We start from the raw sequence: 72089 nt of genomic DNA on the forward strand, positions 1-72089 counted from the left end.
TACACTTCTCTTATGAGAAGGTGTCATGGCTCAAGCTTACATTTGGGCATGCATACACTTTTCTCTTATGATAAGGTGTCATGGCTCAATCTTGAGTTTGCACCTACATACACCTCTCTCTTATGAGAAGGTGTCATGGCTTAAACTTAAGTTTGGGCCTGAATACACTTGTCTCTTTATGAGAATGTGTCATGGCTCAATCTTAAGTTTGGGCTTGTGTTAACCCATTCCTAGGGTTAACAAGAGCTACTGCCATTATCTTATATCAAGGAGTCAAGGTAGATACACCAAAAGGTCGTACATTCAAGATATGAAGCAATGGTGTCCAAATCTACAACTTGGACGGGCGCTTGTAATGGTCCTATGGAATACTTATAACGATATTATCCGCTTCAAGAGCGTGTGGTAGTAAGTTAGGATGAAGTCCCAAGTGAGGTACTTCATGGATATATTATGAAAGACTTAGTGGTCATTGTAATAGCATTAGGCCTCTTATGAGCCTAGAGTGCGCGACCGGCATAGTTTAAGAGAGTGACTTGTCCTCATTCCTACACACCCATTCATTCACAAATACAAGCAAGAGGAATACAATCACTATGCACTCAAGCAAAGAGAAAGACCTCACTCCACTCCTATCTTTCTACAAGCATGCACACATTCAAGCATCAAGCTTCCATGAAAGCTTCAAATCAATCCATGTACTCAAAAAATGAAATACTAAAAGCATGCATAAGAGTAAAATGATTAGAGAAGAGGATGAGAAAGACTCATGACATTGCTAATGATTCAATGAAGAGATTTACCTCATACAATGATGTAGATGGGGTGAGAGAAGAGTCTTCACCTCTATGGAGAAGAGGGAGAGTAGGTCTCTCAAAGGAGCTCTTACATGAACTAAGCCCAATGTGTGTAAAGCTCTCAAATGAGCCACCTTTTATACAAAAATTCTAGGACTCCCATAAGTCCCCATGTGGGATTATTATCAAACCCTCTCCCACATTCATCTACAAAGTGGAACTCTTTTCAAGAGCCCTAAGTATTGTTTTTGTTGCATCTTGGTATTGGTATTGATCCTCATTTGCAAGCAACACTCCCCCCTTCCTATTTTGCGCACGTCCTCGAGCGCGGTAGTAGCAAGAGCTGCAACAAAAAAACAATTGATGCAAGTCAAGTCCTTTATTGATAAAAAGAAAAGAAAAGCAAAATCAGCAACAATAATTACACACGTGAGCATACAAGTGCAAGGCTGATTAAAGTTTTAATGAATACTAAAAGAGGTGAGTAAAAACTAGTCAAAGTGAGACTTAGGTAGTAGATAATGCTATGCAAAGGCAAGTGTCGTTGTACACCTCCTGTTATGACCGCAGTCTCAATGTCCTATCAGTATGTAAGTTACTCCTAAGTGGCAACCCTACTCCTAAGTATGAGCAAAGGTGATTGGAGCTCTCTCTTGTTGTTTTTTTTTTTTTTTATATGTGTGTAGAAGGTGATAAAGATTAAGGTTCTATCCCCATGAGACCCGAGCAATGGCCAAGAGACCTCCGCCAAGAGAATCTAAAGACCGCTAAGTATCCCAAGGGCGACAGACCCTTTTTCTTTCTTTTATGACCTAAGGAGTACCCCTTGAAGATGAGGGCATCGGTTTCGAGGGCCCATAGTGTACCCCCGAGTCCTACCAACATCTATCAAGGCGATAGATTCCTCAAAGGTCCTCTATTGAAGCTTCTAGACATCAGTGTTTACCCCATGGAAACCAAGGCATCGGCCCCAAGGTGCTGAGACAGCCCCAGGTCCTACCAAGCACTTCGCATGGCGGTAGACACTTCATGTCACAATTCACCTTGTATATATATTTTTGTAGGGTATATTTTCATAAATTTTTATTACTCGTAGCACCCAGCTCATATCTAAGAGATAACTACCACTAGGGATAACTAATATACCTTGAAGACATAAGTACTTGGCATACTCCCTTGGTATATATCCTACACTGTCTTGGAATAGAAATATCTCTTACTAAGTTTTCTAAGACTCTAGAATGTACTCACCACCTTTTAACTACTAATCAAAACTCAAACCAGCCAATATTGTGTACATGCAAACCATATATTCGAAAGATAAGAGCACATAAAGAAATAAAGAATAAGATTTGCATACACCTGTTGTAGTGCCCTGTTGATGTTGTTCGTTTGCCTTGAATAATTGCTGATTTTGTGCAGATTGCTCCTCCTTGATCCCTGTAGGCATAGCATATCTCCCCCCTTCCTAATTTGTGTGCACGATAGGTGGACTGTAGGGGCGTATCTGATGCTCTTCTTAAGCTGAGATCTCTGCACAAAGTTTTATTAACAAACAAAGAAAAAAACAAAAGAATAAAATTTGTTAGTGGTGCCAATCACCAAATATAGCCGAGGGGAAAAAACCCAATGGGAGAAAAGTGCCCTGGCTTGTCGTTCTTATTGTGGAGTCAATGAGTTACCCTTGCGCTGATGGTGGGTCCGTGTCCTCGTCTGCTGGAAAGATGGTATCAATTTCCTCAGGATGCAGAGACAACCCCTCACAAAAACCGGCCTCTGGAGAAGGTGGTAGAGGAAGGAGTGCTTCCTCACTGAAATATGGCATTGGTTCTATGGGAAGGTTAGTCAGACAGTTTTGATTTTGGAATTGTGCAATGTAGGTACTCATATTGATCCAATATTGACATGTGGAGGGTTGGGGAAGGAGGGCTTGCAAGATTGGTAGTTGCAAGTCATTTAAGCTCGTATCCCTCCATTGTTGTGCTTGTACCTCCTCAGGTAATCTTCGTTGATTTGGTCCCCTTTCTGGTATTCTCACATTAAGAAGATTATGGCGTTGGGGAGTAATTCCCACAATTTGCTTCATTAAGGCCGTGCCATATCGTCTAAAATAAGAGCGGCATATCCAACAAATATGTGAAGCTTCACTTAATACTAGCCGTGCGCACTCTTGACAATGTGGAAATGGGTGATGCTGTTGAAAGAATAACGTAACAAAGTGATGCCCACAGCAATTTTCACCTAAGGGAGCATAGAAATACCTAGAATGTGTTTGAAACGGAGGAGCACTATAACCCCCGCGATGATCAAGTCGAGTACTATCGGGGTCAAGGCATGGTGGACATGTATCGCGCCAAATATCCATCAGGAGTTATCTGGACGTAGAATAATGAAATTTAGAACACTCATATCCATCATGACAATTCCAATCAAAAACAAGATTTTCAAAAAGAACACATCTCCTAAAGGCATAAGGAACTACATTATTCAAACATTGTTTTACCAAAGAGCTTTAATTGTAGTGTTAACGCCTTATCTATAGCTTTTGGTATATCCTTTTTAAGAGGTGTAGACTTTAGCAATTGTCTTGGAATTTGAGCAAGATAAGAGGATTTAGGCAGTGAAGCACCAGAATCTATGCTCAAATAAGACTCATTTGGACTTGTCGTAGGTACACCAGTTGTTGGTTGAATTGTGAAACAAGGAGAAATAGGGGCAACAGTTGTTTCAATACATGTTTTAGGAAGATCAACACAAGTAGATTTGTAGGTGCTATCACAGTCACCTTTCCTTTCTTGGGGAATTTGTGTTGATTTCTTTTGCACCCACTGATATGGGCAATCAGGGGTGACTCTTGGAACCTTTCTGAAACACTCTTTTACCTTTTGCTCAGCATGGCATTTTGGAAGCCAAATTGCGGTTGCACCCTCATAATAACCTTGTGCTTTAAGAACTTGTTTTGGGACCAAGCGAGTAACAATCCGAGATTTAGGTTTGGAAATGATGTGCTTCTTAAGAGGCTTAGCAACTGGAATAGATGGTACAAGTTTGTACGCATCTTTGGGTAGCCACATTGATGAATCCTTCTTGCCTGGCCTTCTTTGAGCAGCAACTAGAGTAGTTGGAACATGCCAGCCATGGCCCTCGCTTGAGTATTCATCAATTATCCACATCATTTGTTTTGGAGCTTCAAGAGCAGATTTTGATTGTGGGTTGGGTAAGGTAGAAACATTACCTTTTGGACACGATAAAGCACGTGGTGTAGCAGATCCCAAGATGCAATCAGAATCAATTTGCAACTTGTATTGTCTATTCTGCCAATCCAATGAGCAATTGGTTGCACTTAACCACGATCTACCGAGAACAGCCTCTACTACTGCCTTGGACTTACGTGCCACATAAAAGGGCACTAACATCTTGTGATCCTGAATGGACATCATAATGACGCATTTTCCCTCTATAGGGTTATCTTCACCTGAGAAGCTTCGTAGGTCCACAGGAGTGTGTACAAGTGTGGGTTGACCCAAGGCTATCCATGTTTCAAACGATAGAACATTATAGTCTGCACTAGAGTCAATTAAGGCAGAGACAAAGTAGGTAGTCTCATGAAGATGAAGGCATACTTGAATATTGAATGGATCGACATATGGCTCATCAGTAGCCAACTGTATGGCCAACACAGAAGCTTTGCGACGCTCCTTGGCTTTTGCAACTCTAGCTTTAGCCTCCTCTTGAGCCTGACGTTTAAGTAGGTCAAGTGCTTCTTTTCGTGTTTGTGCAGCATGCATCTGTTGAAGCATGGCTTCAGTTAATGGTTCATTGTATTTCTTGAGACGACTTCCATTAATGAAGTTAGGCATTTGCTCACCTTCTAGTGTCTCCAGACGCACCGCACCACTTGGAGTAAGCTCATTAATCACAAACGGTCCTAGGCCACGTTTCTTGAGCTTTCTCTTATGCTTCTTAAGTGTGTATAAGAGCACCAGGTCTCCTTTTTTGAATCGGCCAGTTGTTACATTTCTATCATACCATTGCTTTTGTCTCCTCTTCTCAGCATACATCCCCATTACCGCCAATAAGCGGGTCTCATCAAGCTTTTCCAATTCGTCAACACGTTGTGAAAGCTCATGACCAGTCCAATCCAATTGTTTAGCTACTCGTAGAGTAGGTACAAGAAATTCAATGGGAAGAATTGCATCCAACCCAAAAGCAAGTTCAAATGGGGTTGTGCCCACAGATGTTTTATAGGCTGTCCTATATGCCCAGAGAACAGAGTGCAACTTTTGCTCCCAATCAGTCCTATGTCCCTCAACAATCTTTGTGAGTGCTGTGCAGAGAATCTTGTTAGTACTCTCGGCTTGTCCATTGGTCTGGGGATGATAGGGTGCAGAACGCTTGTGAATTACCATAAATTCTTGAAGCAAAAATTCTATGACTTCATTTACGAAGTGTACCCCTTGATCACTAACGATCTCAATAGGTAAGCCATAGCGTGTAAACACGTACTCATACAAGAACTTGGCCGTGGTTCTGGCATCATTTTTGACTGTTGCCTTTGCCTCTACCCATTTGGTCAAATAGTCGGTTGCGACTATAATATATTCTGCATGCGTGTTACGAGCTGGAGGTTTAATGGGACCGACAAAATCAATACCCCATTTTGCAAAAGCACGAGTGCTTAGCATAGGCCGCAATGGCATATTGTCCTTTGTGATGGGAGGTTTAGTCCTTTGACAGTCGTCACAACGTTTCACATATTCTTCGGCATCCATTTGTAAGGTTGGCCACCAAAGCCCAGACCACCTAATCAACTTTGCTGTGGTATTGCCAGAAAAGTGTCCACCCCCAACACCTGCATGTGCATGAGTTAAGATTTTCAGATAGTCAGCTTCACATACACACATGCGTAATATGCCATCCTTGCCCCTCTTGTAGAGTTGGCCTTCTATCAGCATATAGTTTGCCGCTTCAATTTTAATAGCATGCTTTCGATGTTTAGGAATTTTTGGATCCAAATGACCATGCTGAAGATAGTCCACAATATACTTACTCCAACTTGGTGTAGTTGAAATTTGGAATAATGTGACATTATGAATTGGCTTCCGAATTTTACATGAAGCACAGTTACGAACAAATGTCTCAGCATCTGCATGCATGGTAGGCCACCATTGCCCATCCTGAGATATACGTCGCACACAAGTGGTAGCTGGTGCATGGATTCCATCAATACCTGCATGGGCCCATTCCAAGATCTCCTCATATTGGTCGGGGTTAGGTATAAGCCTCAACACTCCATCATTACCCTGACGATATAATCTCCCTGAGATTAGCTTGAATGGTCGCCATAGGTCCACATTAGGACCCGCTAGTTGTATCTGCCCACTTGTTAAAATTTCTAAAATGGATTCAGACCATCTGGGGGCTGTCTCTACAAGGAAAAGTGTTGAGTCTAACATATCATCATCCACACCCACAGGAGCTTCTCCAGAGGTGATTCGAGACAAGTGATCTGCCCTTAGATGAGTTGTTCCTTTCCGAACTGCAACTTCAAAATCAAATTCAAGAAGGATGATAAACCACCTCACAATCCTTCCAGTTGCACAAGGTTTATTCACCAAATATAGCAATGCTTGATGGTCCACAAAAAATATGAATTTGTTTGCCAAAAGGTAATGGCGAAACTTTTTCACTGCATATATCATGGATAATCCTTCTCTTTCTGTTGTGGTGTAATTCTTCTCAGCATTGTTCAACTGTCGGCTAGCATATGAGATTGGGAAATCCTTATTGTGTTCTCCCGACTGAGCCAAAATACATCCAATTGCAAAGTTGGAAGCATCAATATGGACATGAAAGATTTGGTTCCAATCTGGTGCCCGTAAGATGGGTGCAGTCACTAATGCTTGCTTCAACTTTTCAAAGGATTCCTCACACTCATCAGTCCAATTAAACTTTACAAGAAGAGCATATAATGGTCTGGCTAGGACAGCGTACATGTAGATGAATCTACGGTAATAGCCACAATGTCCCATGAATGTTTGTACCCCTTTAGGGTTGATAGGCCGAGGTAATGAGACAATGACATCGATTTTATCCATATCTGTTGAAATCCCATTGCGAGAAACAATATGGCCCAAAATTTTCCCTTGTCTTACCATAAATTTGCACTTGTCAGGATTCAAGCATATACGATAAAGTTGACACTTTTGAAACACAAGTCTCAGGTGTTTTATATGATCATCACGCTCTTGTGAGTGAACACATAAATCATCCATGAAAATCTCAAGAAATTGTCTAAGGTACTCCTTGAATACATGACTCATTAACCGTTGAAATGTTGCTGGTGCATTTGTTAGACCAAATGGCATAACACGATAAGCAAAGATGCCATCCTCAGTAGCAAAGGCTGTCTTGTGTTGATCCTTTGGATCAATTGACACTTGATTGTACCCGGAGAATCCATCCAAGAAACTATATGCCTTTTTCCCTGCAACTCGTTCCAGAACATGATCCGTGATTGGTAGTGGGTAATGATCACGCACAGTAGCTGCATTTACCTTCTTGAGGTTGACACATACTCGAAGTTTCCCATTTTTCTTGGGCACCACTACAATAGGGGAGACCCATTCAGTGTGTTCAATCTCATAGATAAATTCTGCCTCTAAGAGCTTGTCTATTTCTTCCTTTATCTTCCGTGCAAAATTCTCATTGTAAGTATAAGGACGTTGCTTGGAGGGTTTTGCATCCTCTCGCAATGGTATTGTATGTTGACATATGCTTGGATCAACTCCTTTGAGGTCTTTATAACTCCAAGCAAAAACATCTCGATACTCCTTTATGGTTTGTATTAATAACTTCTCCTCATCTAAGGACAAGTCTGTGGCAATCCACACATAGCGAGGTTCTTCTCCTGGCTTAGCAATATCAATCTTTTTTGCATCTTCAGGACCATCGTATGAAATCCCTGGCATGCTTGGTTTTTGTCGCATGGGCTGTTGAAGAACAATCTTCCGATCTTGAAGAGTGTACTGTGTGAAATTGGGAGGAACATTTAGACCTTGTTCTTGTTCACTTGAGTCTCCACTCATGGAAGACCATGCGGTTTTGAGTTCTCCTTTGCCATCTTGCATCGGATTTTTTTGTTTAACCGTTGTCTTTGCACTTCCCACACTCTTTTTTGAATCGGTTTTAGATTTGAGTTTTGGTTTTTGTTTCTTCATTCTTTTACGATTTTTGCTAACAGTTGTTAGCTTTTCTCTTGCTTGGAATCCCTCTGATCGTTTGACTTGGTCTTTGATACTATCTTGTGCTTGGACATAGTATAGATATCCGTTCTTTCCTGAGAAGTGAGGTGGTGGTCGAGAGTTTTCACTCTTAGACTCCTCCTTTTCTTTTTGTAGTCCCTCACGTTGTTCCCGCTCATCTTGTCTACGGAATTTTTTATGGCTCTTACAGCATTTACGTTTAGGTCGGCTTCGAGGGATTTCTACCTGAATCTCCCTTCCTCTCAAGAGTAGGCGTGCCTTTCCTAACTCTTTCTCAGGGGTTGTATCTTCATTATCGAAATCAGAGTCCCAGCCATCTTCCTTATCAGCATCATTAGCAGATTCGAGTGTCAAATCCTCTACTGAGACTTCCTCGACATGCATAGCTGTTGTGGGTGTATCCCTATAGTACAAATCATCTAGACGGGCACGTGTTTGTACCATTCTTATAGGAATAATATCATATCCATCAGAGTCACAGAATTGAATTGGCTTTGGTAAAGCACATGTCGATAATGTTGCAAGGACATGACTCCATTCTAATGGATCAATTAAATGCTCAGGGAAGGGTTGTGGAATGTATGCCTCGTCAGATACACTTCGATTACCCTTAAGTCTCTCAGTGTTGAAATCCCTACATGAGGCTCCACACATCCATAGATCTTCTCGCCCATCTGACAATGTAATTTTTGAGCCCTCAGATGAAGCAGAATCAAACTCATCTATTGGAGACCTTGTTACATCACGATACGAGTGATTCCTTAGGTTGACCCTTGTGATGACAGAATCATGTCTGAGGTACAAGTAGTTGTATCCCCAATCTTGAATCATTTGAAATTGTCGCATGAATGGTCTACCCAATATCACTTCATAGTTTGGATGCTTTCCAAAATCCACCACTGCAAAGGTATGCTCATATTCAATCCCACATGTGGTGACCAATATGTTCTCAAGCAGCCCAAGGGGATGTTCTAAGCTTCCATCTGCTAGCTGCAAGCGCATCCTGGTACTCCTAATAGCTGGTTTGCCCCATTTTTCCCAAATAGACCTTGTCACAATGCCTACTCCTGCACCACTATCAAGTATTGCAGTTGAAGATACTTTTCGCACTTCCAATGGGAGGGTAGCATTTCCCTGATCGTCTTCACAAAATTTTCCAACTTTGTTGATAGGAACTGGCATTACTTGCTTTGTCTCATGGTGTATAGTACACTCATGGTGACCCTTTTGTAGCAATACCTGCTCCGACAAACATGTGGCAATATCATTCCACAACTCAGGTTTAAGCTTTATCAACTCAAGCAAAGGTAAGGTACAAGCCACTGGTGCTGACAAAATAGCTTGCACCATACTCATATTTTTCTCCTTAGTCAACCTTTTATGCATGGAGGGTATCCTCAAGGTTTGAGAACAGTTCTCATATTCTCCCAAATAGGATGGTAAGGTTTTCATTGTATGCTTACTTCTAGGAGAAACAATTGTTTGACCTTCCTCCTGGATGCTTGGGCGTCCAAAATTGTTTTCCGAATCTCTGGTAAAATCCACCTCAGAGAATGGAGGCGAACTAACAGAAGACATGTTTTCATTTATTTTCTCATTTACAACGGCCCACATGTCATTTGCCATGTCCTCATTAGCATCAATAATTTCATCATTGCATGGGAAGACAAGGTTAGGTGATGGTAGACTTTCTTCTTTCAATGGAGTGTCAATTGGTGTCGATCTTTCGCTTTGAGCCTGTGAAATGAACTCACTTTTCATTTCCCTACTTGCTGACACTTCCGGTATAGTTTCTAATGTTGGCTTAAGAGAGGTTGGGCCCCGAGGAATAGGGGGTGGTGGTCCCTCAAGTATCGACTGAGCTTCCCTAATGAGTTGCTGATGTACAGCTAGATTGATCTTCTCCTCACGAGGGTTTGGGTATTCTTGAAGCTTCTTGGGTAGCTCTGATAAGGCTGCAATGCGACTTCTATGAGCATCAATGATGGCCTCTAGAGTCTCATTCACTTTATCCACAAAAACAGAACCCCCAGAACTATCCTCAGTCGTACTAGCCTCATTTTGTTTAGCACTTGGCTCAGGTTTAGGTTCCTCACGCACTTCTTGGGATGTAAAAGTTTTATCCCTTATGTTTTGTTTAGAGGTCTCCTGAGAACTAGTGGATGTACTTTTAGTTTGTTTGTTTCGGTTCTTCTTTCTCCTAGTGTTTTTTTTTCTACTGGACTGTAGGGTCTTGTCCACTAGATTTGTCTTTGTGTCCCTAGTTCGAGGTGTCTCATCAGTCTGCATTTCAACGTTTCGTGTCTGTGATCGAGTCATGACTCTAAGTGGCACGACATCCTCATTCTCAGATGAAGGTGGTGATGGAATTGCCCCTACAAGGTTAAGTGAGACCTTTGGTTGGGAGTTGCCCTCCTCATGTGGTTTCAACAGACAATCCTTCGGGAAGTGTTCGACACAACACCCCAGACAATATCTTTCTATTGGGGGAAACTGTTGCACTGTTGTATTGGACCTAGATGCTTGCCTTGAGCGATGTGGACAATCACGAGCCCAATGAGGTTCTCCACACTCATAACAGGGGCCCATTGGTTTGGCCTCTACTTTCCTTGGCTGCCATTGACCTGAGGGGCCTGGAGTCCTAGGTTGGTAGCCGCCTAGCAACATTAAAGAGTTTTGTTCCCCTGGTTGAATCTCCACCAGTGCTTGGTTTGGGTATGCGGGACTTTCAAAGATATTTTCTTTGGATGAATATGATACATATTCTTCCTCCACATATCCTGGGTTTACCAAGTCTCTACACACATTTGGATTGTCATAGTCGACAATCCTTACAGGAGCAGTCCCTGGAGCCGGAGGTTGAGCACCAAGAACAGGTCGTGCTTGTTCTTGTGTCATCGGTGGCTTACGTTCAAAATTTGTATATTGTTGATACATTTGTGGAGCCACTCCACCCCTCGGTTGCTCACGTTCCTGTCTCATTCTCGCAATGCGAGTACAATCCTGGGTGGTATGAGTAAAGTTCCAAGCACAGGCTTGGCACCACTTCTTTGTGGGTTGGTTTGTGACTAGAGGAGAAAAGGTATTACAGTCCTCTGTTTTATGGTCACCGCCACATGCTCCACAAAGATGAGGACCTGTAGGAAGTACACTCCTCATCCTCTGCTGCTGTTGTTGTGGCTGCATGGGTGGACGATAGGTTTGTCCTAATCTCCTTAGCACTAGGTTGGCTATTTGGTCTGGATTTACTAGTGCGCTAGACCCTGAACTTTGGTCATCACCCCATTGATTTCTAGGTTTAACCTCAGGGCCAGAACCATCCTGGAACTTGAAGTTATCGGTGAAATCCATAGCATCATGGCAACACTCATTAAAACTTGTATGTTTCTTAGCATAGAGATGTGTATGCAGTGTCGAATTTTTGAGGCCTTTTAAGAAGAGAGAAATTAATCGACTTTGAGCGGGCTTCTCATCTTCTGGGCATCGGTTAATGTACTGCTTCATTCTATTTACACAGTCTCTAACACTCTCGTTCTCGCCTTGTTTGAAAGAGTAGATATGCGCTACTGTGTCATGTTGAATTCCCATCAAGGAAAAAGCAGCAATGAATCTCTCTTCCAAAACTCTTAAAGAAGTTTTGTCTGAAGCCTCTAATGCCTGAAACCAAGCAAGGGCTTTTCCTTCAAGAGTGAGTCCAAACCCTTCTATTTGAGTATGCTTATCAGCAACTTGCTCAGCTCGAACTGCTTGCCTAAAAGCTGCTACATGGTCGTATGGATCTCCCGACCCTTCATATTTCTTAACCAATTTCTGAAGAGTTGATGGCCTTACTTGTCGTGAATACTCATCGTAGGGCCTACGGCCTCTTACCCTTAGTGGAAATTGTTCCCCTCTTTGGAAAGATGGTCCACATGTTTCCAAAATTGGTGTGGGTACCCTATTACCAGCCTCACCAAACCCCTCTAAAGATCTTGTCACCATCATTTCAGGAGGTGCACTTATAGGAGGCCGAGTTGGCTCCCCTCTCATCCGATTGTCATAGTGGGAAAGATGTTGTTGTGGTGGTGTGACCTGTGGTCGCACATTTGGTGTAGGACGATATCGTGGTGCTAGAGTTGGGCTACTAGCTGTGGTCCACCTAGATGTTGAAGGTCCCTCTCTAGTGAACTCTCGTAGGGGAGGAGCAACAGTTTCTCCAAGAAAGGCTGTCTCTCCTGGTTTGGCTGTATGTGTTGAGAACACTTCCAGAAATAATGGTTGTCCCTTCCACGTGAGTTCCCTAATCTCTTTCCAATCTAACGTTCGATATTCATTGGCCCATTTATCAACTATTCTGTTCATGTGTCCTGCACACTTCTCAACTACCACTACATAAGCTAGAGGAAGATCCAGCTCTGGCGATTTAGTTGTGGCATAATATCCCTCTGACGAATCTTTATAGACCTCTTGAAGTGGGTCATTCTGTAAGACCTTCGTCACAGGAATTTGTCGTACAAACTCCCATTGGCTTTCAGCCCCTTGATCCATTTTACACTTGCCTTTCCTATCCTTGTCCAAATTGAGATCTACAAGAAGTAAATCATCTCTGGTGGATGGCTTTGAGGATTGGGCATTGGATGGTCCAGGCATGTCCGGCTCGATGAGCCAGTCATCTCGAGACTCCCTCGCTCTGGAAAGTTGTGATATGTCTAAAAACTCTGTTCTAGAGAGCTCCCCTAATTTGTCTACCTTTTCTGGATGGTAGGTGACTTCATAGCGAACACCATCTCCACCCATGTACATGTTACCCTGGTCATTGACTAGAGGTGCTCTATCAAGTTCTGAGAATATGTCGGCTATCTTAACAAGATACCGTTGTTGTGGGTCCCTAAAGATCTCAGCTCCTTGAGCATTTGTGTAGACATATTGGAGTCGCACATTGAATGTTAACCCCATGGTATCGGCTTCAAATGGATTAAAGGATCGTGTGGGTGTCCTATTTTGGGCTACGGGATGACTAGTTGATGGCCCTAGATTGTCCATGGACAATGAACTAGTTGTTCTAGAGGAAAGGGTATCGGATTGGGATTCAGATAGAGTTTCAGCAATATCTGCCAAATTTCCTACCGATTGGGTCCCGCTTTCTTGCGTAGGTACTCGGGAAGGTGCCCTAGACTCTACAAGACGTCCCGACCGCAAGTGCATAAGGTCAAATTTTGTTTTGGTTTTTGGGTTTTTATGTGTTTTTGTTTATATATATATATATATATATATATATATATATTTCCCTACCTAATCACTAACGGCAACTAAAAAGAAAATGTGTGGCGTAACTATCTATCCTATTTTTTTTATATTTTTTTTAATTTAATTATGATTTTTTTTAAATGTTTTTATGTTTTTTATGTTTGTTTTTTTTTTTAAACACAAAAATTATGAAGCACACTAAAAAAATACTAACTATGCACAAAGTTACAAAAAATGAAAAATGCAGGTTACACTAATTAGGCAAAAAATTAAAAAAAATGAAGAACTACAAAATAAAAAATAATAGACTCCTAAAAAATCAAAAATTTTCTTTTGTTTGTTTTTTCCTCCTTTTGTTGGTTTTTATTGTTTTTTTCTTTTTTTGTTTGTTTGTTTGTTTGTTTGTTTTTTTGTTTTTTTTTTTAAACTAATAAATGTCGTGCCTAATTACAAAAAAAAAATATAAATCTACTGATTATGCAATAATTACAAAAAATTCTAAAATGCAAACTACTTTAATTATGCAAAAATTTAAATGATGAACAATGGTTTCAAAATACAAAAAATAAAAATTGTTTTTTTTTTCTTCTCTATTTTTTTTTCTTTCTCTCTTCTCTCTCTCTCTATATATATATATATATATATATATATTTAAGATTTTCCACTATTCTTCTTTTTTTTCTCTTTTTTTTTTTAAAGATTTTCCACTATTCTTTTTTTTTAAATTCTTTTTTTTTCTTTCTCTTTTCTTTTCTTTTTTTTGTCTTTTTTTAATGCCTTTTTCTTTTTTTTCTTTTTCTTTTTTTTTAAAAAAATATTATTATTATTTTTTTTGTTTTTTTTTAATTTAAAAATATAAAATAAACATAAAAAATTAATGAAAAATTAAAAAAAAATAATAAAAAAAAGAAAATTCACCTACCTTATCCGCACCGCTCGCCCGCTCCGGATTCGTTGCCGCGCCGCTCGCCGGCGTCCTCACGTGCTGCCAGCTTGCAGCTCTTACGTCTTCTCTACTGTCTGTCTCTGCAGTCGCTTCCGCTTCCACAGTTCGCCGGCCGCCTACTCCTTCGCCCCAGCCCTTGCTCTGCAGTCACTTCACCACCTTGTTGCCTTCGCAGCTTCCTGGCCTTTTTTCCTTCTGCTGCGCTTGCTTATGCTCACGCCGCCCACCAGCAGCGCCTTCCTCGCCCTTCACCTTCTCTCTCTGCTGACGCCTTCAACAGCTTCGCCTTCGCACTACTCTGCTGGTCACTCCTTAGCCTTCGCTAGCCGCCGCCTACAGCTTCGCCTTCCTCGCTGCCGTCGACCTCTTCGCTGTCGTCTGCTGCACACGTGCTTCAGTTCGACGGCTTTCCTCTACGCCTCGACACCTTCTACTTGTACTGCAGGCGCTATGCCACGCCGCCGTGTCCTCGCTGCAGGCTACACCAACGTTTAAAAAAACTCTTTTCCTGCAGTTGATGCCCGACCCTCTTTTTTTTTTTTTCTTTTTTTTTTTTCGCCTTCTGGCCCTCTTCGGCCGCCTTCGCCTGACTGGTGCGCCTGTTTTCAGCACCTGCACTTCCTCTCCACGCCACCTCTCGTCGGCCAACCTTCACTCGCCTCCCTTCACCCGTCGGCTTGCTTCACGTTCGCCTCTGCTTACGCTCTTCGCTAACCAGCGATGCTTTCACCTCCTTGCAGCCAGCTGTGCACTGCGCTTTATGCCATTTGCTGCTTCAGTCACCTCCTTGCCAGTCACAGTCCTTTGCAGCCCTCTTCTCTTCGCCACATCGACTGTGAACACTCCTTGCAGCCCAGCCTTCGGCCACCTCTTTGCATAGAATATATATATATATATATATATATATATATATATATATACTCTTTAAACCGCTTTGACGACTGTCAAGTCACCGCCTCTGCTGCAACGTCTCCTCTTTAGCTGCAGAGCCAGCCGCCCACTGCTTGCGTAGCCAGCCGCAGCCGCCGACAGCCACACAAATCGTTAAAAAAAAAACACTTATATATACAATAATGTTTTTGTTTTTTTTTTGTTTTTGTTTTTAAAAAAAAAATCGTTTGCAGGCTACGCCCCCTGCTGCAAGCTTTCTGCGTAAATGTTATATATATATATATATATATATATATATATATATATATATATATATATATTAAAACTGTTTTGGCCGCCTACTCTTCCTTTTTTTTGCCTCTGCCCATTAACGGCGGCCCACATCAATGCAAAGAATATATATATATATATATATATATATATATATATATATATATATACTCTTAAAACCGCCTTTGCTCTTCCTTCAACCGGCTAATCAGCAGCGGCGCACACATACATATATATATGTATCTAAATAGATATATATATATGTATATATGTCTATTTATTTATTTATTTTTCTTTGTTGCGAAGACTCCCCACAAAACTACAAAACAACAAAACGATAAAGGAAAAACAGCCGCTTCACTACTTTCTACCAACCTCTCGCAAACCTCGTCAAAGATGAAAAAACTGAAAGTACTTAAAACTGAATAATGGCGGGATTTCTCTACCGCAATGGGGTTAAAAATTTTTTCTTGCTTCTCATAAAAAAAATAAAAACACACAAGGCGCCTTTGAGATCACACACTCAATGCCCTAAACCTCAAAATAAAAAGAAATAGTGGTAGTAATGCAAGCTTCTCAACCGGTTTTGAGTCTTCTCCCCGCCAGCGGCGCCAATGGAGAGACGGAAAACTCTCTCTCTTGTAGTAAGAGGAGTACGATCCACACTAAGCTCACTCCAATGGGATTTGCATCCCTTTAGGAGCTAGGGATTCGACCCGTACCGGTGCACAAGAGCTTATCCACAAAAGGAGAGAATGCTCATGGCTACCATCACTTGACACTAGACTAAGCATACACACAAGCTCAACTTGTCCTCATTCCTACACACCCATTCATTCACAAATACAAGCAAGAGGAATACAATCACTATGCACTCAAGCAAAGAGAAAGACCTCACTCCACTCCTATCTTCCTACAAGCATGCACACATTCAAGCATCAAGCTTCCATGAAAGCTTCAAATCAATCCATGTACTCAAGAAATGAAATACTAAAAGCATGCATAAGAGTAAAATGATTAGAGAAGAGGATGAGAAAGACTCATGACATTGCTAATGATTCAATGAAGAGATTTACCTCATACAATGATGTAGATGGGGTGAGAGAAGAGTCTTCACCTCTATGGAGAAGAGGGAGAGTAGGTCTCTCAAAGGAGCTCTTACATGAACTAAGCCCAATGTGTGTAAAGCTCTCAAATGAGCCACCTTTTATACAAAAATTCTAGGACTCCCATAAGTCCCCATGTGGGATTATTATCAAACCCTCTCCCACATTCATCTACAAAGTGGAACTCTTTTCAAGAGCCCTAAGTATTGTTTTTGTTGCATCTTGGTATTGGTATTGATCCTCATTTGCAAGCAACAGTGAACACTTAAGTGAAAATCTCTCATAATACAAAGGACTCTCCCATTGTGCAATAAAGTCTTGCTCTTTCTAATCTCTTAAGCGGTTCACGTTGTAAAGTCTTGCACCCAAAAATTAAATAAATTTAATAAAATCTGTGAAGTCCACATCGTGCCGTGAACCACACCCTACCGGTTCACGTCATAAAAGGGGGTCCATCGGCAAAAAAAAAAGCCTTGTTTGGAGACTCACATCTCCTAGACCATAAATCCGATAAAATGCATTTTAGTGTCATCCAAAAGCCAACATCAAGCTCTTTGAAATTGGTCTTGAGCATCCGAGGGCAAAATCCATCATTTTGGCTTTCGACCAGTAACCTCAAAATTCACCCCAGAAATCAAGGCATAAAATAGCCCTTAAACCATTAAAAACCGCACAAAACAACTTGAAAATGATTGCAAACCATATTCGAACACCATTTTAGATAATATGGAAAAAATTCCATTCCTATTTGAAAAGTGGGATCATGGGTGAACCTATCCAAGCTATTGTCAAACCCCTCATGTGTCATATCATCGAAAATATATTTAAGAGTAATCTAAATCTATAATCTCTGACAAATTTGGCGTTAATATGCTCAAGATATGGCCAAAATTGTATTGAGAAGTTGATTCCCAAAGTGAGAGATTTTTCCCAAATTCTTTAATATTGACTTTTCGGGCTACTTTTTGAGTGTCTAAGACGAATTCATGAAAACCTCAGAGAGACAGTTATAGTACTCTAAAAATACAACTCTCTCATACATAATTTTCTAAATTCCTTTTGGAACACATTCAAAAACGGGCTGCAAAACAGGGAAAATCTTTTTGGAAAACAAAAATCATCTTGAGACCAATGATGAAAAATAGGTTTTGAGACCTCTTCTTTCATTTGGAATGCTACTGGCATGCACTTTTTTTGAAAAAAATATCTCAGAGATCATTCACGTATGTGTAACGCCTAAGCTAATTAGGGCAAACCAACACTCATTTGACCTAACAAAGAGTATGCCATGCCTCCTAAGGCTATAAACGAGCTGTAACAAAACCTAAAAAGAAAAAAGATTGTGCTCATTCATTAAAGGAGCAATTGACAACGTCTGTTCACAAGATATAGCAACGATAGAGGGATCATATGGGCTCACACCTAGACTAAACCCAACTGTTGTAATATTTGAGCCATTGATATCCATGCCGCAAATTCACCTCCCAATACCATTTTCCATGTTGACAACAAGCGTGTCATTAGGCTTTCCATCCCCTATCGCATCAATCCCTCCGAGATTTAGTCCCTTGCCTAGAACTACCACAAGTCCTAAACTTTTAGGAGGGCTAGGTACCAACCCTCTACAACCCCTAGATTCCCACACCTTGGATGTATTGATTAATCTAGGAAGGGGGGTTGCCCAAGGACTAAGTGATTCCCTACCCACATTAGCACTCACATGCGGCCTCAGTGACTCATACAAAAACACGGTTATACAGATTTCCAAAATCATGGGCAAATACAATGGTATGACTAATCCTGTTCAATTCATATAAATGTTTGAACAACGATGTGAAGCCTTTGGATATCCAAACTTCCCCACCAAATTACACACGTTGAACCTATGCTTAGTGGGAAAGGCTAGTTAATGGTTCATCACATTAATGCCAGCGCGATCAAGACAAACTTTAGAACCTTGAAAGCAACCTTTATTCATGGATTTTCAAGATAAGGTGATTGGTGGAGTGCAGCGAAAGAACTCTATTCAATTGAGCAGAAACAAAACAAAACCATTAGAGATTTTGTTATTCTTGAATAAAAATGTTGGACTCACGATGTGAGCCATGGGAGAAACTAAACGATGCTCAATTGAAGATATGTTTCATGATGGGCTTAAAGAATAACAGCTTACATAACTTGATCATTGTATCCAATCTGAAAACATTCAATCAATGTTGTAAAGAAGAATTAGATATGATATGGAGGATGATCATGATACGAGATGTTTCTCATCTAAACCAAGTGAAGCAATGGCTAAAGAAAAATTGACCATTGAATTGTCATTCCCTGAATTCTATGCAACCTTGCTTAAAAGGCTTAAACTAGAATCTCCAAGAGAGGATGAGCCCCCTTGAAACCAATCATCATTAATGCCTCTCCAATGGGTGAAATTCCTTGTGTGTTCATTGCAATTACTATGTCCATCCCAATCCCCATTGTGCGTACAAGGCACCTATCTTTCTGTAGTGCATATATTGCAAAACCTTTGGTCATGACATATTGTAACGTCCCAATTCATCTACAATTAACTCAAAACCTCCATCTCCCATGCCCCAACCAAACACAGTTCAAAGGGTCAAAACTGCTCAAGAAACTCCAAGTGATGGGTAAAATGCCTTGTGTTCATTGCAATTATGACGTCCATCCTAATCCCCATTCTGTGTACAAGGTGTCTATCTTTTTATATTGCATATATTGCAAAACTTTTGGTCATGACACACTCCAATGTCCCAATTCATCTACAATTAACTTAAAACCTCCATCTCCCATGCCCCAACCAAACATAGTTCAAAGGGTTGAAACTGCTCTAAGAAACAGTTCAATGAACACTTCAGTGTTTCTACCGTGATCAAAGAATCAAGCAATTTGTAAGGTAAAGTGTGAATTTTGATCTTTTTTCATAATTTCTCAATGTTTCTCTCTTCTCAACCCCTCTCAAGCTTGAGAAGCTTAATTGGAATGGCTTTTTAATGCTATTGAAGTTAATTGATGAATGGTAGTAAGGAAATATATAAATTTCCATTTATGCTTAATTTTAATGGTTTTTATGATTTTTGTCTTCTCTAAAATGATTATGATATTATGCCTCATTGAAAAAAGGCATTCCCCTCTCTTCTTTAGTAAATCCAACCATTCTTTATCCTAGATGAATGATTAATGGATAGAATCAAGTTTTTCATAATGTTTTTCTTAAATAAGTAGAAATTGTTTACATTAGAATGTTTTAAATACTCTTGGTGAAATTCTAGTTGATTTTAGAGAGTTAAAATTTGAAAAATGGTCAGCCATACAAAGGAGGTTATGGCGAACTTTTCTAAAATTGTGTAAAATAAGTTTTATTTATTTTATTCAAAAAGAGTAATTCACATCGTATATGTATTCTTAAAGTGTTAATTTTCATCCTAGGTATAAGAAAATACATACTAAAAATATTTTATTAAAAAAAGTGTTACTTTCTTTAGAATTAAGTTCTATGCATAGAAGGAAGTATATTGAAATTGTTATTCTGATTATAAAAGTGTGATTTTCATCATAATTGATTTTATGCATAAATTAGATGCATAAAAGAAATTCTTTTATATTAAAAGAGTGATTTTCATCAATTCAAAGAGTTATTTTCATCATAAATGATTTGTATGCATAAAAGATATTTTTTATATTAAAAGTGTGATTTTCATCATAAATGATTTTATGCATAAAAGAAATTCTTTTATATTAAAAGAGTGATTTTCATCACATAAATGATTTGTATGCATAAACATATGCATAAAAGATATTTTTTATATTAAAAGTGTGATTTTCATCATAAATGATTTTATGCATAAAAGAAATTCTTTTATATTAAAAGAGTGATTTTCATCAAATGATTTGTATGCATAAAAGATATTTTTTATATTAAAAGTGTGATTTTCATCATAAATGATTTTATGCATAAACTAGATGCATAAAAGAAATTCTTTTATATTAAAAGAGTGATTTTCATCATAAATGATTTGTATGCATAAAAGATTTTTTTTATATTAAAAGTGAGATTTTCATCAGAAATGGATTTTATGCATAAATTAGATGCATAAGAGAAATTCTTTTATTCTAAAAGTGTAACTCCTACTAAATTGGACTTATGCATGGAAAGATGCATAAAGAATTTATTTTAACCCAAAAGTTGATTTTATGCATAGAAAGATGCATAAAGAAATCTATTTTTAGTTCAAAAGAGTTATTTTTATCAATTTTGATTTTATGCATGAGAAGATGCATAAAAGATTGAGTTTTAATTCAAAAGAGTCATTCTCATTTAAAATGAATTTATGAATAGGAAGATGCTTAAAAGATTGATTTTTATTTCGAAATTTCGAAAGTGTTATTCTCCTTAAAATGAAATTCATGCATAAATAGATGCATAAAGAAATCTTATATCAAAATTAAGAATTCTCTTGTATTCTATAAATAGACATGAGGATGTGAAATGAATCAGATAGATGAAAATGAACGAAGAATGGATGGAGATGTATGAATGTGAATGTGGATGTGTGGATGTGGAAATGGATGCATGCATGTGGATGTGGATGTGGAAATGGATGTATGGATTGTATGTGGATATGGATGTATGAATGTGGATGTGGATGTGGATGTGGATGTGGATGTGGATGTATGTATGAGGATGTGGATGTATGAATGTGGATGTGAAAATGGATGTATGGATGTAGATGTGGATGTATGGATGTGGATGTGGATGTATGTAAGTATGTATGTGGATATGGATGTATGAATGAGGATGTGAAAATGGATGTATGAATGTGAATGTGGATGAATGGATGTGGGGTAACAAGCACACACAATGTAAGAAGCAGAAGTCGTACTCTCTCCATAGGATCCCACTATAGAAGTGTCTTTACCACCAAACCAAGTTCCAATTCTTCTGCGTTGATGAGAAACATGGAATGTGGAGACAGGTAAAGAGCCAAGGACTATCTCATCACAAAGGGATCCACAAAGGGCATTCATAGAATATGTCCTCAATTGCCCAAATAGTGAGTGTTTAGCCTCAAGACTAGGCAAGCGAAGGATAAGTGCCATTGGAACTACGTAGTGCAACCCCATAGGGCAAGAGATCTTGTACCCTAAAACAAAGGGTCTCACGTAACCACCTCCTTACATTCCATTGCCATGTGAAAACGTACAAGACATACTGAGGATGAAGGTCTAAATGGTAAGTGGGGTTGCAACCAACATAGCACCTAGTGGCTCAGGGCAAAACCAAGCCAATTCACATCTCAAGGATGATGACCAAATTGATGGAATCCAACAAAGTTGTCCAGAATCCAACAAAACAAATGCAATATGATGCTTCATCCACAATATTCAAAATTATTATAATCAGACCTTCAAATTCTCATCATTAACAAGTAAATCATTTGTCCATAAGTTGATTGATGACTCGGCATCTTGGACAATTGAAGACTCCTCTTCCCTTTGCGGACTATTGAGTCTTTACTAAACATCTTGAAATTCCTCTTCAGTGGGAAGGTTGGCTTCGTATAGTGACGAGCATCCTTATACATCATTGATAATATGTGAGCAAGAGTATGGTACTCACTATTCTTGACATTTGAATCCAGTAGAAGATACTTATCCACACTTGGATCGACAAAATCATCTTCTTCAAGATTCTGTGCAATGATGACGAGACAGTAGTCTCCCCTAATGTCAAACCATGCTTGAATATCTATTAAGAGTACATAATGGTGGTCACCTATTGGAAACACAAGGAGGACTGAGATGATCGGAATGTGCTTTGTTTCCTCTACCACAACAGGATCCTCGTCAAAGTAGTTTTAACAACTTGGGTGCCTTCTCTTCTGAGGGCATCAATATCAAATTACTCACTAAGTACCCTCTCCGGCCAAGTTTATCTCCTCTACAACCTCGTGAACTTCATCATCTTCTTACAGTGCAAATGTCATTACAACGCGATTCACAATGGATGTTGGCGAGTAAAACTTGATATCGCGTTGTGAGATGAACCAAAATATACATGGTCTATGTTGCTGTAGCCTTTTCGAGCTGTGAAGCTGAGTATACGATAGCTTTTATAGTGCCTTATGGGTACTAAAGTTCTAGAACCACTTTACAACAAGGATTGTACTTAATTTATGTAAAGGTTTAGGGATTTTAATATGTGTATACTCTTGGAAAATAATTTGTTCAAATGCTCCACCCTCATGTTGTTGCTTTTGGTGATGGATGTGCTCTATTTTATAAGGTCCAAGAGTAGCTATGCTATGTGTGGTAGGTGCCTAGACACTCGTTAGTTCCTAGTTTAGACATTGGTTGGTGGCCAAAAATAGATGGTAAGGAGATATCTTATGTAGAATTGGCACTCTCCTAAGTAGGATGTATGCTTAATATGGTCCCGATAAGATGATATGGTCGATTGGTCATTTTGGACCATGCCATGGGTTTGGTCGACACATGGCCGAGAGCTATGTCTATGCCAATCCTGGGCACTATATATAGATTAGTTTGGTACCCTTGTAAGCAAGACATTCTCCTTCCAGATCTAGATCTCCATCAAAGATCCTCACCCGGAGCACATCCGTGCTCCTTACCTCGACCACATGGGTGTGCAAATAGCCATTAGGTTGTAATCAAAGTTTGTAAGCAATAATTTTGTTTTCACTCCACTTTTCTACAATTTAGTGCTTTGTATTATGTTAATCCTACTTCCCCTATGATGGTTTTTTAGACACTCGTGTGTCATAACATCTACACTAATCAGTCACTAAAAGCAGAATGGCACTATAAATTAGCTAATGACCAAGCCCACAATAAGTTTTTGGGCACCCAAGTGTGAATAAGGACTCGATCTATATAACTTTTTCTCATAATCAAAGGCATAACACCCATTTGTGCCAATGGAGTCTTGCTTATCTATGTGCTTTCTTGTATACTACATGTCATACTACATGTCTTGTGTAAGAGAGAGAGAGAGAGAGAGTTGCGAGTAGTACGTATGATTCCTAATGGTGCATGTGCCTCTGGCCCTCTTGTTCATTGTGTGAGAGTGAGCAAGAGTGAGAGGAGTAAGAGCCCTTGTGGATGCACATGGAGCTTCCACTACAACAAAAGCAAGCAACAACGGTGCTTATTTGTGGTGTTTTACATTATGCCGCTAGAACTACCACTATAAGCGCCGCTATAAGTGTTTCTATAAGTGATGCTTGGGGGGCGCACGCTATAGCTATCTCTATAAGTGATGCTTGGGGGGCGCACTATTGAGAAACCCAATGTATCACGTGTGTTCAAGGGGTATTTAAAAAACCCCTTACCTGTGAATTTTTCATGAATAAAATGACCCCTTTTTCTTTATGGACTTATGAGTTTTTTTTTTCAAAATCGATTTAAAAAACCACCCTTCTGTAAATTTATTTCTCTAAATCTACCTTAAATTTTTAAATTAAAAATCTCTTCATTTGAACTCACATGGTATACTTACATATTTTTAGGTGAACCCCCCTAGAAGTGACACTATGAGTGTCACTATAAGCATCGTTGGGCATCATTTATATATAAGTGCCGCTATAAGCGTTGCTTTAAGCACCACTATAAGAGACGCCTAGTGGCGCTTATAGTGACGCTTATAGTGGCATTGGACAAATAAAATTTTAAACCCACATGGTATTCAAGATGCATTTCTTTTCCTCCCCAAAATATTTCCTCCACTCCTTTCTTTGGAGGACTGCACACCGGCTCCATCTACTCGATCAATCTACCTCTATCCCATGGATTTGTACTTCCTTCCTCTTCCTCTTCCTCTTCCACTTTCTCTATTCATGACTACATGGCTATGGTGTGACATAATGAAGGTATTCTTCTCTTATGCTTAACCCTAATGATTAATAGAGTACATAATGAGATTAGGGTTAAAGTTTAAAGTACTAACCTTCTTTTAGCTTCTTCTCCTTCTCCTCTTTGTGAGCATGCTTAATATGTGTTGGTCTTTTCTATGTCTCTTATTTTTTGTAGGTAGAGTTTATTAGATGTGTTACTAGTTAATCACTTTTTTTAATTTGATAGTTTGTAGGTCTGGCACTAATCCTCTCCTTTGGCTTGACAATAAAGAGGTAAGCGCTCTTTTTTTTACATTTGTTAATGCAATCTCTATGTTTATTTCACCCTTGTGTAGCGGGTTTAGGTTTAGCTTAATACATAACCCTTCAAGAGCATGTGGTAGTATGTTAGGATGAAGTCCCAAGTGATGTACTTCGTGGATATATTATGAGGGTGGTCATTGTAACAACATTATGCCTCTTATGAGCCTAAAGTGCCCGGCCTCCCATTGTGCAATAGAGTCTTGATCTTACTAATTCTCTTGCTAATCTCTCTCTAATGCATGCTAATGAGTGTGTGTGTGTGTGTGAAGTGAGGTGAGAGGAGGGACGAGTACATGTAGTGCAACATGGCAGTGTGACAACGCTTGTGGGAGATGCGGTGGAATTGCTTCTCAAAGAGTTGTAGAGCTTGGAGACCTCAAGGGTTATGACCTTGGCTATTGGAAAGATTCTCATGACAGTTGCGGTTCACCACGTAATCTCTCGTTGGATGTGTTTCAAGGGGGGTATGTGTTTCAAGGGGGGTATTTGAAAAATGTTATGGCTCACCCCAACCCCCCTTGAAATACATTGAAATACATCAAACGAGAGATTATGTGCTGAACCACAACTGTTGTGAGGATCTTTCCAATGGCTGAGCTCATAACCCTTAAGGTCTCCAAGCTCTGCAACTCCTTGAGAAGTAATTCCATTGCGTCTCCCGTTGAGTGTTGTCACACCGCCACGTTGCACTACATGTACTTTTCCCTCCTCTCATCTCACTTCACTCACACACACACTCACTAGCATGCATTAGAGAGAGAGAGAGAGATTAGCAAGAGCAAAAATCTATTGCATAATGGGAGAGTCCTTTGTATTATGAGAGATTTTTGCTTATATACATGGCCATAAGTATTCACACTCAGTTAAATTGTGGTCGGCTGGATGGGCACTTTACGCTCATAAGAGGTCTAATTCCATTACACTAACCACTCTCATAATATATCCATGAAGTACATCACTTGGGACTTGATCCTAGCTTACTACCACACGCTCTTGAAGTGGAAATCACTTGGGACTTCATCCTAGCTTACCACCACATGCTCTTGAAGTGGAAATCACCATAAGTATTCTCCTTAAGGACTAGTGCGGGCGCCTGTCCAAGTTGTAGATTTGGATACCATTGCTTCATATCTTGAGTGTATGACCTTTTGGTGTATCTACCTTGACACCTTGATATAAGATAATGGTAGTAGCCCAACATTTCCCCCTTCTTAATGCCGATCACGTCCTCGTGATCACGTTGAAGACCTTTGGGTAGAATTGACAAGCTTTGTTGATGGCCTTTGATGTTGAGTGATGGTCAATGGTCTTTATTCCTCTGGAAGGAATAAGAAATGCTAGTTAGTAAATGAAAAGGTTAGAAATTAGTAGAAAATCCTAATAGGGTGGGTTGGTGGGGGTTTTTACGCAAGTGATTGCATTTTTATTTGTGTGAGCTTCTTTAAAAAACAAAATATTACTCACATTATTTTGGGCAATCATAAGTAGAGCTACATGGGATTTTGTGTTAATTGGGGAACTAAGAGATGTTAATAATGGGGGGGGAGAAGAGACCTTGGAAGGATCTAGAGGAACACATAAAAAATCATCAAAATGAGATTGTGATTCTCAATTCCTCATCTGATTCATTGAAGCAACTTTTATCATTTGAAGAGATTTGTAAGATTTCTCCCTCCAGCTTTTGAGGTGTACAGGTGTAAGAACCTCCCCTTTTGATCTTATAATTATTTCCCTCTCTAAAATAAAAGAAAGATCCTGTTTTACCCTATTTTGGCCTAGAGAGAGAGAAAATGTCTAGAGGGAGGTAATTCAAAATTGAGATATTTTTGGATATAAAAATCCTCCTAGTGTTTAAAATGATTTCCCTTGAAATAGAAATTCAAAAAGAACTTTTCAATGTGCAATTGAAATTAATTAAAAATAGGTAAAAAGGACCTTATCCTGAGGGTCCAGATTTTCTAAAAATTTTGGATTAAGGTTCCAATGGACCAATAAGATTAATCCAAATGTAGGGAGGAGATAAATTAAAGAATAAAAGAAAATCTCCCAAAAATGAGTAAATACTCACATAAGATGAAGAGTTGACTAAGGATAAGGTTTATTAGTCAAAAAAGAAGAGATATTTGGAGAAAATGATGCATTTTTGACACCTCAGTGTGGGGAATTCCCCTCATGAAGGAGGTGCCTATTTCACATGTGTGGATGAGTTTTAAACTCACAAATAATGAGATATTTTTATCTCTCCTCTCTCCTGTTTCAACTCGATCCAAAAAGTAAGCTAAACTGACTTAAAAATGGTCAAATAATGAGATATTTTTATCTCTCTTCTCTCCTATTTCAACTAGATCCAAAAAGTGACCAAACTGATATGGTAAATTATAGAATCAGTTTGCTTGGTTAGAGGCTCACTTATTCCTATAAATAGAAGTCTCCCCCTTTGTAAAAGCTTAATGGTGTTTATGCACTATTACTTTGCTTCTGTCCTGAGCCATTTGACATTGAATTTCTTGATAATTCAATTGTTTTTTTGGCCTAATCCTCTCCAAGTCAATTTGGTGGGGGCCACTCTTGCTGCAAACAAGAGTAGAACCCTAAATCCCTCAAGCTAAAGGAAAGCTTACAAGCTCCATGTAAGCTTAATTATTACTTATTGTGAATTTTTAAATCTATGGTTTTCTCAAATTTTATGCTTTGTAAATGTTGAATTAAAATCTGATGCTGTGCCTTGATGGAAAGGCCACCCCCTTCTCTTCTTTATAATTCAGCCCTTCTCAATCCTAGAAAATTTGATTAAACTCTTTTCATTGTTTACTCTCTTGATTTTTAGAAAATGGAGTAGATTAGAGATATTAGAATTCAAATTGGATTAATTCAAGTCATAAATTGAATGATAAAATTGAGAAATGGTCAGCCATACAAAGGAGGTTATGGCAAAATTTTCTTAAATTTTGTGAACTAAAGTTTATTATTAGGTTATTCTAAAAGAGTAATTCCCTCCGTTTGTGCATTCTAAAAGATTTATTTTTATTTCAAAAGTGTCATTCTCATTAAAATTGAATTTATGTATAGGAAGATGCATAAAAGATTTATTTTTATTTCAAAAGTGTCATTCTCATTAAAATTGAATTTATGCATAGGAAGATGCATAAAGGATTTATTTTTATTTCAAAAGTGTTATTTTCCTTAAAATTGAATTATGCATAAATAGATGCGTAAAGAATCTTTATATAAAAAATTAGAATCCTCTTAAATTCTATGTTTAAATGATGTGAATAGAAGTAATGAGAATATGAGGTGAATAGATGTGATGAGATGTGATGGGAACTAGATAGATGAGAAGAATGGATCGAATGGATGTGGTGTGAATAGAGGTGATGAGAATATGAGGTGAATAGATGTGATGAGATAAGATGTGAATCAGATAGATGATGATTGGATGGATGGATGTGATGTGAATTAGATAGATGTGAATGAATGGATGGATGGGTGTGATGTGAATAGAGGTGATGAGATGAGAGGTAAATAGATGTGATGAGATGTGATGTGATTTAGATAGATGGGAGTGGATGGATGTCTGGATGTGATGTGAATAGAGGTGATGAGATGCAAGGTGAATAGATGTGATGAGATGTAATAGGAATTAGATAGATGAGAAGAATGGATGGATGGATGTGGTGTGAATAGAGGTGATGAGAATATGAGGTGAATCGATGTGATGAGATAAGATGTGAATCAGATAGATGATTATTGGATGGATGGATGTGATGTGAATTAGATAGATGTGAATGAATGGATGGATGGGTGTGATGTGAATAGAGGTGATGAGATGAGAGGTAAATAGATGTGATGAGATGTGATGTGAATTAGATAGATGTGAATGGATGGATGGATGTGATGTGAATAGAGGTGATGAGATGTGAGGTGAATAGATGTGAGATGTGATGTGAATCAGATAGATGGGAATGAATGAATGGATGGATGTGATGTGAATAGAGATGATGAGAATGTGAGGTGAATAGATGTGACGTGAATCAAATAGATAGGAATGAATGGATGGATGGATGTGATGTGAATAGAGGTGATGAGATGTGAGGTGAATAGATGTGATGAGATGTGATGTGAATCAGATAAATGTGAATGAATGGATGAGATGTGATGTCATGTGAATTAGAATGTAAATGAATGATATGAGATGTGAGTGAATGTGTATGTGAAGAATGGATGTGAATGTGTATGTGAAGAATGGATGTGAATGAATATGTGAAAGAATGGATAAGGATGTGTATGTGAAGAATGGATGTGAATGTGTATGAGAAGAATGGATGTGAATGAGTATGTGAAAGAATGGATGTGGATGTATGTGACAGAATGGATATATGTGTATGTGAAATAATGTGATGTGATGTAAAGAGATGAGATGTGACATGAATATATGTGGATGTGAAGTGGTAGATATGAATGTATGGATAGATGCGAGTAGTCGTACATGTGAACGATTGGATGGATGTGGATGAATGAGATGAGATGTGTATGAATGAGATATGATGTGGATAGAAGTGATGTGATATAATGAGATATGATGTGGATAGAAGTGATGTGATATAATGGTGATGAGAACAGGGATTTAATATTCACGTGATCACAATATCTTTTGTGATAATAACACGTGAACAAGTTATTCACATGTTCTCGTGTTACCATTCACAAAATAACAGGTCACTTGCCATTTGGGAACCCCTTAAAAGCTTGGCTACACATGGGAATAAGCTATTCACATGTTCTCATGTTACCATCTTCACATAATAGCAGGTCAGTGGCCACCTAAGAAGATTTTTTATGCCCGACAAAGATAATTTTTTTAGGCCCTTGTGAAAGCTTTGTGAATATAACATGTGATCACAAGATTTTTTGTGTTATTAACATGTTCACATGTTCTCGTTTACGTCAGTGAAATCCCTGGATGAGAATGGATGTGATGGATATGAATGAATGTGATGTGATGGGATGTGAATCGGGATATATGTGAATGAATGAGATGTGAGGTAAAATGAATGACGTGATGTGAGTGAATGTGATGTGGTCTGAATGGATGAGATGTGAGTGAATGTGATGTAGTCTGATGAGGATAAATTGAGGAAAGATGTGATGAGATGAAAATGATGTGATTGGAATACTTATGAGGATAAATTGAGGAAAGATGTGATGAGATGAAAATGATGTGATTGGATGAGAATATAAGGAATACTTATGAAATGGTTGTGGAATTAATTAATGTGGTTTGATGTGGAGCAATGTGGAAAGATGAGAGTTCATTATATTTTAAATGACTGTTTTATGTCAAGAATGCCGGAGAAGCATTTTGACCGTCTTGTGAATGAGGTCGTGGAGACCTAATCTAATAAAGTTGCAACAGTTGACGGAGAGTCATTGGAGGACGTCTCGCGTAGCAAGGTCGGCCGAGGTCTTAACCAGCCTCAGTTCGATTAAAATGGTGAGCTTCCGGTACGGTGGATGAGGGACTAAGGAAGCGGCCTATGAGTGAAGCGCTAGGTCACCTGCGGAAGGATCCTAGAGGGTGCTGACCATACGGTGCCTTACCAACGATACCCACACGTGCGTCGTGGAAGATATTGGAACAAGGAGTAAGAGTTGTTTTCTGAATTTGGGCATGGATCTGGTTGATTGACCTTGCTGGTCCTCAACAACGGATGAGTCCATGGCTGTTTTATATGGATCCGTTGGTTGATCTTGCTGATCTTCAACAGAGATTCCATTTTTGATATGTGAATATATTGCCGATTACTATGAGCTAGGAACTATCAAAAAGATCCCTGAGTGGATAGGTGGTGAGCGTTCTGGTTGCCAATGATGCCATAGGTACACCGATGAAGGAATGATTAGAAATAAGGATTCAACTACAGATTTTGAGGATTATGATCAGTGACACAATGGTTTCATTAAAAGATTATTTTTTAAAGATAGCTGATTTTGTGAAAAAGGCAATTTCATATTGGGTGTGTAAGTGGTGTGACTACTTTTAAGTTTACATGAATTTCCAACTAGGGGGCCTGGGAACTCCTTTCCCTGGTACCCAGGACAAAACCTAACCAAATTCTTAATTGGATCCCATCACTACAGTGGTTGGGCGGTTGGCTAACCCACGGGACTAGATGTAGGCTGATGGATCCCTAAATTGAGACTCAATTTTGTTATGGTACGATAGATGAAGTAAATCCCAGACAAAAATTGTTCTATGGAAAAGAATCAACGGCTGTGCCTCTCAATGAGGAAAAAAGAGTTGGTCTCTATGATCCAAGTGCAATCTTTTTCCTGATCTGACTATGGGACTTACGGTTCGGTCATATCTGTTCAGTTAGTTAAGGCTTTTGACTACGTTAGAGAAAAATTTATCCTGGAGGAATCGCTCGTGCTTACCGGGCAAGGGAAGTTTTTCTGGGTTTGGTTTTGGAAGAACCGATGGATTAGTCTCTTGTCCGGGTATCCGTGGGCGAGGCCTCGAGTGTGGGACCCTGCCCCACACACAAGAAGTGCTACTTCTGCTGCCTAGCACCCCTGAATTTGTTGCGCGGTGGGGATAGGGATTTTACAAAATCAGCCTTCCATGATGTCCCTTTTTGTGATAGGATTCTTGTCAAATGTTAGAGTAGGACCTTTTCCTATATGCTTCTTCCCATATGTTTTTTATGCTTTTATTTTTATTTAAGTGCTCTTATGAAGCAGGTATACATGAAGTAAATTGAGTCACATAGACTCTTATTGAGCAGCTCTTGTGTTAAAGTAGCCACTTGTTGGAGAGGCTTGAAAGAATTACATCGACTTGCGTGGCTTAGATAGATATCTTCACGAAGGATTAGATATCATTGTGTTGTGAATATTTTATATTAGTTTGGAGAGGTTTGCAATTTGAAGAAAAATTCCAGGCGATGGGTTGTATCCCAGAGGCTTTCGCCCACCATGGCCCCTTATCCAGAGATGTACCTAGAAAGTTGTCGATGGATGGTGAGGCTTTGGTGCAAATGTCCTCTACTAGTGCATGAGTATGGATATGTACTCACGGAGCACCTTTGCTACATTAACTTAGCCAAAAGAATAGTAAGCTATAAGCTTCACAAAAATGTATTGGCTAGTGAAGAGAGTTTCTTGTGATATTTTACCATTTTTAGGTAGGTAATATTGTGACTTCCTTTTTTTTTTTGCTACCACTTTGCGAGCAACAGGTTCTTGTGTCTAGTCTTCTTTGTGAGAGAATATGTTCTTATGTTTTCCACGTAGCTTCTACACTCATGCTTCTCATCCAGAGGGGTGACAAGAGCATTGTGAGTTTATCTTTAATGAACTCATAAGTCTCCGTTATTTGTAGACATGGCTATTGGTTCTTGAATTTGTGGCTCAATTGTTGTCGAGGCGATAGGTAAGGCTTTTGGTTGGTTGCCATTGGGGTTTACTGAACAAGAAAGCGCTTGTGTATGTGTTATATGCATGAGAGGGGTTGAGGGGATTTCTTGGTTTTGCGTCAGCCTCCATTCTTGTTGAACTTTAGGTGAAGCTATGAAGGTGTTGGTGAAACTTTCCTCCCTTTGTTTGATCTTGGAAACCATATGATGGGGTTACCATCATAATACCTTTGTTGTTGAAGCACGTTCACAAGCACACATCTTTGATGAACATTATGACTTAGTGGTTGATGCTTCTGGTGCTGAGATTTCTTTATTTGTGTAGGCTTAGGGAAATTTTTGATGCGCTTGGGAATCCAAGCTTTGGTATTACCTTTGTAGTACCCTTGTACTTGTAGTAAATTTTTTGGTACCCACACTTGTTGAGTTGCCAGAGTTCTTTGAGGAACTCGCATAGGCTTTTGTGGATAGTGTTGTGGAGTACTTTTATTCTTCCTTGGCCTCTGAGTGTTGCGTTGAGGAAGAGGCTTTGATGATCGAGGCACTCAAATTGGATTGGTGCCTTCGTAGTATCCTTGAGCTACAAATAACTGCTTTTCCACCCACATCTTGATACCATTAAGCTACCTTGATTTTGTTTGTCATGGTGGAGTTTTTTAGTGGATGAAGTGGAAGGTTTTGGGCCCTTCTTCACACATTGGGGTTGTTGTTGAGGTTGCGGTTTCGAGACTTATGGGAGTTGTTGTCGATGAGGCTTGAGTCTCTGGTGGAGTGGCTATTAATGATGATGCTTTTGAGCATGCAGCCATCTCCTTTGGTGAGGTTGGTAGATAAAGAGGCTTTGGTTCTTGTGCTCTTCCCTTGAGTCTCTGTTGAGAGATAGATGGTTGCGCTGTGGGGGGACTTCGTCAGGAATAGCTTTTGATTGCGAGGTTTTGGCATTGGACTTTGTTGGTGAGGATGGAGTTGAAGGGGTAGAAGCTTTATCGGAGTTGGTTTCATTGATGAAGATGGTAGGTCATGTAGAGGGGTTTTCGTGGAAGAGACTTGTAACTTTTTGCATTCCGCATCATAGAAATCCATTAGGGTTGGATCCTCTTCCATGCAGTATGGTATTGTCAACTTTGTGACATTAACAATCATGATGACCCTATTGCTAAGCAAAGCACAGTGGTGCTTGGGTAGCAATAGTCCATTTATGCCCCAAGATCAAATTTGCTTCCAACACATACTCAACCACAAAAAGCTTGAAAGTAAGGGGGTTAGTTTCAATATAAAATGTATGTTCAAAGTACCCCAAACATGGCATGTTCAAGTCTTGTCTAAATGGAATTCTATCAGGATGAGCCATGAGTGTTGGTTGATCTAACAAATCCCATAACTTGAGGATCATGAGATTGTGCTCTCACTGTGGATAAAGCTGTGCTTGGATTGTGGTGATGTTATTGAAAATTTCTAAGTGTTGAGATTTAAGCTCGCGATGTCAGCTTGTGGTGATGTTATTGAAAATTTCTAAGTGTTGAGATTTAAGCTCGCGATGTCAGCTTGTGCCAGTTGCACTATATGTACTAGCATGCTAGATAGTAACATGTGTAAGACATAAATGACCGCGTCCAGCTGGTCATGTCATAGTGTGTGGACATTAGCTAGGGTTAGCAGTGTGTGGACACAACACAAGTAGTGTGTTGTAGATTATGGATTATGGCTTTATGCATAGTATGAGAAGGGATATGGCTTCCCTCTATGGTTAGGGTTTGATTATACATCAGGGTTTACTCCTGTGGGTGTGTCTCCTCTCTCTCTACCTGTTTTTCATCATGGTATCAGAGCCTGGTGCTCTCTATTAGGGTTTATGAGTGAGTGAGAGAAGAGGGAGAAGAAGCTGTGGAGCTTGCCATTGGAGCTGGGAAGCTTGGAGCACACCAATTTTCATCAAATCTGAGAGCTTGTCCTACCCGGTAAGAACTACTAAACATCCTTGAGTGGATTGCAGGTACAAAAACATAAACAACATCAGATTTGAGTTGCCCAAAGCAAAGAAAATTTTTTGTTTTGCAAGCTCTCCATTGAAGCTTGAGTGTAGTGAATGTATGAGGCAAATCTGACAAATGGATGCAAATCTGACAAAGAATCATGTATTTAGCAAATGGGAATATATTGACAACTCATGTGCAAGCCCTACAATGAATTTGGAACAAGTTTGATGCATTGGAGTGATTGAAAATTTATTGTTTTGAAGCCCTCACAAAAATAGAGAATAGAGGTTCATATTTGATGCAATTGGAGCCGGTCTTTTGCAAAAATCAACACATTGGTGGCTTGGGTGCATACGTAGGAGTGTTGGAAACTCACATATATCATCAATAGCCACTATTAACTCTCCAAACCTCCTCTACAGTAGGCGGCGTAGCCTGAACGCAAGAAACAGATTAGAAAATGTATCCCTTTGCAAAGTGGAGGCCAAATTCAAGCATGGTGCTTGATTAACTTCAAAATTTGCTTCATGATTTTGTGATACACACACATGAGAAGGTTGATGTGTCGTTGGTTGGAGCAATTATGCATTTTGGTGCTGATTATGAGCTGATTAAACAAGTTGTATATAGTGATTAGTGAAACAGAGGAGTTTGCTTCGTAATTTTGTGATACACACATATGAGAAGGTTGATATGTGGTTGGTTGGAGCAATTATGCATTTTGGTGCTGATTATGAGCTGATTAAATAAGTTGTACATAGTGATTAGTGAAACAGAGGAGGGTCATTAATTGGCTAATTACTCTCTCAACTTTTACAATTGGTCTAATTCCTTTTACATGGAGTTAGTAGACATCATTGCTAAGTTAATGAATTCCTAGTTTCTCAATTTGGACAAGAATTAGAGCACTTTTTCTACTCGTTTTTACTAGTTTTTCTCAAAACAGAGAAGGGAATTTTATATTTTTGGTATGTACGCACCTTGGTTGGTGTTAATATGTAACATTGAGCTTGTTTAGGTGTCAATGCAAGTTATCCACACTTGATTGAACCACTGCATTGCAATTTGAAGCCTTGGAAAGCGTGCCAAAATAGGGTACTTTGGATTGCGTATGCCAGTTCAAAATTTGAATGCAATTAGAGTGATTTTCTACATCAGCAGTGAAGTTCGTTGAGTACTTTGGAGTATCTGGAACACTTATTAGAGTGTGGTTGAGCTGAGGAAGGCTCATTTACAAAATTGGATAAGTGTGGAAGGTGCATTTGCATTGAGCAAATCTGTCAAACAACCTAGTACAGATTGTGGGTGAGAAGTTGGATAGAAAGAACTTCCAGGGCATGGAAGTACATGATTAAAAGCTTTTTGAAAGGAAAAGGGTTTTGGAACCTTGTTTTACAGGTGCAGAGCCAGAGCCGACACTACCCCAACAAGCTACACAACAACAAGTTGTAGCTCATAAACAGTGGTCAGAGAGAGCATACAAAGTTTGCATTACTTATCTATATGTATCTCGGATGCTATACTCATACATATACATGATGCTGAGAATCCCAAGGATGCATGGGATACGTTGGTAAAGCTATCTATTTTGTAAGATTCCTCCCCACCCCCTTTTTGATGTCTAGTATCTTCCCCTGTAATCAATCCCTCTTCAGAAATATAAAGACCTTGTTTCTAACTGTTTTAACTTAGAGAGAGAAAATTATTCTAGAGAGAGAATATTCAGATTATGAATATTTTTGGATAGAAAAATAACTCATCTTATTAAAATAAGTTTCCCTGAAACAAAAATTTAAAAAGAATTTTCCAATGTGCAATTGGAATTAATTGGAAATAGGTATAAAGAACCTTAGCCTAAGGGTCTAGATTTTCAGAAATCTTTAGACTATGGTCCAATTAAGGTTTCTATGGGCCAATAGCATCAATCCATGTGTAGGGAGGAGATAAATCCAAATTGTAAAAAGAAAATACCCAAAAATGAGTAAATGCTCACATGACCAAAATTAAGCTATGCTTGAGGCCAAATTAATGGCTTTTTTGCTATGCTTTTAGTTTATGCACATTGATGATTCAATCCATTATGGATTGATGACCCAATTAGAGACCATTCTAATTATTTCCTTAATGATAAGCTTTATCCCTTAGAAAAAAAATTGAGATTTATCAGTCATAGTAGCGGAGCTATGGCAAAATTTTTATAGAAATCACGCATAAAATAAATTCATTCAAAGCATAAAAAGAGGACTTCCTACCATATTCTAGGAACTATCATCCTAGATTAATTAAAAGAATATTATTATGCATGGAGATATGGATGTTTGCATGTAGATGTAGAGGTATGGATGTGAGTGTGAATGTGGAGGTGGATGTATGCATGGAGATGTGGATGTATGCATGTAGAAATAGATGTGTAGATGAGGATGTAAATGGAGATGTGGATGGATGCATGTAGATGTAGATGTATAGATGTAGATGTAGATGAGAATGGAGATATGGATGTATACATGTAGATGTAGATGTATAGATGTAGATGAGAATGGAGATATGGATGTATACATGTAGATGAGAATGGAGATATGCATGTATAGATGTAGATGAGAATGGAGATATGGATGTATACATGTAGATGTAGATGTATAGATGTAGATGTGGAGGTGGAGGTGGATGGATGCATGTAGATGTAGATGTATAGATGTAGATGTGGAAGTGGAAGTGGAGGTGGATGGATGCATGTAGATGTAGATGTATAGATGTAGATGTGAATGGAGATGTGGATGTATACATGTAGATGTAGATGTATAGATGTAGATGTGGAAGTGGAGGTGGATGGATGCATGTAGATGTAGATGTATAGATGTAGATGTAGATACGAATGGAGATGTGGATGTATGCATGTAGATGTAGGTGTATAGATGTAGATGTGGATGTAGAGGTGGATGTATGCATGTAGATGTAGATGTATAGATGTGGATGTGAATGTGGAGGTAGATGTATGCATATAGATGTAGATGTATGGAGGTGAATGTGAATGTGGATGTAGATGTATGCATAGAGATGTAGATGTATGCATGTAGATGTGAATGTACGCATATAGATGTAGATGTATGGATGTGAATATACGATATGTGATGTGAGGGAATCTGAAGTGATGAGATAGAAATGATGTGATGGGATGAGTATACATATAAATGGAATATGGAATAAGTAATGTAGATTGATGAGGGATAATGTGGAAAAATGAAAGTTAAAATAGAAATTGTATTGTAAACTGTTTGTAAATGCTGTTTGTAAATGCTGTTTGTAAATGATTGTTTTATGTCAAGAATGCTGGGGGGAGCATTTTGACCGTCTTGTGATTAAAGTCGTGATGGTAAAGTTGCAATTGCTGACGGGGAGTCAATGAAGGACGTCTCGCGTAGCAAGGTCGGCCGAGGTCTTGACCAGCCTCGGTGCGATTAAAATGGTGAGCTTCCGGTACGGTGGATGAGGGGCCAAGGAAGCGGCCTATGCGTGAAGCGCTAGGTTACCTGCGAAGGATCCTAGAGGGTGCTGACCATACGGTGCTCGGGCTCTGGGTCGCCTAGGATACCCACGCGTGCGTCGAGGAAGATATTGGAACAGAGTTGGAGTTGTTTTCTGAAATCGGGCATGGATCTGGTTGATTGACCTTGCTGGTCTTCAATGGATGAGTCCATGGCCCCTTATATGGATCTGTTGGTTGATCTTGCTGATCTTCAACGAGAGTCCATCTTGATAAGTGATTATATTGCCAAGTATTAAAGGCTAGGAACTATCAAAACGGCCCCTGAGCGTTCTAGTTGCCAATGATGCCATATATACTCTAATGAAGGAATGATGGAAAATTATTAAAGGCTAGGAACTATCGAAACGGCCCCTGAGCGTTCTAGTTGCCAATGATGCCATATATACTCTGATGAAGGAATGATGGAAAATTAAGAATCAATGGGATAAATTGGAAGATTGTGATCAGTGATACTATGGTTTTATTAAAGGATTGTTTTAAACTGGTTGAATCTGGTTGAAAAAGGCAATTTCATATTGGGTGTGTGAGTGGTGTGACTAGTTTTATTTTGCATGAACCTCCGGCTAGGGGGCCTTGGAACTCTTTTCCCTGGTACCCGGGACAAAACCTAACCAAATTTTTAATTGGATCCCATCACTACAGTGGTTGGGCGGTTGGCTAACCCATGGGACTGGATGGGGTTAGGCTGGACTGATGGATCCGTAAATCAAGACTCAAACTTTTGTTTTTACGATAGAAAAAAAAAAATCCCGGACAGTAACTGTTCTATGGATAGGAATCATCGGCTGTGCCTCTTGAATGGGGAAAAAAGCGTTGATCCCAATGATCCAAGTGCAAGTTTCTTCCTTGAACTGACTAAGTATCTTATAGATGTAATCGGATCATCTCGATCAGAAATGATCTTGACTACGTTAGAGTAAAAAGTTATCCTGGTGGAATCGCCCGTGCTTCCGGTTAAGAAAGTTTTTCCGAGTTCGGTTTTGGAACAACCGACGGATTAGTCTCTTATCCGGATATCCGTGGGCGAGGCCCCGAGTGTGGGACCCCTGTCCCGCGCGAGAAGCGCTACTTCCGCTCTGCCAGTACCCCGAATCCGTTGCTCGGTGGGAACAGGGATCTTACATATTTTACAGGTGCGGAGCTAGAGCCAAAACTACCCCGATAAGCTACACAACAACAAGTTGTAGCTAGTGGTCAGAGAGAGCATACAAAGTTTTGCATTACTTGTCTATATGTAATGATCTCGGATGCTATACTCATACATATACATGATGCTGAGAATCCCAAGGATGCATGGGATACGTTGGTAAAGCTGTCTGATACTATAGATACTAGTGCTCGTAAGTCTCAATTGAAACAAAAAATTCATAATGTGAAGCAAAAAGGAAGGAGTATTCATGATTATGTACAAGAGATAAAGAAGTATGTAGATGCATTGGCAACTATCAATGCCCCCATGCCTGACGATGATTTGGTAGACATTACCTTGCGTGGTCTTGGCAAGGAGTACAAGTCTTGGCAAGGAGTACAAGTCTTTTGATACATCTATCTCTGTTCGGAGTACAGGGTTACCAAATTTTGATGAGTTGGTTTCACTCTTGCTTGTTGAGGAAATCAAACTCAGTGACTCTTTTCATGATGCATCTACTAGCCATGATGATAATGGCACGAATCAGGCTTTCTATTTACAAAGGGGATTTAGAGGCAGGGGGAGATTTACATCACGAGGTCGTGGATGGCAGGATAGGTCACCACAACAGAATTCTCAGTCTACATAGGGTGCTAGAGGTGGTCATGGATATACACCTCAGAGAGGCAGAGGTAATCCTCGTGGAAGACGACGTTCGCAAGGCCAACAAGCATCTATGCAAAATATGGAATGCCATTACTCTGGAAAGCTTGGTCATATGGCACGTGATTGTTATCGCTCGCAAACAAAATGATTTGAGAGGGGGTACAGCACAACATGGTGGAAATTATGCACAACATGGTGGAAATTATGCAAATGGTGAAAATTTTGCATCAAGCAGTAATGATGGTAGCGCAAATCACTTGTTTGCCATGAAACATGTCATGGGATCTATGATACAAATGGTGACAGTGATGACACTTGGTATATGGACTCTGGAGCATCAAACCATATGACTTATCATGGCGAATGGTTTGAACATATGAAGCCAATGGATGTGAAAGCTATGTGGAGATAGATAATGATTCCTAACATGCTATCACTCATGTTGGAAGTGTACTATTGGTGATGCACAATGGTGAAACAAAGTCTATGGCAAATGTCTTGTATGTGCCTTCTATTATAAAAATTTTGGCCTCAATTGGTCAAATAGTTGAACAAGGTTTACAGGTTTGTTTCAAAACGAGCATGGTTGCTTCGTTGAGGATTTCAAAAATGGATGTAGAGTCATTGCCAAAGGCAAGAAAGAAGGCGGGTTATTTAAGTTGGATGCTGGGATTCCTGAGTTGAAATCGGACATGTTCTCTAAAAGCCGAAATGTGGTACATGACATTGACATGTGGCATAAAAGGATTGGACATGTGAACATACAAAGGTTAAAGAACATGCAGGCAAGAGGCATTGTTAGTGGGCTGCCTAGATTCAAGTATGATGGGAATATGCATGTCTGTGATGCTTGCCAGTTTGGAAAGCAAGCAAGGTTTCCATTTCCTAAAGAAGGAAAAATGAGTAGCAGGCCACTTGAGATAGTTCATAGTGATGTATGGGGTCTTGCTCAAAACCCATCCATTAAAGGCAGCTTGTATTATGTGACATTCATTGATGATTTCAGCAGAATGACTTGGATTTACTTTCTCAGAGAGAAAAGTGAAGTGCTGGGAAAGTTTATGGACTTCAAAGTTTTTGCAGAGAAGCAATATGGCTCTTGGGTAAAATGTTTGAGGACAGATGGAGGTGGTGAATACACCTCACATGCTTTTGAGAATTTCTTGAGAAAGCATGGCATAAGAAGGCAGCTAACTTGCAGGTACACACCTTAGCAAAATGGTGTTATTGAGAGGAAAAATAGAGTCATATGTGATGTGGCTAGGGCAATGCTCAATGAAAAGAGCATGCTAGACTATTATTGGGTAGAAGCATGTGCCACAGCGGTGTGTGTACTTAATAAGACACCCACAACAGCCATACATGGAAGTACGCCAGAGATGCGTCTTACAGGTTTTAGGCCAGACATTGGACACCTCAAAGTGTTTGGTAGCATAGCTTATATACATATGCCAAATGAGAGAAGGAAGAAGCTGGATCCTAAGGCAGAAAAGTGCATTTTTGTTGGGTATGCACAGGATCGCAAGGCATATAAATGTTACAATCCACAAACTAGGCAAGTGGTCATCTCACGAGATGATGTGGTGTTTGATGAACTTGCTAGTTGGTACAAGGCAAACAATGAGGGTGTCATTGATTCCATTGATGCTAATGTGCATGTGAACTTGCCACAAGCAGGTTCTATTTCTATGTCTGGGCCAGCATAGTCTGAGAGTAGCACTATATGTCCATGGTCAGGATGCTTGAGACATGAGAGTGTGAACACTAGGAGTAGTGCTATGGATAAAGGTAAAAAGAAGGTTGAAGGAATTGGCATTATAGGTTATGAGTCATCAAGTTCAGAAAGTTTGGATGAGGAACTTGGCATACCAGTTTTACGCACAGTGCAGGGCAGGATAGATATGTGCATCCACATGCTAGAGTGACAGGTGTTCAGAGTGATCCGCATGCATTGCGGAAGGGTTAGGTATCCAGTTGATAGGTTGACATATCGTGACTTTGCTATGCATTACGTATATATGACCTCTTTGGTGAAGCATGTGGAACCTACATGCTACACAGAAGCTATTGGGAAGAATGTATGGAAGAAGGCAATGGATGTTGAGATGGACACATTAGTTCAAAATGAAACTTGGGATTTGGTTGCCTTACCACAAGGCAAAAATGTCATTGGTTGCAAATAGGTTTATAAGGTGAAATGCAAATCAGATGGTTCCATTGAGCACCATAAAGCGCAGTTAGCTAAGGGTTATGCACAAACCCAAGGCTTGGACTATGATGAAACATTTAGTCCAGATGTTGCAAAGATGGGAATAGTGAGAGCAGTCATTGCTATGGCTGTAGCAAATGGTTGGGAAATGCATCAAATGGATGTGAAAAATGCATTTTTAAATGGTGATTTACAAGAGGAACTTTATATGGCACAGCTAGAAGGATATGTACACCCGAGGTACCCCACTCCAAGCACCTCGTACTTGGAGTGATAAGATAAGCCGATATCTTATCTCCCTTGGATTTCAGGTTTCTTCAATAGATTCTTTACTCTATGTGAAGAAAATAGATCATAGGATTGTCTTGCTTGTCATCTATGTAGATGACTTGAGTGTCACAGGAGATCATGCTACATATGTTATGCATGTCAAGAAGGCATTGAGTGGGTAGTTTGATATGAAAGACTTGGGTGAATTGAGATATTTTCTTGGAATTGAAGTGATCAAAGACCATGCAGGGACATGATAAGTGCAATGCCAATATGCATTGGATATGGTGGAAAAATATGGGATGACAGGGTGTAAGCCAATGAGTATACCTTTGGAGCAGAATGTGAAGCTGCGGGCTGATTTATGTAAAGAGTTGGATGATCCATCTATGTATAGAAAGATGGTTGGCAGTCTTATTTACATGACTATCACACGACCGTATCTCAGTTATGCTGTGGGGCTAGTAAGCCAATTTATGCAAAGCCCGAGAAAACCTCATTTGGATGTAGTGAGACACATTATGCGCTATGTAAAGACCACTGCACATTATGGTCTTCTTTATGAGCATGGTAAAGGCTTGGATGTACACGGCTACATAGATGCAGATTGGGCAGGTAGCTTGTATGACAAGAGGTCTACTAGTGGTTATGCCTTTACATTTGGAAGTGCAGTGGTGAGTTGGAGCAGTAAGAAGCAACCTACTGTTGCTTTATCTAGTATAGAGGCTGAATACAGGGGTGCAGCCATTGCTTGAAGGAGTATGGTTAAAGAGTCTCTTGGCTGATTTGGGTGAGCTTATTAATGGCAAGGTTGTCATTCATTGACAACATGAGCAGCATACAGATGACCAAGAATCTAGTTTTTCATGCGCGGACCAAACATATAGAGGTCCACTATCATTTTTTAAGAGATAAAGTGTTGGATGGTACAGTGGATTTGCAGTATGTGAAGACTGAAGAGCCGACATCTTTACAAAGCCACTTAGCAGGGAGAAGTTTGAGTACTTCCGTACTATGTTGGGAGTACATGGGATGAGCTTGAGGGGGAGTGTTGAGTGTTGCCATATATATATAGGCAGTGATGTGTGTGAACACACTTAGGACCGTCGAGGCACTTTTTCCCTCTTTAGGAGGTTTTTTCCCCGGCTTGTATATACGCCCATCCTTCTAGGGCTAACTTATCTTTGTACATTGACACAATCTAATACACTTTGTGTTGTGTGCATTCTTGCTTCTTCTTCTCCAAGCTTTGTGTGCTTTCCTGCAACCCTAATTCCAACATTGACAGCTTTGATAGTCCAAGCTCTACATCTTCATCTATGGCAGTACATCATGAGCTTGAGAGGGGCTGTTGAGATTCAAGCTCGATTTCAGCTTGTGCCAGTTGCACTATGTGCTGGCATGTTTGGTAGTAACATGTGTGAGACATAAATGACCGCGTCCAGCTAGTCATAGTGTGTGGACATTAGCTAGGGTTAGCTGTGTGTGGACACAACACAAGTAGTGTGTTGTAGATTATGGATTATGGCTTTATGCATAGTGTGAGAAGGGATATGGCTTCCCTCTATGGTAAAGGTTTGATTAATACATTAGGGTTTGCTCCTATGGGTGTGTCTCCTCTCCCTCTACCTATTTTTCATCACTAAGCTAACCATAATTCTTGGGATATTCTCAGTAAGATATGTTGGAAGTTCCAGCTCCTCTAAGGTCTCTTTCTCCTGTAATAGCAATTGCACAATGCCTGCAAGAGTGTTCAAGGTGACTGTTTGCATGGATTCATCAATTGAATACAATGAGTCATGTATCTAAGTTTCACCAAGGATAACATCATACTCAAGGGAATCTGGGGTAACATGGGTTCTAAATTCCACATTTCCACCAAGGGTGGTTGCAAGATGAGGTTATCTAGTTTCATGTCGTGGGCGCCCTTGGCTTTAGCTGAAAAACAGGCATTTTTTCAAGAAGAATAGCCAATCTCTCATAGTTAGCCAAGGAGTTTCACTTCAAGGTCTCCTAATGAAACATCATATGCAAAGTTGGGCACCTAAAACTATAATCTGATCGAATATCCAATAATTGCAAATCCCCTTTTCTTTGGGAACCAAGTTTGTATACAGGCCCTGTCCTAGGTTTAGACAGGTATAGTGAATGTGAGTAAATTGCCTATAACTTTTACATTATTACTCATACGATGTTCCCACTTTGCATATCACAAATACAAATAACATAGAGCTTAACTTGATTTATCGAGTAATTTTTGATGTGTTCTACTATTTTCTATATTATTTAAAAGATATTAGAATTGTTAAAAAACATACTATTTTATCCTCCCACCACATCTACCATTTAAAATGCTCAAATTGTATGGATCTAGTGATGATTAGATTGGGAAAGATTAGTATAATGTGGGTATAAGATAAAATTACAAATCTAACGGTTTGATTTTTGTAGATTTACTTTGGAAAATTTATTATGACTGTCAGAGGCCCATTAAATCAATAGTAATTTAATTCTAGAAAATTAAATATTGAATCTTTCAATCTAAAAACTCAAGGGATCAATACTCTTGTTGCCATGAATTTATCAAAAAAAAATTGGCTTGATTTGAGTATGGGAAGGTCCATTTTCAATCCTCCTAAGTGAAAATTCCCATATTGTGTCCACTCTCCCCTTTTCAAGTCTAAAACCAATCCTAGTTAGGTTTGGAAATCTAGGCTTGGTAAACTTCACAGCTTAGGTTTCATTCCATGTGTGAGGCTTGGGTAGGCCCAAACCTTATATATGCATGCCACTTTATGTCCACGTGAGCATCGAGAGGATCCACATAAGCAGCTTGCCACCTCAGCTTGCCACCTCCACCCTCCATGTCAACATGGTCAACCTAGTTGACTCCCCACCTCATCATCCTAGTCATCATTAATGCCACATCATCTTGCCACCTTTGCATGCCACCTAGCACATGGTGACATGGCATGCCACATCATGGAATTGCCACATCAACCATAATAGTGCCACATGTCAAGAGAATGCCACGTGTCATGCACGCTTGTGACACGTGGCATCTCCTTCCCACCTCCCCTCTTTTTTCAAAAACATATTTTTGGAAAAGTTAATTTAGTAATTTAGAGAAATAGAATATAGAAATTTAAATAATAAAATATATGTAACTTATTAAATAAAAGAATTTAAAATCACTAATTTAAAAGGATTATATTTTGGGATTAGATCAATAAAAATATTATTAAAGATCATATTATTAATTTAAAAAAAAATAACTTTTTTATTTTTATATTTCTTGAAATTTTTTTATGTAGAATAAACCTTTGAATAAAATATGAAAAAAATACTTTATTTTAAAAAAGAAGTTATATAATTATAAAATAAAAGATTTCTTTAAAGATATATTTATATATCTGGTAATGATAAATATTTAGACTTGTTAATAAATATTATAAATAATATTAATTTTTAAGTGGATAATAGTTTATCTTTAAATATCTTTATGTTTATCTTAGTTATCCAATAAATCTTAGATAGGAAATCCATTGAGATTTGAAGTGGATAACCTATTTTTCCTATATAATCACACATCTCTAGTACTATCCCACACTTATCTGTAGTACTATCCCATCATTGAGCCTTTATAATATTTTCTCTCTTAGCTTCCTTGAGAATGGGTTCTCAAAGTCGTAGGAGTCGGAAACGTGATAGGACTAGACTCCCCCCCATCCACCAAGTTCAAGAGGAGGAGAGGAGAAGGGTAGCTCGTGAGAGAAAGAGAGAGTGGAGAGCACGTCAACGAGCAACACCTTCCATTGGCGATGATCCAAGCCTTGCTCCTCCTCTTCCACTTCCTCTCCCTTCGCCCTCTTCCCCCCCACTACCCCTTAGTTTAGATAATCCACATGAACCCGCCCTTCTTGAGTCCTCTCTTCTACAAGAACCCACCCCCCCTCCTTTGGGCGCCCTTCGTGTGGATAGGAAAGAACTATCAAAGTCAGGGGCACATCGTCGTGCCCATGCAATCTTCCAATCCTTTTTCAAAGACCTCACGTCTTCATCACAGGCATGTGTGCTTGATGCTTTGATTGATCTGCCCAACATGGCCAACTGCAGGGCGCTTTCCGACATTGGAGGTCGAAGAGAGAGGAGAGCTGGCATGGCGGTGCTACAAAGTGTTCGTCATTCCTATATAGTTAACAAGAAGAGGAACTCTGCGGACGCTTTGGCTGCTCGACGGGCTATTGTGGCAGCCATAAGTAGCTCCCAAATGAAGGGTAAGGCTAGTGCCACATCTCGCATCCTTTCCATAGCACCACACGCACTTAGAGTTGGGTCTATTAGGCGACAAAGTTTAGATGCCAATGAGGTTGGTGCTATGTGGGCGAGTAGTGGTCGTGTAGCTAGGCATGATCGCCTACTAGATGAAACCACTAGAACCTTGATAGAAAGTTTTTGGGAGGAGAATTGTCGTGCATCGCCAGTTTTCAAGAAAGCTTTGCGTAAGAGAGTGACAAGAGGAGTGTTCATTGAGCACGGTGCTTGCTTTCTTGAAATGTCCCAAACTGAGTTGTATTCTCAGTTTGTGGCTTCGTATCCAGAGCTTAAAATTGGGCAAAGGTCATTTGAGGGGTGTAAGCCTTGGTTTGTGAGGTACTCACGTCAGCGTGACACATGTTGTTGTCGCTACCATGTTGAGTTCAATCTTTTTTATGATGTGTTCCGTTCTCTTAGTGGGCATAGAGAGTTGCCTCGTAGTCCACGTGATTTCATCCACTCTCTTTTGTGTGCACGCACGGAGGATGCCCAGTTCCATAGGATGCCTTGTGTGGAGAGCAATTGCACATCATGTGGTTCACTTGCACATCTACAGATGGTAGATCTTGATGCAAGTGACCAAGAGATAGTGGCATGGCAACGTTATGAGTATGTGACACACCAGCTCCAGAGTGGTGGACAGTCCAGGAAGTTGCAGCTCGTGGACAAACATACACCACGTTGTCACTTCACAGCCACATTTAGGGAGCAGATCTACCCCTACATACGGCACAGTCATTGTGCCAAGTGGCAGGATCGTCAGTTCCGAGCATGCCTAGCAGAGTTTCCTATTGGTGTGGTCGTCTCTGTGATTGATTTTGCAGAGAACTACACTTTCACACCTTTTCAGGAGATACAATCTGAGTATTACTTCTCAGAGCAGGTAATGGTTATATTTTGTAATATTTGTTTTATGTTTGAGCTACATTACTTAATTGATTTTTTGTGTCCTAAACGTATGTATTGCTTCCCTCACCAGGTTGCTATTTTGGTCCACATTAGCTATCGACATGCAGAGGCTCATGTAGATGGGATAGCGAGTACCCCCGAGACCCGTGTCATTATTCGAGAGTATCATTTCTATATCAGTGATGATCGTTCACATGATGCACATTTTGTGCAACACTGTTTTCGTCTCCATGACGATTTTTTAGGAGATTGTGGGATCAGACATGTCCAGCGATGGGTTTGGTCGGATGGTTGTGGCGCACAGTTCAAGTCATCACGTCAATTCTATTGGCTCTACAGGTTGTACTTATGACTTTCTTACATTTACAATTAAACTAAATTCACTAGAACATCTTAAAGAAAACAATAACTAAGACTATCTTTTATGGATTTATAGGTGGCATGTGCAGTCTAGTATCCCAGTGATTTGGTCATTCTTTGAGACTGGTCACGGGAAGGGTGAGCATGATGGTGCAGGCGCGTGTGTGAAACGTGCCTTGAGGCGTCATCAGCTGCGACAGGATGCTCAGCGGTTCAGAGATGCGGGCCACGTAGTTGAGTGGTGCTCCCAACATTTGTGTGGGAGTGCAGCATCATCGTACCCCAGACGTGATGCTCGGATTGTCAGGAGATTTTTTTGGCATGTGGATGGTGGCACGATTGACCGCAGAGCCTCCCATGATTGTGACACAGTACCTGGCACCTTGGGCTTACATTCCATCAGGAGCACGTGCATGGCGGCCCCCACGATTTACACACGACGGTTTGCATGCTTCTGTGGAGCATGTATGGATGGCGATTGGTCACATTGTGCCTCGAGAGGATGGGCAGATGCATGGATACAGACATTCCTCTCCCTCGAGCATCCTTCACATCCAGTGGTGTCTGATGAGCACACAGGTCCTGCGTTCATGGTCAGTTATGATGACCTGACAGATTTGCTACAGGAGGGTGATGTATTTGCTGTTATTGCCAGTGAGGGAAATAGCGAGGGAGTAGACTACTATCTGATGAGTTGCACTAGGCCAAAGTGCATGCTTGACCAGGATACAGTGGATGATCATGGGTTTTCTTATGACGCCCATAGCATGATTGTGGCAGGCCGGTTCTACCAGCAGATTCGACTTCATCGGCGGGGGAGTCTTGAGTTCCAGCAGTGGAAGTGGGAGTTAGAGGCATTTCAGTTCTCTCATCTAGTGGTTGCTACCAGGCTCACTCTTGTTCGAGTACAGAGCCGAAAACACAGTTCTCACCCTCGTTTTCGGCTTTGAGTGGATGACCATGAGAGCATTCTAGAGCAGTTGAGAGCTAGAGAGAGTGCTGCTGACTAGATCTCTATCTTGATAGTGACTAAACTCAGACTAGCTGGGTTAGCTCACTTACATTGTACTTAGATTTTTGGGCAGTGACTAACCTCAGACTAGCTGGGGTAGCTCATTTTCATTCTGATGTACTTATTTGATGTTTATATCATTATGAGTTTTCTCATTATTGAGTATCATTACATTTTAGTTGATGTTCTTGATTTTATTATATTTTTTAACACTTTGGCTATCATATTGTTTGTTGAAAATCTCCATGCCATCGTACCCAAACATGCTCTGATGGTGACCAAACTTTGCAAGCATGGGGAGGGGACCCACCCCCACATGCTTGCAAAGTTTGGTCACAATCACAGCATGTTTGGATTGGCAATTAGCGCCCAGTGCGGGTTTTTCAAGTCTCTTGGTGCTTAAGAGGCCATGGAAAATCCGGGCCTTCCCCATACCATCGTACCCACCAAACATGCTCCGATGGGGACCAAACTTTGCAAGCATGTGGGGGTGGGTCCTCCCCACATGCTTGCAAAGTTTGGTCCCCATCAGAGCATGTTTGGATTGGCAATTGGTGCCCAGTGCGGGTTTTTCAAGTCTCTTGGTGCTTAAGAGGCCATGGAAAATCCGGGCCTTCCCCATACCATCGTACCCAAACATGCTCCGATGGGGACCAAACTTTGCAAGCATGTGGGGGTGGGTCCCCCCACATGCTTGCAAAGTTTGGTCACAATCAGAGCATATTTGGATTGGCAATTGGCACCCACTGCGGGTTTTTCAAGTCTCTTGGTGCTTAAGAGGCCATGGAAAATCCGGGCCTTCCCCATACCATCGTACCCAAACATGCTCCGATGGGGACCAAACTTTGCAAGCATGTGGGGGTGGGTCCCCCCCACATGCTTGCAAAGTTTGGTCACAATCAGAGCATGTTTGGATTGGCAATTGGCGCCAAGTGCGGGTTTTTCAAGTCTCTTGGTGCTTAAGAGGCCATGGAAAATCCGGGCCTTCCCCATACCATCGTACCCAAACATGCTCCGATGGGGACCAAACTTTGCAAGCATGTGGGAGTGGGTCCCCCCCACACGCTTGCAAAGTTTGGTCCCCATCAGAGCATGTTTGGATTGGCAATTGGCGCCCAGTGTGGGTTTTTCAAGTCTCTTGGTGCTTAAGAGGCCATGGAAAATCCGGGCCTTCCCCATACCATCGTACCCAAACATGCTCCGATTGGGACCAAACTTTGCAAGCATGTGGGGGGTGACCCACCCCCCACATGCTTGCAAAGTTTGGTCCCAATCGGAGCATGTTTGGGTACGATGGTATGGGGAAGGCCCGTACCCAAACATGCTCCGATTGGGACCAAACTTTGCAAGCATGTGGGGGGTGGGTCACCCCCCACATGCTTGCAAAGTTTGGTCCCAATCGGAGCATGTTTGGGTACGATGGTATGGGGAAGGCCCGGATTTTCCATGGCCTCTTAAGCACCAAGAGACTTGAAAAACTCGCACTGGGCACTAATTGCCAATCCAAACATGCTCTGATGGGGACCAAACTTTGCAAGCATGTGGGGGGGACTCACCCCCACATGCTTGCAAAGTTTGGTCCCCATCGGAGCATGTTTGGGTATGATGGTATGGGGAAGGCCCGGATTTTCCATGGCCTCTTAAGCACCAAGAGACTTGAAAAACTCGCACTGGGCGCTAATTGCCAATCCAAACATGCTCTGATGGGGACCAAACTTTGCAAGCATGTGGGGAGGACCCACCCCCACATGCTTGCAAACTTTGGTCCCCATCGGAGCATGTTTGGGTACGATGGTATGGGGAAGGCCCGGATTTTCCATGGCCTCTTAAGCACCAAGAGACTTGAAAAACTCGCACTGGGCGGCAATTGCCAATCCAAACATGCTCTGATGGGGACCAAACTTTGCAAGCATGTGGGGGGGACCCACCCCCACATGCTTGCAAAGTTTGGTCCCCATCGGAGCATGTTTGGGTACGATGGTATGGGGAAGGCCCGGATTTTCCATGGCCTCTTAAGCACCAAGAGACTTGAAAAACCCGCACTGGGCGCTAGTTGCCAATCCAAACATGCTCTGATGGTGGGGACCAAACTTTGCAAGCATGTGGGGGGGACCCACCCCCACATGCTTGCAAAGTTTGGTCCCTATCCGAGCATGTTTGGGTACGATGGTATGGGGAAGGCCCGGATTTTCCATGGCCTCTTAAGCACCAAGAGACTTGAAAAACTCGCACTGGGCGCTAATTGCCAATCCAAACATGCTCTGATGGGGACCAAACTTTGCAAGCATGTGGGGGGGACCCACCCCCACATGCTTGCAACGTTTGGTCCCCATCGGAGCATGTTTGGGTACGATGGTATGGGGAAGGCCCGGATTTTCCATGGCCTCTTAAGCACCAAGAGACTTGAAAAACCCGCACTGGGCGCCAATTGCCAATCCAAACATGCTCTGATTATGACCAAACTTTGCAAGCATGTGGGGGGACCCACCCCCACATGCTTGCAAAGTTTGGTCCCCATCGGAGCATGTTTGGGTACGATGGTATGGGGAAGGCCCGGATTTTCCATGGCCTCTTAAGCACCAAGAGACTTGAAAAACCCGCACTGGGCGCCAATTGCCAATCCAAACATGCTCTGATTGTGACCAAACTTTCCAAGCATGTGGGGGGGACCCACCCCCACATGCTTGCAAAGTTTGGTCCCCATCGGAGCATGTTTGGGTACGATGGTATGGGGAAGGCCCGGATTTTCCATGGCCTCTTAAGCACCAAGAGACTTGAAAAACTCGCACTGGGCGCTAATTGCCAATCCAAACATGCTCTGATTGTGACCAAACTTTGCAAGCATGTGGGGGGGACCCACCTCCACATGCTTGCAAAGTTTGGTCCCCATCGGAGCATGTTTGGGTACGATGGTATTGGGAAGGCCCGGATTTTCCATGGCCTCTTAAGCACCAAGAGACTTGAAAAACTCACACTGGGCGCTAATTGCCAATCCAAACATGCTCTGATGGGGACCAAACTTTGCAAGCATGTGGGGGGGACCCACCCCCACATGCTTGCAAAGTTTGGTCCCCATCGGAGCATGTTTGGGTACGATGGTATGGGGAAGGCCCGGATTTTCCATGGCCTCTTAAGCACCAAGAGACTTGAAAAACCCGCACTGGGCGCCAATTGCCAATCCAAACATGCTCTGATGGGGACCAAACTTTGCAAGCATATGGGGGGGACCCACCCCCACATGCTTGCAAAGTTTGGTCCCCATCGGAGCATGTTTGGGTACGATGGTATGGGGAAGGCCCGGATTTTCCATGGCCTCTTAAGCACCAAGAGACTTGAAAAACCCGCACTGGGCGCCAATTGCCAATCCAAACATGCTCTGATGGGGACCAAACTTTGCAAGCATGTGGGGGGGACCCACCCCCACATGCTTGCAAAGTTTGGTCCCCATCGGAGCATGTTTAGGTATGATGGTATGGGGAAGGCCCGGATTTTCCATGGCCTCTTAAGCACCAAGAGACTTGAAAAACCCGCACTGGGCGCCAATTGCCAATCCAAACATGCTCTGATGGGGACCAAACTTTGCAAGCATGTGGGGGGGACCCTTCCCCACATGCTTGCAAAGTTTGGTTCCCATCGGAGCATGTTTGGGTACGATGGTATGGGGAAGGCCCGGATTTTCCATGGCCTCTTAAGCACCAAGAGACTTGAAAAACCTGCACTGGGCGCCAATTGCCAATCCAAACATGCTCTGATGCGGACCAAACTTTGCAAGCATGTGGGGGGGACCCACCCCCACATGCTTGCAACGTTTGGTCCCCATCGGAGCATGTTTGGGTACGATGGTATGGGGAAGGCCTGGATTTTCCATGGCCTCTTAAGCACCAAGAGACTTGAAAAACCCGCACTGGGCGCCAATTGCCAATCCAAACATGCTCTGATTATGACCAAACTTTGCAAGCATGTGGGGGGGACCCACCCCCACATGCTTGGAAAGTTTGGTCCCCATCGGAGCATGTTTGGGTACGATGGTATGGGGAAGGCCCGGATTTTCCATGGCCTCTTAAGCACCAAGAGACTTCAAAAACCCGCACTGGGCACCAATTACCAATCCAAACATGTTCTGATTGTGACCAAACTTTGCAAGCATGTGGGGGTGGGTCCCCTCCCCATGCTTGCAAAGTTTGGTCCCCATCAGAGCACGTTTGGGTACGATGGCATGGAGATTTTCAACAAACAATATGATAGCCAAAGTGTTAAGAAATATAATAAAATCAAGAACATCAACTAAAATGTAATGATACTCAATAATGAGAAAACTCATAATGATATAAACATCAAATAAGTACATCAGAATGAAAATGAGCTACCCCAGCTAGTCTGAGGTTAGTCACTGCCCAAAAATCTAAGTACAATGTAAGTGAGCTAACCCAGCTAGTCTGAGTTTAGTCACTATCAACAGCAACCCAATCAAAATCGTCATCTCTAACTGCCGGTCGACGTGCGCGTCGAGGCTGCTGTGCACGTCGAGGAGGCTGTGCCGGCTGCGGGGGTCGTCGAATGTCTGCGGGGAGGTCTGCCTCAAAGGAAGGATCGTGAGCTGGTGCCGGTGTACTCGAGAGCTCACGAGTCCCAAAAGCTGCTATGGCCCTCTCTCTCTCTCTACGTCGTGCTAATGCAAGACGCCTCTGTCTGTAAACCCAAAATCTATAATCTGCAATGGTGCGTGTCTGCCACTCTGCTCGTGTAAGCTCCTCTGCTGTAAGGACACGCTGCTCATGAGAAGCAGCACTGCTGCTAGCACCATCACCCGCTGTGCCACTAGGGCCAGCACCACCCATGCGCTCATATGCTGTCACCTGGCTCTCATGTAGGACTCTCTGGTAAGCGTCGAACTCATGTGAGCTCCACTCTATCTCAGGAGGCACCTCAGGCTCCTGGGCTCTATCGTCGAAGGCGTCGAGTCCCAAGTCCATAGCTGATGTAAAGTCGACAGGCCTGCCAGTCCTGGCATCTACTCGTACAAGGCCTGGGTGAAGATCATCGATGCCCAATACCCTGTACGTCGCTAAGTCGACGCGTGCACGGCAGGATGGGCATGCTGAGAACCGGACGAGCTCCTGGGTGATGCAAGACAAGTGGAAAATATGTCCACATCCTAGGGCATATCCTCCTGTACTATCAATGTCCTCGATACATAAACAGCAGCACGCATCACGTAGGAAGGGTGGTGCATCCTGCGGGAGAGGTCGTCGAAAAACCTCTGTGACAGGCCGTGGATATAATGGTAGGTAAGGCACTGTCACGTCCGATGATCTACGATACTCTCGAACATGCAGCATCAGCTGCTCTGCCCTGTGCTGGGCAATCTGCTCCATAATCTGATGATGCTGTGCCTCAGCTCTGGAGCTCTCTACCTCGGTCCGAGCCTACGCAAAAAAGTAAAGCATTAAAATATTTGATTAGTCTCTCATTAGGTATTACTTAAAGAAATTTGTAACTTAGGACCTTAATTATAACTCTTTAACGTGCAAGAGAAACCTACTTGCTGGATGTCGGACTCTCTCAGATGCTGTGCCTCTGCAGTAGCTGCCTCTGCCATCTGTAATGCAGCTCGGAGGCGGTCTATCTCCACTCTCGCCTCTACCAACTCCTGAGTGAGCCTCTGAGTGGTAGGTGTGGGAACCTGCGTGACACAATCAACCATGCTGCTCATGTAAAAATATAGAAAAGTACATATAAACATGAAGATAAATGACCAAAAAAACTTAAGACGTAATATATATGTAAATACCTCCACATCTGTCATCGGTATAGATCGTGAGAATAGGCGCACCACGTGCTGGATGCTCTCCGTGGTACTCCGTACGTCAATGCCGACCTGCGTGCCAAGAGCCTCTACTGTCGACAATGGCACAAATGAAGGATCTGTGGTAGGTGCTACACGAAGGGCTGGTGGAGGCCACCTACCCTGGTCCTGGAGACGGCCTCGGCCAGCACCACCACCCGGACGATGGCTGGTGTAATCGACCTCCTCCCCTAAGACAAACTCCGCATATAACTGCTTTGCGAAGTATATGGGAATCTGGCGGTTGTTCGGCATCCTCCCATATGCGGCAACATATCGACTATAGATATGTGCCGCCATACGAGGATGCGAACACCGCGAAATAGTGAGGGGCTTGCCCGCCCCGGGCCTCATCCCACGACTATCGAGGAAAAGATCTAGGAAAGCCCCATCCCTAATAGGAGCAAGATCACAGACCTGACGATATGTCAGGCCATGTGACACAGGAGCAGCGCGATGGTGGGCTATCCACTCATCTACATAAACAATATCGTGAAGGCTACGAAGGGACGCAAGCATCGCCTCCAAGTCTGCCACGATATGTAATGTAGACGGAGTGTCTCTAGCACTCCTACGGATAGCCGCTAACTCGCGGTCTATCTCCGCGATGAGGTCCGCAATAGATGAGCGGCCCTCCTCGTGGCCCTCCTCGTGGCCCTCCACGCTAAAACCTAAGCCAAATGTGAAGGGTCCAATGTGAAGGGTCTAATGTGAAAGGTCTAATGCTTAGTGCTAAGTAGCACTAATGAAGCTAAAAACAAAGCTAATGGGCTCACTAATACTAATCCAAATCAAGAGAGCAAGAGAGTGAAAACGACTTGTGAAAATGAGGCAAAAAAAAAAGTTTTCCGGTTTTATAACCTCGATCGAGGTTCGGAAACATCATGCAATTTAGGGTTTGCAAGATTAACGCTCTGGATATTAGGGTTAGTGCAACATACGGCCAAGATACACACCTAATTCTAGGGTTGGGGAAGGATCGACGGCTGAGATTTGATATTACTATCTCGTTTGAGGTAAATGGACGGCCACGATTTAAAGGCATTACCACGACAAGGTATCTCGACGGTCAAGATTCATTATATACCTCGATCGAGATATTTAAACGGCCGAGATCGCATCTTCCAGCGTACGTGAATGGACGGTTTAGATTGCGTTTCCGTATCTCGATCGAGATAATTGGACGGTGGATATTGCATCTACGTATCTCGATCGAGATATTCGGACGGTGCAGATTGAATCTCTGTATCTCAATCGAGATATTTGGACGGCTGAGATTTGAACTCAGTATCTCGATCGAGATATGGGGACGGTGGAGATTGTATCCGATTACCTCGAACAATGAATGGTCGCGATTGGATGTATATTTCTCGTTCGGGATACGTGGACGATGGAGATGTGCTAGTCAAATATGCCTACGGGGATACAACGTGGCCCTGATGTGGATCCGAGTGGCATAGATATCTCGATCGAGATATTGTGGTGGCGGTGACATGTATTGGTGACATGGATGACGCCTGGAAACCCGGACCTGCTAGCGTGGCATTAGTTGGCATCTCGATCGAGATATGTCGATTTAGGCTCGGGAGGCACGTGTCGTCTTTTGATTCGCGACACTATCACGATCGAGGTACTCCGCCCGAGATGCATGGATGTCCCAATTTTAGAGAGAGTGAACAAAAGTGAGTACCCTCATCTTGCAACCACCCCCAATTGTTTGAGTAGCATGGCTAAAGTAACTTGGAACTTCAATGTTTTGCTCGTTGGCACCTCTTGCAAGACCATTGTCTTTAGGGATGATTTAAGGTTGTCCCAATGACACCCAAGTGTCTATTGTCATGATGTTATGAATAGCTCAAGGACTAATCAACGCGCGTTTGTGCTTAACATAATTGCCCGCAGGGAAATGTAACCATACCATGATAGAATCTTGAAGAGGAACCATAGATGTTTCAGTTTTTGTTTCAGCTTTAGATCTCGTTTTGGTTTCATATTTCCATTCACTTTCATCCTCTTCTTGGCTTTTAGCTTTTTCTAGAGTGCCCAATGTGTATAATGGCACACTCGGTCCTTTTAACAACTTTAAGTGAGGTATGTTTGGAAACTTACAAATCCTGATAGTCCTACTCTATGTAGCTCTTGATGTTTTGGTACAACTCATGTTAGCCTTTAAAGGTGCAAGTGGTGAAGCTATGCTAGCTTCACCACCACGAGAGAAGAGTATTCCTCCAAATGTTAGCCTTTAAAGGTGCAAGTGGTGAAGCTATGCTAGCTTCACCACCACGAGAGAAGAGTATTCCTCCAAATGAGGATTTGAGAGACTACTTTAATCTCATAAGGGATTCATCAAATTCTTCACGTGCTTTTTCAACCGCATCATTTGTGCAATCTGCCTCTAATGAATCCTCATAGAGAGTACGACTTCTTGAAAGGAGAAGCGATACTCCTCTGGTTCTTTAGTATTTTGGTTGCTTTCTTAGGATTGGCATTATGATCACAACCGGTGATCCTGTATGACACTCAGCAATGCTAAGCATGTTTTTTTAACATTTTGCATATTGATGTGATCATGATTTTCAATTTGGGGTGGTTGGACATGTTCTAGTTTCTTGATTGGTCTATGAGTTTTGAGGTGCACCTAGTGATGAATCAGAATTTGGTTCATCCTCATTAAGTAACGTACTAGAACTCGTATCATTTTCTAACATTCCTTGGATCGTCAGGTTTTCATTATGTTTGCTCATGCGACATGAACGAATTGTCTTGTTTGTTTTTTTATTTTCTGTCTTACCCGTGGGTTTTGTGGTTTGAGTGGTAGCCTTTAAGGTAGATGCTTCTGCATCATGTGTAGCTTTTTTCTCTGTTGGGGTTAGATTTTTTTCTCTATTGGGGTTAGGTCCTCTCCTCTACAGGCTCCTTTCCCTTGTCCTTTATTTCAACTTTGGTTTCGACAGTTTGGTTGCCCTTGTTTTTCTTAGGTTTAGAAGGTTTTTTTTCCTCTTTTGGCTTTTGTTTTAAAACATGCTCTTCTACCCATTTTGAAATATTTTCTTTTGCATTCTTTTTGACTATATCTCGTGCCTTGGCTTATAAGCATGTAAGCACATTCAAAGGTACCGTGGATAATTGCTCGTTTTGTACAATCAAGATGTTAAGAGTTATATTTTGTGAGATAGGTTGCAGGGAAGAAATTCGCCTTGGAAAATCTTGGAATATGTGATAAATTCCACATCATTCACATATGGGTTGCAAAGTGTCAGTGATTGTAGGTATGGAAGTATTCCAAATTGTGTAGTCTGCTACTTTGTGCAGTCCACGATAATAGAAACACTGAAGTATTCATTAAACTGTTTCTTAGAGCAGTTTCAACCCTTTGAACTATGTTTGGTTGGGGCATGGGAGATGGAGGTTTTGAGTTAATTGTAGATGAATTGGGACATTGCAGTATTTCATGACCAAAGGTTTTTCAATATATGTAGTATAAAAAGATACGCACCTAATGGGGATTGGGATGGACGTAGTAATTGCAATGAACACAAGGCACTTTGCCCATCACTTGGAGTTTCTTGAGCAGTTTTGACCCTTTGAACTGTGTTTGGTTGGGGCATGGGAGATGGAGGTTTTGAGTTAATTGTAGATGAATTGGGACATTGCAATATGTCATGACCAAAGGTTTTGCAATATATGCAGTACAAAAAGATAGGTACGTTGTACGCACAATGGGAATTGGGATGGACATAGTAATTATTGCAATGAACACAAGGCATTTCACCCATCACTTGGAGAGGCATTAATGATGATTGGTTTCGAGGGGGCTCATCCTCTCTTGGAGATTCTGGTTTAAGCCTTTTAAGCAAGGTTGCATAGAATTCAGGGAATGACAATTCAATGATCAATTTTTCCTTAGCCATTGCTTCACTTGGTTTAGATGAGGAACATCTCATATCATGATCATCCTCCATCATACGTATTGCTTCTTTACAACATTGATCGAATGTTTTCGGATTGGATACAATGATCAAGTTATGTAAGCTATTATTCTTTAAGCCCATCATGAAACATATCTTCAATTGAGCATCGTTTAGTTTCTCCCATGGCTTACATCGTGAGTCCAAGATTTTTATTCAAAAATGATAAAATCTCTTATGGTTTTGTTTTGTTTCCGCTCAATTGAATAGAGTTCTTTCGCTACACTCCACCGATCACCTTGTCTTGAAAATCCATGGATAAAGGCTGCTTTCAAGGTTCTGAAGTTTGTCTTGATCGCTGGCATTAATGTGATGAACCATCAACCAGCCTTTCCCACTAAGCATAGGTTCAAAGCATGTACTTTGGTGGAGAAGTTTGGATATCCAAAGGCTTCACATCGTTGTTCAAACATTTATATGAATTGAATAGGATTAGTCATACCATTGTATTTGCCCATGATTTTGGAAATCTGTATAACCGTGTTTTTGTATGAGTCACTGAGGCCGCATGTGAGTGCTAATGTGGGTAGGGAATCACTTATCAGTCCTTGGGCAACCACCCTTCCTAGATTAATCAATACATCCAAGGTGTGGAAATCTAGGGGTTGCAGAGGGTTGGTACCTAGCCCTCCTAAAAGTTTAGGACTTGTGGTAGTGCTAGGCAAGGGTTTATGCCTTGATTTTTGGGGTGAATTTTGAGGTTGTTGGTCGGAAGCCAAAATGATGGATTTTGCCCTCGGATGCTCAAGACCAATTTCAAAGAGCTCGATGTTGGCTTTCCGATGAGCACTAAAATGCATTTTATCAGACTTATGGTCTAGGAGATGTGAGTCTTCAAACAAGGTTTTTTTTTTTTGCCGATAGATCCCCTTTCATGACGTGAACTAGTAGGGTGTGGTTCACGGCGCGATGTGGACTTCATGGATTTTATTAAATTTATTTAATTTTTGGGTGCGAGACTTTACGGCGGGAACCACTTAAGGCATGAGACCTTAACACATGAAACGTCTGATTTTTTTCGGGGCCACGGGGACTACTTCTCGACGTGAAACAACAGGTACGATTCATGGCATGAACTGGGTGGTTCATGGGTTTTTTTTTTGGCCACACGGGGCTATTTCACGATGTGAAACAACATGACGGTTAATGGCGTGAACTGGGTGGTTCACGGATTTTTTTAAAGGCATGAGACCTTAAGGCGTGAACCACTTAAGGCATGAGACCTTAACATGTGAAATGTCTAATTTTTTTAATTTTATTTTTGCGTGAGACCTTAAGGCGTGAACCGCTTATGGCGTTACCTTAACATGTGAAATGTTTGATTTTTTTTTCTTTTTTCTTTTGGAGTCTAGAAAAAATTTTAAATTTCCTTGCTTGGGGGGAATAATGTTAAATTGGGGAGATATGGGCATTTTCTCTAAAAGGTAAGTGGGAATAAAAAAAGTCAACCCTTTTATATGTCACCCCCTTACACTCTTTATAAATGACCCCTAAAATGTATCTTTTCACTCAATGCTTATTAGCCTTAATGAGTTATGTTAAAAAATGCTTAAAAATTAATCAAAGATTAATCTTTCTACTAATCTTTTTTCCTTTTAGACTAATTAAGGGCTCTAATTAACCACTAACCACTAATTAATTCACACCATTGAGCACATCATTGGATAGAGCATGAAATTGCTAAGCTATGTGCATCAACTAATGTGTGTAAATTAATCTATAATTGAAGATTAATTAAACTCTTAGTTTTAGTATCTTTGCTTTATGCAAAATTAAGCAAAAGTGAGAGAAATTCATCCAATTGATGAAAAACTTGATGTAATTAGGTGTTTTGATGCATCTAGATGCTTTCAAAACACTCAAAAACACTAATTTTGATCTCTTACATGATCAATTTTGACCCTGAAAAACATCTTTTTTAATTTTTTTACCTCTTGAAGTGGATTAATCACCCTTAATGAGACAAATACCAGTCAAATTAAGAAAGATTAGTCAATTTCTAGGGTTTTTTTATGGTTTTGAGAATTTTTAAAAAAGGATTAAGCTACTCCTAATGCTTGCTAACACTCTAATGCATACAAATCAAACAAAAGATTTATAAATCAAGCAAAAATTAATGATTTATAGCTCTATGTTTAACTCTAAAGAGAGCTAAAAACCATTACAAATTATATTTTATTGCATTGTTTGATGAAATGGATGCAACTTAACCTAACACACTCTATGTGTATCCTTAACAAACGCTAAAAACTAAATTTAACTAATAAAATAACACATGCAAGCTAAAAAATCATTCTTTCAAAAACAAAAAAGAGAGCTATTTCTCACCAAATCACACACAAATCTCGAAACCACTAATCAAGACAATGGGCAATGGGTAATGTGTAGATTAGAGAAAAATGATGGAAAAAGCCAAGGGATGATTTAGTGGCGCCAAAAATGTTATGGCTCACTCCAACCCCCCTTCTTGAAACATATCCAATGAGAGATTACCTGATGAACCTCAACTGTCGTAGAATCTTTCTAATGGCCGAGCTCGTAACCCTCGAGGTCTCCAATCTCTACAACTCCTTGAGAAGCGATTCCAGCGTGTCTCCCAAGCGTTGTCACACCACTGTGTTGCACTAGTTACATCCCTCCTCATTAGGAAATTTTTGGACCCAAAAAGGGCCTCCTAAGGATTCCTAATTTTAAGGGATTAGAGCTTTAAAAGCTGGGCTTAAGGGAGACAAAGGCTATGATGACCCCTATTTTTTGCCTTGCCACATCAGCTATACCCCCCTAGTTTCAGTTTTTAAAGGGAAGATTCTCATACTTTCTCTCTTACTTTTTGACTTTTCTCATACTGTCTCTCTTACTTTTTGAATTTTTTATCTTCACTCTCTACAAATTGAATCTTTCTTGTCAGTTTGAAATCTCCTTTCTCATTAACTCCCACCATATCTCCCTTCCACATCAGCAAAACATTCTTGTATTTAGGTGGGCCCCAAAAAGTGAAATTTTTTTATTTTTTATTTTTTTACATTTTGAGGTGGAAAAAGCACCACCCAACCAATATGTATGATGAAAATAAATTTTTTCCTCCAAAAAGCTTGGAATTCAAGGGTCACGTCAGAAGCCAGTCAGGAGCCAGTACATCCATAACTAGCTGTCAGGTCCCCACAACCCCATAAACACAACTAACTGTCAGGTCCCCACAACTAACTGTCAGGAACCACTACATCCATGAGATCTCGAAATTGTGGGGACCCCAAAAATTATTATTTTTTAATTTTTCTCATAAATGTAACTTATTGATGAAAAACTCCATGTTTGTATATTTGTATATCAAAAATATCACTTTTTACTTAGAAAAACGGATTTGTGTTAAACCTGCAAACCAGCAAAGTTTTAACAGTCTCTCTCACTCACTCGCTCTCTCTCTCTCTCTCTCTCTCTCTCTCTCTCTCTCTCTCTCTCTCTCCTATGAGGATCTCTCTGCTTTAGCTTCTTCCTCTGCCTAGCTATGGAGCCTTTGCAAGCTGTGTGTGTAGCCCCTTATGAAGATAGAAAACGGAAGGTTGATTTACACATTCGTATTTCTGAAGAGTATGGCAGCTCTAAAAAAACCCATGCTATTGATGCACAATTTGTCCAAGCTCGTAGAATAGCTAAGGAGAAAAATGTAGATCTTTGGGTTGATGGGCATCTCTATCCAATTGACTCTCCATTAAGAGCAAACCCTTCTTTTCGCAATTTATCATCTTTTATGCAATTTGTTGGTGAAGGAGAGCTTGGCTTGTTAGGATACTGTAGAAGATTGACTACAAGTGGAGATTGGCAAACCCATATTCTCCATGTGGAGTACCCAAGGGATGGAGAAATCACATTATAAAGAAAGAGGGGTTTATTTCAAAAATACAAGGCATGGAGGTGGAGCTTCTGCAGGAGGAACACGTACAAACTATCTACAAGAGACGTTCAATTGGTTTTATCGCACAACCTTTGGAAGGGTATTGGTTAGGGAGCGGGCCCAACAATCTAAGCTTGCACAAGAGGCATGCAAGGCTGCAAAAAATCATGCTTGGCTTTAATGGGGGTTGCAGACCAATGCTCCCCATAGGCATGTGCTTGGCGTGCACGAATGAGGAGACAAGAGAGACGTTGGGTTGTGCACGTACCAGCATAAATCTAGATGTAATAAAGCTAAGAAAATAAGTTTAGTTAGGTTTTTTTTTTGTCCTTAAAAAAAACTATTATTGTTCCTTCTCTCGCTTCATTTTTATTTCACTTTTTTAGAGAGCTTGCTCAAGATCTATGTAGACACCCACGTAAGGACACCAGCACATCACCACGTTAGCATAGTCGTACATGGATATGGCATGCACCAAGAACACCGCACGTGTTACCATGCCTTCATAAAACACAGTGCAAAGGCACCAAACAACCACATACTGGTGACACCACGGAAGAGAGTGACCCCTGGATTCTAGGACATGCCCAATGGGATCACCAGAGTCCAACCCTCCTCCCACAACAACACCAGCGCACACACATGTAGGCCCTTCTAGTGGGAGCAAGCATGTGAAGAAGACCCCACAATGCAGCCACCCCAAAGATAAAGACAGAGAGGCCGATGTGATGAGCAGTTCGACTGGGTTGGTGAAAACATTCCTACATTCTGCAGTACCATAGGTGGCAAGACCCTACTACCAGGACAGGGTCCCCTACCTACCCGAGAGGAACTTGATACTACACAGGTACCACAACAATAAGAGGAGGAGGATTCAGACTATGAGAGAGACCAAGAGGAGGTTCCTGCATGTGTGCGCAAGCGTAGAAAGGTCAAGCTCTTCAAGCCAAGGAAGTCCCAACCTTGCCAATGCACTAACACAACACAAAGAGCTCCAAGGAGAAGGATTCGCCAAGGGCATAGGGCTCTACAAGAAATCAAGTTTTATCAGTGAGTTGCTGATAAGAAGAGCCCCTTTCGCTCGCACAGTGAAGGAAATTCTCCAATGATATATAGAACAGCTTTCCTTGTGCAGGGGATTGCCCTTGAAGCATTGCAAGAAGCCTCCGTGGCTTACCTTATTGGGCTTTTTGAAGACACCAACCTCCTTGCAATACATGCAAAGAGGATTACCATATCTGCCAAGGACATGCAACTAGCTCGGTGCATTTGAGGTAGAGATCTTAGATGTTAACCTTTTTTTTGAAGCAACTCTTTTGTTTCAAACCCCCCTTTGTAACAAGCCTATTTGGCTTTCATTTGTAACCTTCTAATAATTAAAATTTTAAGTTTCTCTTACAATGTCTCGGTGTCATCATGTTTGTTTAACATGGAGTGTCTATCATGTGCCAGTTTGTCACCCAAGGCATCAGAAATGCTCCTGGAGGACTGAGGAAGTTGTGGCAGAACAGAACGCAGTCATGCCTTGTGACTTGGTGATGTCGGGAACACCTGATAAGTAAGGAACTTCCATCTATAAAAACAATTTCTTTGATTAAAATTTCTTCATTAATGAAGCTTAGGGAGTGAAAATACAATATGTAAATGCTTTTTATGAGTTTTTATTATCAATTTCTGATAAGAATTCGCTTATCCTTATTAGCTTTAAATAAAGCTCTGATACCAGCTTTGAGACCCCTGTCCCCTCCGGGACTCCTGCTGGGCGGCAGAAGCGGCATCGGCCTCCCGCGTGGGGCGGGGATCCACACTCGGGATCTCACCCCCGCGGATGTCCCGAGACGAGAGGCTAGCCTGGGCGGTTCCTCCAAAACTGGGCCCAGAAAGACTCCCCTCGCTCGGAAAGACTCCCCTTGCCCGCCACAAAAGGCATGGGTGATTCCGCCATGGGAAAAATCCTCTAACGGGGGAATTATTCTAGCGAGTCAAAGTCTTAACTAGCTAAACTGATCTGACCAAACTTGAAGTCACATGGTTAGATCAAGAAGAGACTTGCACTTGGTCCATGGAATCATCGCTTTTTTCCTCATTGCAGGGCTTTACTGCAAGAGCGACGTCCCTTGACGACTCCCCGCCAACTATTCCAACGATCCTCCTCTTAGTAAAACACATGCCAAATGCTTCCTCTAGCATTTTGGCGTAAAACAATCCTTTAAATGAAAAATAGAGGTTCCAATGCAAGTAAAATTCCCAGTTCGAGCCACAAAACCCTTTTTTCCATAATTCCCGGTTTCATAATGAGAATCCTTGATCTCTCATGAGGGTAATCTACCCATCATTTTGTCTGTTTGTCCAACTAGATGCTTGGTGAGTTCGGTGAAAGGAAAAACTAGTTTAGTTTCGGTAGTCTATTCTTTGTATTTAGGAACTGGAATTAGTCACAAAGTTTTTGCTTGATTCAGATCGAGAGCTGGACAAGTAGGTTTACTATCCGTCTCTCTTGCAGTCTAACCAAATTCATTCGGTTTAGTTTTAACAAGGATTCCCTTCAGATAAACATCTAGATTTGGGTAAATATCAATTTAGTGATTTTTTCAATTAAAATATCCAAAGATATTCCTTATGCCACATAATTTCTCGTCCTTAAATCATTAGGTAGAATTATGGTGGAAATTCATCTTTTGACACTAAGATTTAATTCAAATCCATCTTTTCTTAAATATCATAAAAATTCTTTTTTTAACTAAATACCAATACTTATTTTTTTGGATAAACTTAAAATTCCTCTTTTTCTCATTTAATGAGTGCAATCCAATTATCATAGGAATTCCTCTTTTACCATTAATTAAATCTATCTAAAACTCTTCTTAAAAATTACATAAAATTATCCATTAATTCCATTAAGCTAGAAATTTCACTTTTCTCATTCAAATGATTGAATTCCAAATATGGTGGGAATTCTTCTTTCATCATTTAAGTTTATCTATGCAAAAAGATAAATTTAACTAAATTTTCTCTTAAAATTAAATAAAAATCTCCATTAATTTCTTTACACTAGAAATTTCACTTTTCTCATTTAAATGGTTGTATTCCAATTATGGTGGGAATTCCTCTTTCATCATTTAAATTTATCTATGTAAAAAAATAAATTTAACTAAATTTTCTCTTAAAATTTAAATGAAAATCTCCATTAATTTCTTTACACTAGAAATTCCTTTTTTCTCATTTTAATGGTTGTATTCTAATTATGGTGGGAATTCCTCTTTCATCATTTAAATTTATCTATGCAAAAAGATAAATTTAACTAAAATACTTTTTTAATTTTTAGTATTCTAAATTTTCTCTACTTCATTAGAATACATGGATTTCCATTGTCATGGGGATTTCTCTTTTATCATAAAATGAATCACTAAAAATTTCTCTTTTTTCTAATTAACTAATTATGCATAAACATAAAAATTAATTATGATTAGAATTATTCAATTAATCTAAGATGAATAATCCTAGAATATGGTAGAAAGTCCTCTTTTCATATTATGAATGAAAATGATTTATGTGTTAATTTTTCAAAAATTTTATTGTAGCTCTACTACTAGTATTGATAATTTTTAATACTTTTAAAAACATAAAGTTTAGTAATGCCATATGATAGAATCACTATTATTTGGATCAATATCCAATTATGGACTTGATTCCTAAGTTTTTCATAAATTAAGTAGTATAAAAGCATTAAAAAGCCACTTCTTTGGCCTCAAATTTGACAAGCATAGAAATTACTTTTAGATTTGAGAATTTCTTCATGAGAAGCATCATTTGAATATGGAATAGGTCATAGGAATGACTATTCTTTGGGGGGGAGAGAGAGAGATATGCTTAAAAAATATTCTAATTTAAGCATAAATTTAAAATTTATAAGATTTATCATTAGAATTCATTAGAGAGTTCCAATTGCATTAAAGAGCCATTCAATTGAATGCTTCTCAAGCTTGAGAGGGATTGAGAAGTGAGAAAAATTTTGAGATTAAGAAAAAAGACCATAAACTACACTTTACCTCTTAATTTGCTTGATTCTTTAGTCAATGGAGAGGCCCCCAACCAATTAATTGGTTTGGTATGTTGATGAAGACTCAAAGGAAGATTGAAGAGAGAGAGAAGCTCCAATCTCTTCAATTTGTAGAGGATTTTTAGAGGATAATAGAAAATAAGCTTAACTTAGAGTAATACTGGCATAGTTTAGTTCATAGATGAGAATACAAAAGAATGAGGGTCTATTCATAGGTGAGGGAGGCCACTAACTGAGTCCAACTAAGTTCTAGAATTTTTGAGCTTCAATTTGCTGAATTTGGACAAGATTTGGACCAGTTTGGCTCCCTTTTTGATTTGGTTTGATCCAGGAGAGAGGAGAGATAAAAATATCCTATTAGTTTTGAGTTTACAACTCCTCCACACATGTGAAATAGGCGCCTCCTTGAAGGCCCCCCTTTTCCTTACCAAGGTGTCAAAAATGAATGATTACTCCAAAATATCTCATTTTTTTAATAATATTTCATAATTTTTAATTTATAAATCTTGTACTCAGTCAACTCTTCATCTTATGTGGGCATTTACTCATTTTTTGATATTTTCTTTTATTCATTGGATTTATCTCATCCCAACACTTGGATTAATCTTATTGGTCCATAGGAATCTTAATTGGACCATAATCCAAAATTTTCAGAAAATCTTGACCCTTAGGCTAAGGTCTTCGAAATGATTTTCAATTAATTCCAATTGTACCTTGGAAAATTTATTTTGATTTTATGTTTCAAGGAAACATATTTTTGATATTTGTAGAATTTATATATCCAAAAATATCTCAATATTGATTTATCACTCTCTAGAAATTTTTATCTCACTAGGCAAAATAAGGAAAAATAATATTTTCTTGTATTCAAAAATAGGAAATGATTACAGGCGATTGAAGTAAAGGCTTAATCATTATTCAAGCTGAGGAGGAATCTTACATTTTCAGAGCTCACAACATGAGGAGATTGATGGCATGAGCAAAGGTGAAGTAGAGATAGACCAAGAATAGCATGATGAAGTTCTTCCATCTCACAATGCTATCTCTCATCAAGAAGAGCATGATCAAGAAGACAATGCAATCATTGTCTGAGGAGTAGCCACAGTTGCAAAACCAATTGATCATCCACATACCTTTGGTAATGACGAGCCAGGGCGGATTTTAGAGGAGGTGGTTGAAAGCTTCATTGTCAATAGAGATCAGGATCCTCCACGAATACCTCTCTAAAGACTTATGGAGAATGAGGCCATTCGAGCTGTTGGTCCAGGGATAGATGGCCTTGTCAAAATATTTGAGAAATGTGGTTACAGTGTTTTTGGGGTCCCATTTATTGTGTCTTTCAAAAAGGCTGCCCATGATCAACAATTTGTGTCAAAAAATGATATTCTTAAATGGGGACCAATGTGGAGAGAAGTTAATGTAGAGTTCAAGCAAAATCTACCAGCAGAGTGGGAGGATCTTCGAGGGAAGAAATTCTTTGTTTGGGATGGAAATCATAGACTAAAGACATGACATGGCTCCATATGATCAAAACACGTAAGTTATTTCTAGTATTAATTAAATTCTTGATTAAATTGAATATGTGTTTGTATCCTGAACATGTATTCTATGTTTTTCTTCAACCATTATAGAGTACTCTATGATTAAATGGAGACATTACTATGTGAAATGCCACTTCAACCATTATAGAGTACTCTATGATTAAATGGAGACATTACTATGTGAAATGCCACTTTGTTAATGTTGATCAGAGTACTGAAGGAGAGTTAATGTTGGCTTTAAGAACTCAAAATGAGTAAGTAATTACACTCATTCATGTTCTCTTTGATGGGTCAAAATAAAGTGAATGGTTTGTGTGAGACCCCTTTGCCCTCCACACCGGATTCTCAGTTGCTCTAGCAGCGGAAGTAGCTTTCTCTTCAGTAGGGTAGGGTTTTGCACTCGAGGCCTCACCCTTGAATGTCCGAACACGAGACTAATCTAGTGGTCATTCCGAAACTGAAACCGGGAAAATTTCCCTTGCCTAGAAAATGGGAACGATTCCACCTTTTTGATTTTCTTAACGATTTTTCTAATGGGTTCAAGAGATTAAACTATCCTTCACCTCATTAAACGAGATGGAAGGAAAACTATCACTGACTTAATTTGAAGAAATCAACGCTTTTCCCTAACCAGAATCAGGCGTAGGAAATCAATGCTTTTTCCTAACCAAAATCAGGCACAGCCGTTGATCTACTCATTTGATAAATTCTTCACGGTTTTATTTAACTACTCGAATTCTAAGCGTATTCCTATTATTTCAATTTAATTATTAAAACTCTATTGATTCCAGCCTAACCCCATCCGGCCCATGGGTTAGCCACCACCCAACCACTGGAATCCGTAGAACCAGACATTTACTTACCCACCCATAATTGAATGCCTTTTTTATCTTTTGCTTTCGAATACAGATACGCACACACTCCTCTTTAAAACTTTAACATATAAAATAATCCATTGACAAACAGTTATTGGTTATAGATATCATAACTCAAAATTTCCATCCAGTCCCTTGTTTCTCAAAAAACAGTATCACTCTGGACCCTTCAGTATCCCCAAAACTTCTTGAACGGAATTCTGAATTTCATACCAGAATTCCTCGAATTGTGAAACCTTGATCCACAGATCAATTTGAAGGGTCTCAAACTTAGTTTGAGATTTGGTGGGAGTTTTGAGTGTATTTTTCTAAACTGGTCACACCTTCTTTTCTCGAAACTGACGGAAGAGTTTAGTCTTGGTCAAAGTCTGATTATTCTTCAAGGTTCGAGTCGGATAAGATTTTTCCTGAACTAACTTTCTCGAAAAGGTTTGATAATTCAGTTACTATTTTATCGAATTTCTTTCTTTGAATATACACTTAACTGATTTCTAAATTAGTTATGAATTCCAATGAGGAATAAATTAATTATTTATTTGAATAATTTAATCTCGATAGATTTCTTGAATTTTCTTTTTACAAACCGTGTGAATATAAAACGATAGAAATTTCTCTTTTAGAGTATTTAATTATTTATTTATCAATTACTCATAGAATTTAAGAGAATTCTAATTTTGAGATAAAAATTCTTTATGCATCTATTTATGCATAAAAATTAACTTCAATGGGAATAACACTTTTATATAAAAGAAAATCCTTTTATGCATCTATTTATGCATAAAATCAATTTAATAGGAATAACACTTTTAAAATAAAAAAATTCCTTTATGCATCTTTCTATGCAAAAAAATCAATTTTAATTAGAATAACACTTTTGAATTAAAAAAATTTCCTTTATGCATCTTTCTATGCATAAAAATTAATTTTAATAAGAATAACACTTTTGTAATTAAAAAAACTCCTTTATGCATCTTTCTTTGCATAAAAATTAAATTTAATGAGAATAACACTTTTAAAATAAAAAATTTCCATTATGCATCTTTCTATGCATAAAAATCAATTTCAATGGGAATAACACTTTTATAATAATAAAAAAAATCCATTATGCATCTTTCTATGCATAGAAATCAAATTTAATAAGAATAACACTTTTATAATAAAAAAATTTCTTTATGCATCTTTCTATGCATAAAAATCAAATTTAATAATTAATATCAGTGATATCCATGCATATTCATAGGTGAATATGTACATGGAGTAATTAGAATATTTCTTTTAGATGCAAAAATGGTGGGAATTACTCTTTTGAAATAACATAAAAATAAACTTTCTTTTCCACAAAATTTTGAAAATTTTTGCCATAACCTCCTTTGTATGGTTGACCATTTCTCATTTTTTTCATTCTTTATTTAACTTAAATTAACTCAAATTAGATTCATAAAACTCTAATCTACATAATTTTTTAAATTCAAGAGAGTAAACAATAAGAAGAGTTTAATGAATCCCTTAGTTAATCTTCTTATTATTAAGAAAGGCTGGAATGTAAAGAAGAGAAGGGGGTGACATTTTCATCAAGGCATAGCGTTTGAATTTAATTCAATTAACTGCAAAACATAAACGTCAAGAAAACCATAGATTTAAAATTTATAAATAATAAAGAAAATTAGCTTACATGGAGCTTGTAAGCTCTTCTTTGGCTTGAGGGATTGAGGGTTCTACTCTTGTTTGAAGCAAGAGTGGCCACCAATTCACTTTGGAGAGGATTAGGCAAAAAACAATTGAATTATTAAGAAATTCAATGTAGATGGCTCAAGACAGGAGTAGAGTAACAGTGTATAAACACACCATTAAGCTTTTAAAAAGGGGGAGGCTTCTATTTATAGGAAAAAGTGAGCCTCTAACCAAGCAAACTGATTCTAGTATTTTCGAGATCAGTTTGGTCAGATTTTGACCATTTTTGGGTCAGTTCAGCTTACTTTTTGGACCTAGTTTTGAATAGGAGAGAGGAGAGATGAAAATATCTCATTTTATTGATTAAAAATTGGGGAGAAAAAAGGTGCCTACTTCATGAGGGGAGATCCCCACTCTGAGGTGTCCAAATTCAGTTTTTTTACTCTTTTCTTTGGTCCTTAGTCTACTCTTCATCTTATGTGAGCATTTACTCATTTTTGGGGGGTTTTCCATTTATTCTTCAATTTATCTCCTCCCTACATTTGGATCAATCTTATTGGTCCATAAGAACCTTAATCCAAAATTTTTAGAAAATCTGGACCGTTAGGTCTTTTGTGCACATTTATAATTTATTTCTAATGCACCTTAGGAATTTCTTTTTAAACTTCTGTTTCAAGGGAATTTATTTTAATAAGAAGGGATATTTTTCCATCCAAAGATATCTAAAAACTCAATTATCTCTCTCTAGAATATTTTCTCTCTCTAGGCCAAAACAGGTAGAAACAAGATCTTTTATTACTCTGAAAAGGGGATTGATTACAGGGGAAGAAACTCGACATATTGAGGGGCTGGGGAGGAATTTTATAGTTTGTCATGTTGTTTCATTTTTGTTTCATTTTATTATTTATGAAGAATTGAGAGAGCTACCATATGCATAAATTTTGGTCAAGAAATTTTTCTTTTCCAAAAGTTGGCTATGGCTAGTAAAGAGTCTTTGCTCAAGGATTTTCCAAAAGAGAGTGGCTTCGTTGGATTGAAGCGGAGTTGGCCTGCGAGAGGAAAGCGGCCAAGGGCACATGGTATAATGCTCCAACTGTTTTACTTGCTATGCTTGTTTGGAAGGTGAGAATATAAGGACTTTTATTAATAAAATTTTTTACTCTTTGACACTATGAGACCGTAAAATTACTAAGTGGGACTTTCTTGTATTTCATAGGAGGAGTTTGATACGTCTCTAGCCAAAGAGATAGTAGACATTAATGATCCCTCTCTATCAATGGGGGAAAAGGAGAGCATAGCTCGAGTTTGATGTGTCTCTAGCCAAAGAGATAGTAGACATTAATGATCCCTCTCTATCAATGGGGGAAAAGGAGAGCATAGCTCGAGATAAAAACGAGAAGATCTACAAGGAGAGAGCTTATAAGGTATGTAATGTTAATATGGCATGAGTGGAAGCCTAAAACTTAACAATTAATCGTGATTGTAACCTTTTATATGAAGATCCTATCTATTGCAAATCCTACGAATGGTCAAGGGTTTTTTTCTCTTCTTTAGAATTACAATTGGGTGAAAGAAAAGGACATGGTTGGGTTGACAAAGGATAAAATTCACTCATTGGCTACAACAAAAATATCTATTGACAAGTACATTATTTACAAGTATTTGTATGTATGTGTGTCCATATGTATGCTTCTTTGTAGTCATTTCAAACGTTGTCATTTTTGTTGGAATTGT

General features: G+C 40.0%; 1 protein-coding gene across 1 annotated transcript; it reads right to left on the reverse strand.

Annotated features, from left to right (window-relative positions):
- Window positions 1-15183: 15183 nt before the first annotated feature.
- On the reverse strand, window positions 15184-54603 carry LOC147604837 (uncharacterized). Its single transcript, XM_086795013.1, has 3 exons — window positions 54295-54603; window positions 54079-54186; window positions 15184-15234 (listed from the first exon to the last, which is right to left on the reverse strand). Exons 1-3 carry the CDS (start codon window positions 54601-54603, stop codon window positions 15184-15186), a joined length of 468 nt encoding a protein of 155 aa, XP_086651139.1.
- Between the last annotated feature and the right edge of the window lie 17486 nt (window positions 54604-72089).

This window comes from Cibotium barometz, chromosome 61 (genome assembly GCF_041138505.1).
Source record: "Cibotium barometz isolate CiBa-2024 chromosome 61, ASM4113850v1, whole genome shotgun sequence".
Classification (NCBI taxonomy): domain Eukaryota; kingdom Viridiplantae; phylum Streptophyta; class Polypodiopsida; order Cyatheales; family Cibotiaceae; genus Cibotium; species Cibotium barometz.

Excerpts from the sequence above, each read along its gene's own strand:
- LOC147604837 (XM_086795013.1), bottom strand. The coding sequence starts at position 54,603 with ATGCCGAACAACCGCCAGATTCCCATATACTTCGCAAAGCAGTTATAT. Across the intron at positions 54,187-54,294 it reads TACCGATGACAGATGTGGAG|GTTCCCACACCTACCACTCA; the intron begins GTATTTACATAT and ends TGTGTCACGCAG. Across the intron at positions 15,235-54,078 it reads CAGAGGCAGCTACTGCAGAG|TGGGCGGCTGGCTCTGCAGC; the intron begins GCACAGCATCTG and ends CTACGCAAGCAG.